Genomic DNA, 72,089 nt, shown 5'->3' on the forward strand with positions numbered 1-72,089 from the left:
CACACAGTACATCAATGTATATATCAAAGTGCAATCACATGTAAATAACTTAAAATTTGATATATACCTCAAAATCTCAGCGGAAACAGTCAAGGGAGTGGAGTCCCAATAAACACCAATGGCAGGTTGAGTGCAAACTGTAACTCTGAATCGTACTCTTACTCGTCGAAGAAAGTATCTGCAACATAAGACGTTGCAGCCGTGTAGGTCAGCATATTGAATATGCTGGCAAGTCGCAAAAGAGGGGTGAAAACATTATCTATACTACATGCATATATGGCAGGTGGGGCTGTCGTTTAAGTTTTGTGTAAAGCAAATTTTCCTAAAATAAGAGAGAGGGCAAAAGCAAAACTTACTACATTGCTGGTTGTTAATGAGAAGGTTCCACCAACCATTTCTCATACCCAAGTTATTAATATTACCCACCTTAATAAGTCAATGGTATTGAGAATTCCTCATAGTTTCGGTTCCTTTGGCTCAAGTTGTCCATGACCGTGGACACGGCTAATCGATTAGGTTTGAGTACTTTGCAGAGTTTTGCACACGGTCCCCTCAAGATTTGATTGCCTCCGTTGAAGTCCTCACACTTCAGTGTGTTTCAGAACTGGATGATCAAAACATGGTCTTTCAACAGGTTCCTCTCAGCCTCTGTCGGTGCCCATCCAATCCTACCGTTTTTCTACATCTCGTAGCGCCACCAGTCCAGAGTCACCACGTTGTCCAACAAATACAACGCCCATAATTACTTGTGGCTGTGCAGGTAAGCCTTGGGTCTTGAAATATCCATCCATCTCTTTGAGCCTGGGTGAAGCTTTCCGCAAGATGTCATGGTGCTTCTCCATGCATCCCGGGTCCTCCGCTATTTTTTCCTAGGGAGCCCATCTGAACCGTCCTTCACCCAAAGGTATATTCCATTATGAGGTCTTGCAAGTCTTGGAGTCTTCAGGTCTTGATTATTAAGTTTCTCACAACACTCATGATAAACACTCAACCAAACCCCGTCTAATAGGAGCATAGCAAAATAACGTCCCGACCAAAGTAACAAGGGTTTAGGGGTGCCTATCATAACATACTACTCAATAACCAAAGTTTCCAAGTACCTACTTGCATGCACTGGGTGAAGAAGGTTGAAACTAATGCAATAAAACCATAGGTAAAAATATGATCAATGTGAACTTGCGTGGTATTACTTGATGAAGATAGTCGCTCTCATAATCCTGATAATGCTACTGACACACTCCGAGCAATCTATCGTAAACGAATAGCATTCAATAAACATTCATGCCAAAAAGGAAGAACCAAAAGAACATAAGAACAAAACATGTCTTGGTGCAAAATAACAACATACCAAGATTTAATAAGAAAAGATAGGGCCTTATGGTGTTGTAAAAGGAAAGGTGAAAGGGGTCAAATCAAAAGAGTCAAAGGATGATCAACTATCTCTACATAAGCTCGACTTGCATACACTATGGGAGATGATAAAAAATATTGGGAGAACAACATGAATGTTGTTTGACAAATAGTACAAGACATAATAATTTATTTGTACAAAGAATTTCTTGAAATGGAGCACTACAACTTCAACACAAGTTATAGCGAATTGAAGTATGAATTGAATTTTCATTCAGAAGGTCAAAAGATGTTGAACTGAAGTAAGATGGTTATGTATAAAAAATATATGACATGAGTAATTAGGGGTAAAAGGAATGAATTGAAAAGGTGTTACGATTTGTAAGATAAGATCAAATGAATGTTCGAATACAAATTTGAATCGCTCAAATTTGTAAGGTTCAAAGGTCGAAACTAATGATGCTACTGGATATAGGAGATCAATATGAACATGTAGAAAAAAGGAATTACTAGATTTGAAATAGCGGATCAAAAGATACAAATATTTCAATATAACATTGAATCAGCTTAGAACGATGTGAACACTATTGGGCACTAATAGATAAATCTGATTTGATCAAAATTATAAGTTGAAAAGTTAAGACTAATGATACAAACGGGGAGATTACTTTGATACAAATCCGACGCAATTGGATTCATCTAAAATGGAGCTACGGATAAAAAGATATGATCAAAAGAAGTTTGAATATGAGTGTGAACAAATTTCGAAATTTGAAAATTTCAAAAAGTTGATATGATAGGTTCACGAGATAGGTGGGATCAAGACGAAACTCTAGGCGTTGGTTCCATCTAATTCGGATAAACGAGTAAAAAGTTATGGCTATTTGAAAATTTAGGGCAAGTTGTTTTACGGAAGAAAAGTGCTATGTCTAAAAGAATTGTAGGACTAATGTGTAAATACAGAGACTACTTGATAAATCTAATTAGTCTACCGTATACTAGTGTAGGAATACTAGTCTAGAAATAATAAACTATGGGAGTATAAAAGAAAAATCCGAAGAGAAATACCTTTAGAATGGGGAGAAGAGATAATTCCAAAGAGGAGACCACTTCCAGAAATCCGGTCGGAGAGAAGAAAATATTTTTATTCAATAAACCTAGTCAAACCAAAAGATTCATTTAACCTGAAGTAGATGATTTTTGGATGCTCCTATGGATCTATATTTATAGGTGGAAAGAAGGTCTAAAGGTCAATAGATAGGGAATGTGGGACTAAACATAGACGAATAGAGGAGAAAGGAGAGAGGAGCCGCATGGGCCAAGAGGTTCGCCCAGCCAAAGTGAACAGCGTAGCCCATTTTTGTTTTCGGATGAACATTGTCCGACGTGAATAGTGTTTAGAATTTATTTTTTGAAAAACAACGAAGAAAAATATATAAACGAAATTAAGAGAATATTTTATATAGGCATATTATATATCAAATTTTCAGAATAAAACTTCCTACAACATGAACATATTTTCAAAATCAAATAAAATACATTAAAAATATTCCTTTTGCACTAACTATAAAATGAAAAGGATTTTGAATTTCAAATAAATTGTGAATACTTAAAATTTAAATCAAGACCTTATCTCTGATTTTGGAGTATCATTTTGCTTTTTAAATTATTTTTTTTAATCAAAGGGTTTTGAAAATATTCAAACTCAAAATTGAAAAGGGATTCAAAATAGAAAATTTTGGGAAAGTCCTTTTATTCCCTCTCATTAATTTTTTAAGAAGTTTCAAATTCCACTCAAGTTTCAATCACTCAAACAAACAAATAATTAATCTAATAATTATATTAACATTCCCAAATTTATAATTTTGTGATGTTACACACACGCTGCGCCGGAATGACCTCGATCAGGGAAACCCGTGATCTTCTTGAGTTCGTATTGGCAAACCTCAACCTCGAGATAACCCAAAGCATCCTCGGAATCCCTCGCATAAGACACTCGAGAAAGGTAAAAACAAGTCCAGCAAGGCCGCCCGGCGTGTCAACAATCCCGATATGAGCCGTGTATCTTGTTCTTGGGACAAGACGGATAAGCGAAGCGTACGGTGGCCTGATAGACATCACCCGAGTTGCCCCGGGTTGGCCCCGCATGGTGCTTTGTACTGGACCAGCACAAGCAGCACTGGCCCCCCTGTATTATGTTGAATTACTCCTCGGGTTCATGACGCCCTATGTTCATCAGTATTATTATATTGGGAAAATATAGTATCAATTTTGAGCATTGCCAAACGAGCTTTATTCCAAAACAAGAATTTAGGGGGTCCCCATGACAACCCCAAGCATGTTAGGAGCGCTCATTTATGGAACATAACACCGGTAGCCAAAACTAAGGCGACAAAGATGGAACAAAACACCAGGCTAGAAAGCCGAGCCTTCCACCTTTTACCAAGTATATAGGTCCATTAAATTAATTAGCTATAACAGGGTGATATAACAAGGAACCCATCTTATCACATGGAAGCAACTGCACCTGCAACTATCAACGCTATCCAAATGTTAAGCAAGCGATAACATAGCCGATCGGTGGTTTTCTAGGTTGTAGACAGGTTGAAGGTTTCCATGGCCATGTTGGGAAGCTGATATTGAACAGGTGGTAGCCAGCAAGACATAGCGAAGGAAACGAGACAACTAGCATGGCAATGATAGTAATGATATCTAGGGAAATGATCATCTTGCCTGAGATCCCGCTTGGAAGAAGAACGACTCCATGAAGCAGACGAACCGACGTAGTCAAACGGATCCTCACATTCCGACACGCTTGCGAAACTCTATCGAGATGAAGCAAACAGGAAAACAAGAATCAACACACAATATTCACCACAGCACATGCATGATATGATGCAATTCACATATGATGCATGATCAGTTTCAAATATGAAAGGCAGGGCATGGCAATTCACAACAGTCAAACGCTACACATTAAGTGAAGCTCAATATGCAACGAGTTGCATATTGACGGAAGTCCACATTTAATTATTTAGTTCACTCCCATTTATTTACATGGCAATATTAAATGTTTTTAAACATTGCAAGGGGTGAAGCACAAGTAACCCACCTATGTAGGCATTTTAAATGAGGACGGAAACGACGTATAGCATTTCCGAAGTGGCCCCATGCGTTAACTTTGTAATCTGTCCAGATTTGTCCAAATCACATTTTACATTTGGTAATCGGCCAAACAAAGTGGTTCACATGATCACTCGTCGTTCTAGTCCACTTACATATATCGCTCATCTCCAACGGAGCTACGGTTAATTAACTATGACCTAAACCGTTTCTACCACGTTGACACACAAACCGATGCAAACATCATGTTAAACAGTTCTAAATATGCATGAGAGGTTGAAAATATTATTCTACGCAAAACTCTACATGTTTTACATATCTAACTTATTCCGATCCGACGCACAGTTTAAAATTTACGGGTGTTTTAAAATAGGCATCTAATGTGTAATTTAATATGGGCTGGATTAATAGTTAACTCCTAGAACATTAAAAAAACTTCCATGGGCCCAATCTGAGCAATCGGGCCGCACATCGAGGGGCACAAGTTGACAAAATAGAGCCCGGGACGAAGGATAGGGCGGCTCGCTCACCTTGGGCTCGGCTGCACCTGAGCGCTGGAGATGGGCCAACGGGGTGGCGCTCGGGCGGCTAGCAAGGCTAACGGGCCGGTTGAGGTGGCACACTGGGCCGAGGGAGGTGCTGGGCCACAACGCTGGCGTGAGGTGGCCTCAGCCCACATGAGTGCTCGTCCACGTCACCTCGTCTCCCACGGGGAGAACGAGCAACGACGGGGTTGACCGGCGGCGCGCGGCCTGCACGGGCTTTGGCTGGGCGAGGCGGTGCCGGAGAAGGCAGGATTCAACGAAGACCCTCTGGATCTGGCGGTTCCTGGATTGATCCAGGCACGCAGTCAAGGAGGAGGTAGGGCGGCGATCATGGCTGCACCTCCTACACGGGAGGTAGAGAGGAGAGGTTAGAGGGAGAGGATCGGGAGGAGAGTGGCGCAGCAGATGGGCTTGCCTGGCCGAGGTGGTCGCCGGCGAGCGGGTGGCGCTCCGGCGACCCTCCGATGGATGACCGGTGGGGCGCAGCATGGCGGCGGGGTGGGGCGATGAGGGGCTTGCGCGACAGCAGGAGGAGCGCGCGAGATGCGGCTCCTGCTCGGGCCCTGGCTGCGGGCGAGCGGCAGCGGCTATCCGATTCGGGCCGGGAGGGCTACAGATGGGACCCGATGGGCCCTCGTGGCTGGAGGTGGGCGAGAGAGGAGGCTTTGGTGGCGGCTAGGGTTAGGTCATGCACAAGAAACGAGGAGAGGCAAGGGTTGCCGTCTATTTATAGAAAAAATGCTAGGGTTTGCAAATTACGTTTGAATTCGGACCGTAGGATTGCGATTGGACGGCTCCGGCGATGGCTAGGGGATAGGTTATTGGGCCGTGTAGAGTGGTGCTGGGCTAAGAAAAGAGGGAGGTTGTGGCGCGACACAATATTTTAAACCCGAAAAACGTTTGATGATAAACCGCTGATGGTGCCGCTACGGACTATAAACCGAGAAATTTTTTCGGACACCTTAAAAACAATATTTTTAACGGTGCCGCAGGCGCGCGCGTGTTTCATTGTTCTCAAAACGGTCTACGACAAAAATAGAGAGAACCAGCAACTAATAACGGATGTAGGTTTTGAAAACTGGCGACAACGGAGTGCCGATGCAGTGCAGATGGTGTGCATTATGCGATGATGAATGCAACTACCAAATAAATCACACGACGACAATGGAATAAAAGGGGAATCTTCTTGAAAATCAGTCTCGGGCTGTCACACGCACCAACCTCTAGCCATACCTCCTGCCGGACGCCGCGAGGGAGAGATGGTGCTCATCTAGGAGGAGGAGGCATGAGTGAGGCGTGCTGGCGCTGCTGCTGGATTCCGACCAGCTTGCATGTGCATGCAGCTCCTCTGCGAACCCCATGACCTCCGCTGCGGGCGACCACCACCTCCCCTCCCACGAGCACCAGGGCGACCATACCATCGACCAGCTGTACCACATCCTACGAACGGGAATTTATCCCTCAACCCTTCAATATCGAGGTCCAGCTCGTGAGGTAGGCCATTTTAGTTCAGTGTTTTTGGATTTTTCAGATTTTGCCGCTGCAGTGCGCGTGTGCACTTCAATTGGTGTGCCCCGTGTGCTGTTCGGTGTAGCTCAGTGGCACGAATGATGCAGTTCACCGGAGTGTCGGTGTACAGTTCAGCGAGCGCGCACATAGTTGTTCCTGGTAGTTTCAAGTGCAAACAAAAAAGGGTCATGGTGAAATTTGCGTCGTTCGATTGATGATTTTTCTTGTAAAACTATATATATGTATAGCGTTCAGCGTTCGTGTGTGGACAATGCGTTGATAGTGGGACGTTCACTATGCAATACTCATGTGCATAGTTTGTGGTTCGCCCGGTGCATGTGTGGCCTTCAGATATATGTATTTTTCACAATATTTCTTTCAAATCTTCAGGGACCCAATATATGAATTGTCGGTTTATTTTGTTTTTTCAGTTGAGAAAAATGCATGGATTACACTATACTATCATGTGGCGGTTTTGTTGTTTCAACCGTGAGGTTCACTTGTTTCCTTTGGGATAAAAACAAACTCTAAAGAGAAAAAAGAAATGCAGTGCACTCCAATCTAAAAAGAGTACACTCCGAAGGACTCTACACTTCGTGTACACAACGCCACAACAAAATCAGTATAGCTGCAATTCACTTTTGAGAGTGATGGGGTTCACTTCTGCCCAACACGAAGTGCGAAAATGTTAGGAAAACAACAAGAAAATGATACGGTTTACTTTTTGATAGTCATGGTATTACCTTTGATCCATGTCGCGGTTCATTGTCCCTGTTGTTGGGGAACATTGCACGGGAAACAAAAAATTTCCTAAGCACACGAAGACCTATCATGGTGATGTCCATCTACGAGAGGAGATTTGGATCTACGTACCCTTGTAGATTGCACAGAAGGAAGCGTTAAGAAACGCGGTTGATGTAGTGGAACGTCTTCACATCCCTCGAATCATCCCACGAACCGTCCCGCGATCCGTCCCACGATCCGTTCTAATCTAGCGCCGAACGGACGACATCTCCGCCTTCAGCACACGTACAGCTCGACGATGATCTCGGCCTTCTTGATCCAGCAAGCAAGACGGAGAAGTAGATGAGTTCTCCAGCAGCGTGATGGCTCTCTAGTGGTTGTGATGATCTACTCCTGCAGGGCTCCGCCTGAGCTCCGCAGAATCCGATCTAGAGGTGAAACTGTGTGGTTTAGGCTAGAGTTGCACGTGGCAAAGTTGTGTCTCAAAAAACCCTAAATCACCACTATATATAGGAGGGAGGGGAGGGGCTAGCCTTGAGGCACAAGGCCTCAAGGGTGCGATGGTTGCCAGGGAGGAGGAGGACTCCTCCTCCAATTCGGCTTGGGAAGGAGGAGTCCTCCTCTTCCTTCCCACCTCCCTCTTTCCTTTTCCTTTTTCTTTTCTTTTGGTATTTTCTATATGTGGCGCAATGGGATTCTTGGATTGACTCCACCAGCCCACTAAGGTCTTGTGGCGCCAACCTAGGGCCTTGGGCTCACTCCCGGGTGGGTGGGCCCCTCCCGGTGAACTCCCGGAACCCATTCATCACTCCCGGTACACTGCCAGAATTGCCCGAAACTTTCCGGTAACCAAATGAAACCATCCTATATATCAATGTTTGTTTCCGGACCATTCCTGAAACCCTCGTGACATCCGTGATCTCATCCGGGACTCCGAACAACATTCGGTAACCACGCATATAACTCAACTATACTAAAACATCGCCGAACCTTAAGTGTGCAGACCCTGCGGGTTCGAGAACTATGTAGACATGACCAGAGGCACTCCTCGATCAATATCCAATAGCGGGACCTAGATGCCCATATTGGATCCTACATATTCTCTGAAGATCTTATCGGTTGAACCTCAGTGTCAAGGATTCATATAATCCCGTATGTCATTCCCTTTGTCCTTCGGTATGTTACTTGCCCGAGATTCGATCATCGATATCCGCATACCTATTTCAATCTCGTTACCGGCAAGTCTCTTTACTCGTTACGTAATACAAGATCCCATGACTTACACTTAGTCACATTGCTTGCAAGGCTTGTGTGTGATGTTGTATTACCGAGTGGGCCCATGAGATACCTCTCCGTCACACGGAGTGACAAATCCCAGTCTTGATCCATACTAACTAAACGGACACCTTCGGAGATGCCTGTAGAACACCTTTATAGTCACCCAGTTACGTTGTGACGTTTGATACACACAAGGTATTCCTCCGGTGCCAGTGAGTTATATGATCTCATGGTCATAGGAATAAATACTTGACACGAAGAAAACAATAACAATAAAATGACACGATCAATATGCTACGTAAATAGTTTGGGTCGAGTCCATCACTAGATTCTCCTAATGATGTTATCCCATTATCAAGCGACAACACTTGTCTATGGTCAGGAAACCTTGACCGTCTTTGATCAACGAGCTAGTCAACTAGAGGCTTACTAGGGACATTGTTTTGTCTATGTATCCACACATGTATCGATGTTTGCAATCAATACAATTGTAGCATGGATAATAAACGATTATCACGAACAAAGAAATATAATAACAACTAATTTATTATTGCCTCTAGGGCATATTTCCAACACCTGTAATGTAAACTTCACTCGCCCTTGTCACTCTGGTCCATCATGATCATAAAAAGGTTAGAAAAAAGGCAAAAAGAAATCATGAAATTCACTTACCCGTCCAATGCAGTATAGTTTTCCGTGTGAAGAAGTGATATTTCTGCCTTATTTAGTTCACTTTGTCGATTTTGTTGTCGTATAAAATAGAGTGAAGAATATAAAAAAAAACCATGCATTCCGCTTGTCCGTCCGATGCAGTGTGATCTTCAGTCCGAAGCAGTGCGTTTTTCTGTGTAAAGCGGTTCATGCGTCGATTTTGTTCTCCCGAAAAACTAAGTGTCACATTTCGATAATTTCAAGACTGCTCTAAAAACATAAGGAATTAGAGATACTGATCTACATGAAAAAGTTGCGCCACATCGATATCTTTCCAACATCGTATCATTTGTATTGTTTCAGCGGTTTGGAATTTTTTTGAAAATACGCTCGCTGCCACTCATAGGCAGCCATACCATTTTCAAAATTCATTTAAAACCGTGAGGAATCTCAACAAATGACCATCATATGAAAGTTGCGCCTATTCCACAGATTTCCAACACTGTATCACATGCCTCCTTCCAATGAACAGTTAAAAAATTGCAGCGAAAACTGTACAGAGAAAATAAATAAATAATTGAAAAATAGAATTGTGCATTTCGGTAAATTTGAAACTGGTCCTAAATCTCAAGGAATTAGAGAGTGAAATCTACATGAGAAAGTTGCTCCTTGATGATATATTTCCAAGGCCATATCGTTTGCTTCATTCCGATGAGCGGTTTCGCAAAAATAGCGCCCGCTACAGCTCATCAAGCGCCCAATGTTTTCAAAACTGGTCTTAAAAAGTGAGGAATCTCGAAAGGGGCTCAACATGAGGAAGCTGCGCATTTTCCATAGCTATCCAAAGTTATATTATACGCCTTGTTCCAATAAACGGTCTAGAAACTAGAACAAAAATAATGCAGAAAAAATGCATGTAGTTTTTTTTGTGCTCGCATTGTAGTGCTCGTTTGATAGGGACGCACTGCACTCGAGTTAACCGTGCAGTTCTGAAGTGATGTCAGAATAGTTATTTTGCACCCAGTGTTAGAATAAATAGTGCAGATTTTTTGACATCTGGTCACTATGCCTCGTGATCTATGCAAACACTATGTTATCATCATTCCTCCATCGGGATTTAGTTAGTGAAGCATGCTAATGATCACACTAGTTCGGTTCCAGCAAAGTATCTGTCAAACTAGGGATATCAAAATGTCAAGTCATGAATACTTGATTAAAAATATGCCCTAAGAGTATACGAAATAGTACTAGTTGCTAAATTTTTGTAATAGTACAAAATAGTTGGTTGGTGATTAAGAGGTATTTAGTACCCCTAAAAAGGAAGAAATGGTAGATCCAACTCGCAGTCTTAGCCATCTAATTGCGTCATAAGTGGTCTAAAATCATCATTAACAAAAAATGAATCTTGGTTAACACTAATATGCACGTCCACTTCGCCAACTGCTCGCCCAACCGCACCAAAATTTTCCCCCGATTCCGCGTGCTGCTCCGCCTCCATCGCTCGCCCCGCCCGCCGCCTCCCCTTCACTCTGCCTCCGCTCAGCCCCGCTTTCCTTGCCCTCCGCCCCCTCTTCACGCTGCCCCCGCTTGCCTCACCCGCACCAACATCACCGCCAGGAGGTGTCCCAGTGACGCTGCCCTGATCCCCCAACACATCTTGCTTCGCCCACTGCCAAGATGACCAGCCGCCGAGGCCTCTACCTTGATCTCGAATAGCAAGGAGCAGAGGGAGGTTCTGAGCATGTGAGAGGGGGTGGGGAGGCAAGGGAGCAACATTGAAGGGAGGTAGGAGGAGGCTCATCATGGTGCAGGTCCCTACCACACCTGAGCATTGCCATGCTCACCTCCTTCCTCTCTTGCTACCACACCGGGGGCGTGCTGTCATGCCTTCCATTCCATCTCATGATTGTCTCTCCCTTGATGCCCTGATACTAACGTGCGGCTGTTTCATGGTGACGTCATGGTGGGTGGTGCACAGTGGTTAACGAGCCGCTCGGGAGCATCTCGGTAATATGATGGACGAAGGTAAGCCATGCACGTGCTCTCCATCCGTATGCACGACCTTGGTTTGTTTGGGGACCGGTCATGAGATTTGTGTATGTGGTTTCGTTGAAGTAGGGCTTGTGGTCAACATATGCTATGTTGGGTGCATGTTCAATGGCTATGTTGAAGTAGATTTGTGTATGTGGTTTCATTGAAGTAGGAGCGTTCGCTTGGTGCATGTTCAATGGCTATGTTGCTAACATAATTGGTCTTTTCAGATCAGTGCGCCACTCTTTAGCTCAAAATATCACAAGTAACAAGCTGATTGAACATACATAACTGATGGTTAACGATATTAGTTCGCACACATCAACTGTTTCTTATTTGTTCTATGTGACCATTACATAATTTTTGGTTCGTACTGAGGATACAAGGGGGTTGTTTCACAAATGATTCAAAAAATGCTTCAAGGTTACATCTCCGCCTGTACTGATTTATTAGCTTTTCAATTTGTATTTATTAGTAGCCAAAGATTCATGCTTGATACTTTCATTGTTGTTCCTAGCTTTAGTTGATTTTGGTGTATTGAAGACTTATAGGTTAAGAGACTGATATGTTTGTGAGTATACACAGGCTCTATAAGTCTATGAGGAGTTTGTGTTATTTGAAGAATATTGACCCCTAAAAATGTATGCCTTCGGCTGAAGACTTTGGTATTTCCTCTAAAGACTTTGAAACTGAGGAAATTGGTGTGTTCGTGAAGAAATCATTATGAAGACTCTGAAGTGTGAAGACTTCGTTTTCATAGTTTCATTTTTTGTATTCTGTTTCTTAGGACCATCATACTGTTAAAGGGGGTCGATGTAAAACTAAGGAGAAGTTTCAAAGTGATGCTCATCTCAAAGCCTACACATTCAAACCCTTCACATGAGGCCTTTGGAAATTTTTAACAGCTTAGTACAATTATTTACTGACAGAGACGAAGATCTTCTGGTCTTTGAGGAATTTTCTCTAACTGAGGAGTTACCTCTTTGCCAGTGCGAAACACCGTCCTGTGAGGAACATGAGTGAGGACTTTCACAGTTGAAAGGTACTGCCCGTTGCTGTGCTGCGCGCCAGCTGTCCCCAACTTTATCCACCTAACGGTCAAACCATTGGGGCATTAATGTCAATTCATGTTGGTATTGCTCCTCGGCTATATATAGTCACCCCCCATAACCACTAGTTGGTTGGCTGTCCCGCGAGAGAAACTGATACTTGTCATTTGAGAGCAACCCAATCCTTGAAGACTTTCATAGAAAATCATCAGTGAGGAAAAACCCCAAACACCCAAACGAAAACCCAAAAACCCGAAATTAATTGAGCATCACTGAAGAGATTGTTCGTGTTTGGAACCGACACTTGTTACCTTTGAGGATAGTGCATCCTCCAGACATTTAGGCATCATAGTCTAGGGCATCCAATAGTGAATTGTGGATCGTCGGGTGACCGAGTTTGTGAGGGTTTGGAAGTTTGCCCTGAAGACTTACCACGAGTGTTGGACGAGGACTGTGTGTCCTTAGCTCAAAGTGAATACGGTAGGGACTATGTGTCCCAGGACTGTGTGTCCTTTGGTTTAAATACCAAGCCGCTCCAAACCAGATGTACGAGTGTCACAACAGCTGGAGCTGGGTCATCAAATCACTGTCTTCATCAAGAATTGGGTTCTAATTCCTCAACTCTTTCATTTCCTCAATTGCATGTTGACGACTTTGATGTTTACTGTTTGAAGAATTTGACTGAAGACTTTCTCTAATTCCTCACGTCAAATTCTTCACTTAAGTTATTCATCACCTACTTATCCTTATCACGCAACCTGTGCAACCTCAACGTTTCACTTCACTCTGACGACTAAGCTATAACTGTTTTCGCACATGTGTTTGAGCACTTATTCCGCTACACTCAGTTGGTGAGTGAGGACTTTCCTCACTAGGAATTTCCTCAGTGTAAAATTTGTGAGAATCTCCTGTTCACCCCCTATCAGGGCATATTTCTCCCTAAGTGGTTTTATTGATTGATGACAATGCCTGTGCGGACTAATCGTGTGCATCGAGCATTTCACATAATTCATGTCTAGGCACAAGACGATTCGATGCCCCTCGGAGTCTCTCAAAGACGGTTGCTTTCTACCTTTCTCTTTGGTGGATTTGAGTCGTAGGAAAGCCGTACTATTAAGAGGGGGTCCGAGTCGGAAAGGTTTGGGTGGAATCATCACGTACACATTGATAGTGCACCACCTTTCCCTTGCTACAATGGAGCTCCAACCTTGTCTTCTCTTGCATATGCAAAAGGGCCAGCGGTAGTACCGTTCTAGGGGCGGTAGTAATTTTTTACTATTGCTCCATGAGCCAAACTACTGCCCTCGGGGCAGTAGTAATTTTTTACTACCACTCCGTCATACTTTTTACGCATCCTTTTCTCCCCACAGTAGTAGGCACGATAGTATTTTCGTACTACCGTGGTTGGTGAGCTGCCGAGCCGTAGTACCGCTCTTATGAGCGGTAGTATCGCTCCTAGCAGCGGTAGTACCACTTGGCTAGTGCAGTTGGTGGGTGGGTAATGGTTGGATTGTATCCCCCACTATATATAGGTGTCTTCTTCCCTCAGAAGCTCACCTCTTACCTCCCCAAGCTCCATTGTTGCTCCAAAAGCTTATTCTTGCCCGATCTCTCTCCCTAGCCAATCAAACTTGTTGATTTCCAAGGGATTGCTTGAGAGGGCCTTGATCTACACTTCCAGCAAGAGATATTTGATTTCCCCCACTAATCCCTTGCGAATCTTGTTACTTCTGGGTGTTTGAGCACCCTAGACGGTTGAGGTCACATCGGAGCCACATTCCATTGTGGTGAAGCTTCGTGGTCTTGTTAGGAGCCTCCAAGCTTTGTGTGGAGATAGCCCCAACCTTGTTTGTAAAGGTCCGGTCGCCGCCTTCAAGGGCACCATTAGTGGAATCACGACATATTGCATTGTGTGAGGGCGTGAGGAGAATACGGTGGCCCTAGTGGCTTCTTGGGGAGCATTGTGCCTCCACACCGCTCCAACGGAGACGTACTTCCTGTCAAAGGGAAGGAACTTCAGTAACACATGCTCGTCTTCACCAGTTCTAGTTGCGATTATCTCTTACCTTTACTTTGTACTTATTATTGTTGTAGTGTCTTCCTTGCTTGTGCTTGTTATCCTTGTGGTTAGCATCTTATAGGTTGCTCACCTAGTTGTTCACATAGAGAAACTTTTGTTGCTAACGCTGATTTGTTAAGACAAGCTAAAAATTGGTAGTTGCCTATTCACCCCCCTCTAGTCGACCATATCGATCCTTTCACCCTTCCTCTAATCGATATAACATACTTTCAACAACTAGAGCAAGGTACTCCCTTTTTCTGTTTGATTTCGGTTTAACCACCTGGAGTTTTAGTTATGTCGACTGAAGGTATGATCAAGGTTAATGCGGTTTGTCCTACCTTTGAAGGAAAGTATTTCCCCTACTCAAAGAACAAGAATCGCATGCACCTTGAAGCAATTGAGAATGATTTCTTGTATGTTGTGGAAAATGGTGTTCCCTCTGTCACTACAACTATCACGGCCCCTGATGTGAAGAGATTCAAGCAACTCGACTCTCAAGCGAATAATATCATCTGTGGCAATTTGAGCAAAGGTTAGTTTGGCAAAGTGAGTGCTTTGGCCACTTCAAAGCTTATCTAGGAAAGTCTGTCGAAAGTCAATGAAGGAGTATCCACACAACGTGACTCTCGTGTTGATGTTCTTTGCAATCTCTTCAACCTCTTCAAGCGACTTGATAGTGAAAGCTGCCAAGATACATTTGATCGCCTCACTAACATCTCCGGTGAGCTTCAGGCCCTTGGAGCCAGAGATATCACTGACCATGAAGTGGTGAAGAAACTATTGCGATCTCTTGATCCTTCATTCGACACACTAGTACTAATGATTCAAGAATGAAGAGACTACAAGCCACTTGATCCTTCTAATATTCTTGAGAGACTCAATACTCATGAATTCCAAGAAGAAGAGAAGAGAGACCTTTACGGACCAAGCTATACAAGCCCATGTGCGCTGAAGGCAAAGGATGTTTCCTAGTCCGAAGAAGAAGACTCAGATTGCAGTCTTGGTGATCCTCAAGAACTTGATGAGGAACTTGCTATGCTCATGAGGAAATTCCAGAAGTTGTCAAGGTGAGGCCAGTTCGGAAAGTCTTCAACGACAGATATGAGTAAATCAGAATCTTCATCTCAGGTATACAAGAAAAGAACCTTCCATAAATACAAGAAATCTCGTCACTACATTGCTAACTATCCTCGTTGGGTGAAGGAATTAAGGAAGAAGAAGTACAAGGATGATAGTTCCGATGAATCGAAGAAAAAGAAGAAGTCTTTAAAGTCCTCATCCTCAAAGTACTCATCGCACAAGAAGACCAGTTTCAGAAAGGATCACGCACTTATTGGTAAAGAAATGTATTATGAGGAAGAATCTGATGAATGTGATGAAGAGGAAGGTTTCGAAGTGGAGTTAGAGTCTCGTGGAGGTAGTAGGTTTTTACTACCGCTCTGTCGGACTTTTTGTGCATCCTTTTCTCCCCATAGTAGTAGGCACGATAGTATTTTCTTACTACCGTGGTTGGTGAACTACCGAGCGGTAGTACCGCATGGCTAGTGGAGTTGGTGGGTGGGTAACGGTTGGATTGTACCCCCCACTATATATACGTGTCTTCTTCCCTGAGAAGCTCACCTCTATCTTCCCCAAGCTCCATTGTTGCTCCAAAAGCTTATTCTTTCCCGATCTCTCTCCCTAGCCATTCAAACTTGTTGATTTCCAAGGGATTGCTTGATAGGGCCTTGATGTACACTTCCACCAAGAGATATTTGATTCCCTTCACTAATCCCTTGCGAATCTTGTTACTCTTGGGTGTTTGAGCACCCTAGACGGTTGAGGTCACCTCGGAGCCACACTCCATTGTGGTGAAGCTTTGTGGTCTTGTTGGCAACCTCCAAGCTTTGTGTGGAGATAGCCCCAACCTTGTTTGTAAAGGTCCGGTTGCCGCCTTCAAGGGCACGGTCGTGGTTTTGTCACGACAGATGTCCTCATGAAAGGACTCAGAGATGGAGCCATCGCACCTTGGTGGCGACTCGAAGGGGGTGAGCGAAAGCGAGACTCAGATTTACCCAGGTTCGGCCCCTCGTGAGGAGGTAAAAACCTACGTTCTGCTCGGTGTTGATTAATGGTGGTTTCGATTACAAGGAGGGCGTGACTCGCCTGACCTAGCTCTCGATTCTCTCTAACTCGCCTCACCGTTTCCTGGGACTCGCCTTTATATACAGGTCGAGGCCCTAGGGTTTACAAAGTCATGCCATCCTACTCTTGTTAGCTTTCCTTATCTCTAAGTCGCCGTGTTCCCCACGATCAGGAGCTTCCTTGATGTTCCATCATCCGCATTACTCTTTTGAACCGCCCTATAGCTCCTGGGCCATAGAACGTATAACCAATGGTGAGTCGCCCCTTTGGTGACCCGGTCCATTAACGGCGGGTTACCCAGAGGTAATATCCCCAGCATTAGGCCCAGATTGTCGTGAATTCATTCGTGTCAATAACTCCCATCAACTTGGGGCGACTCTACTCATTTATGGCCTTCGGTGAATATTAAGTCACCATCCGTTGTACTTAACCTGAGTCGCCATATAGTATTAAATGGCGTCACCTCATCCCCTCGGTTCTAGGGCTCCCAACACTATAACCGTCAACGGATCTTTTGCCCATAATTGCTTATCCCGAAAATCTAGGCGTCATCATCGCGATCTCTGACTTGTCGCCTCGATCTCCGCCTTGACAGCCTCGTTTTCAGTTCCTGCCGTTTAAATAACAAGAGAAATTGGGGGAAAGAAACCCCGTCACCAACCTCCATCTCGTCTTCGTCTTCCCTGTGCGCTTCGTCTCTGAGCGCCAACACCCCGGCGTCGTCTCCAAGCACCAGCACCCCGACTTCGTCCCCATCTCCTGGGGTTTTCTCCACCGACCGCGACTCTCTGGGCGCCAAGGAACACGAAGCTCTAAGCATTCGTCCCCGGCGGCGACGTCCCGTTTACAGGTACACATCTTCCCCCACTTAGGGTTAGGCCGAGAACGCCATGATCGTAGCCTCTTGCGAGCTAGCTTCATAACGCGATGAACACCTTGAACTGCTTTAGATCCGTTCCCTGCTCTACTGATTGGCTTTAGGTAGTAACATGCTTCGGTCATATAATCATGTCCTCCTGCTAGTTCAAACCCACATACTGCTGACCAACATTGTAGTTGCATTACGTGCATAGTTCATCACCATTACCCCAAGCAATATATTTCTATTTTAATCCGTCTGTAGATCCATAATTTACTGCCCATCTGTAGAAACATGTTTGTTCACCAGTTTCGAGAATATCTCTAAGGAAAAGAATACTTGTGAGAGTCGCCGTTTTAGCTTCAGTCTTCATAGCGACTTAGTTTCATTACTATAGCCACGATGCCTTCTCTTCCAGACTGAAGGGCAGGTTATAATACTTTTTGAAGTTACACCCGTAGATCGCCCAAATAGCACCCATGATGTACATCAACCTTTGGCGGGTTAACAATTCTTGTATGAACACCGTAGGCCCATACCAGCGGGTTAGAACATCTCCTAGCTTGTTACTGAGTCTCCTCGTACTCCATTTTTTTGTAGTCATGGCCATTACAAGGTGTGATTGGTTGCCAACCAAAGTTGACGATGCCACATTTGAGAAATTCATTAAGGCAAGTATCCTCAATAGTAAGGATGCCATTGGTTGGAGAACCGCCCCGGACGAGTTGACCCCCAACCCAGCTCCAGGAGAAGTAGTGATCTTCACCGATTACCTTGAGCGTGGGTTTAAGCCGCTTGGGTCAAAGTTTTTCCGGGATGTCCTGCATTTCCTCAACCTCCATCCTCAAGATCGGGGACCCAACTCCATCAGCAACTTATGCCAGTTCTAGGTCTTCTGTGAAGTATATTTGCAGAGAGAACCCATGATCCCCTTATTATGGAACTTTTTCCAGGTAAACCGCCAGACCGAGTTCCCCAACGGTCCTAACCACAAGCTTGGAGGAGTTAACATTCAGTGATGCCGCGAACGTGGATTCCCGACAGTTCTTTTGCCCAGCCATCCCAAAGGCTGGGCCGAGTCATGGTTCTACTGCCGAGACACTTCTTCACCAGGCGAGAATCCTCTCCCGGTCTTCAGAGCAGACCGCGTGCCCATGGACTTCAAATTTGCTGACAAGCTCACAGAAGAAGAAGAGTCGGAGTTTATCCCACTCTTATCCAATTTGAAATTCCTGAACAACAACGGGCTCATCGGGATCAACATGTTCCGCTGCTGGATAGAATGGAACATCCTTCCCCTGAGTCGCCGTGAAAGGCTGATGTATGATTATGAGGGCACAGTAGACCATCCACAGCGCGTCAGTCGCCGCCAGCTCTCAGAAAGCGAAACTGTCAGAGTCATTAAGAAATTGACCAACGAGTCTCTGGAGGAATGCGCCAAGATTGGTCTTAAAGCCTTCTGCCGCACCAACCCGGTGCCTCCAGTAAGAATCCAAGCCACCCTTTTGTCTTGTTTATGCTTAACAATTTTCGTGGCTTAAGACTTGCCTCCATCCATCAGAAAACAAATGTGTTTTGGCGGAGGGGCCCCAAAACGGCCGCCCCGAAGTCTACTAAGGTGCCAACCAAAAAGAAAAAGACAGTGAGCAAAAAGAAAACCGCCACAAAGGATTCATCTTTTGTTGGCGACTCACACGCAGACGAGGCACATTAAGAGGTAAGGTTTTTCCCTTGCTCCTTATCTATGTGTTCCGACTTAAGTTTACACCACACATCCTTACGTGTAGGGCGATGATGATGAGAGCAAGAATGCTGCAGTCGAGGTAATTTCCATTTCTTCCAACTCACCTTCTCCTTCCCCTAGACCAGCCAGGCGGATGTGCAAAAAAGTGCCCATGTCTCACCCTCATGCTTATATGGACCCTGATTTCCTTTTGAAGAAAGCAAGATTTACCCCCTCACGCAAGACTCGTAGTCGCTCTAGTGACTTGATCACCAGACTGCCTGAGAAGACAATCGGTCGGAAATGCACGATCGAGGTACATTCTTGTTTTATTATATCTTTTGTTGTGAACCTGTAGCTCCCAAGGGTCGGGTCATCTTTTTGAAAGATTAGCCAGGTCTTGTATTAGAAAAACTGCAACCTGTTGCCCCCAAGGGCCGGATCATCTTTTGAAAGATGAGTCGGGTCTTTTATTAGAAAAACTTCAACCTGTAGCCCCCAAGGGCCGGGTCATATTTTGAAAGATGACCCAGGTCTTGCATACGGTATGACTCTGATAAAAAATTATAAATTAGCCCAGAAGTGTGAGGAGTATTGCTTGCAAAAATTCTGAGACTTGTCTCCCCGAATTTGATGTGCAGGAGTCTATGGCACAGGCTGAGTCGGCGGTAGCCGATTTAAAGAAAACCCTGGCTGAACAACAGGATGCCCACTCCAAGTTGGAGACAAAATTCCGCTTGCTGCAGGCTGATCTAGAGAAGATGAAAGCCAAGGCCGATCAAGCCGCCCTCCTGAAGTGTGCTGAGCATGTAGAGGAGAAATTGGAAGCTGCCCAACAAGAGCTGACCGGCTTAAAAAAGCATGTGTCCAATATGACTGACGCCATGTTTGGTAAGCCTTCATCTTTGAATTTTGTTTGACTAACTAATCTGGTAAAAAAAACTATCGAATACCGATGTACCCTTTGCAGGTGCGTGAGCCACCAATCTTCCGGACGACTGCTTGCTGAAATTAAAAGCCATATATACCTTTGCTGAGCAGCTATACACCGGGGGCGTGCTAGCGATCAAGGCAGTAATGGGCAACAAAGGACTTGTAATGACTATCAAACAGATGCTTGGCTTCTTGTCTACGCTGCCTCCTCAAATAGAGGAGTTAAAAAGATCAGCCGCCCGAAAGGGTGTGTTGAACACCCTGAGTCGGTGCTTAGCTTACGCCCTGGAGCTCAAAACCGAAGAAATAGTCGCTGGCTACCCCGAGCTGAAAGATGACGGGTCAGAATTCACCGAGATGGACTATCACCGAACCATCGTAGAATCTCACTACACGGCGACTCAACTGGCAGCCAGTTTGGAATTGAACAAATACCAGGCCGCCTATGATGAGAACAAAAAGAAGGTGACGCCTCCTGCATATGAAACTACTATCCTGGTTCCTAGTCATCCCAAGAATCCTTTTGATCTTGACTTGGACCTATCTCTCTTCCTTGGTCATGAAGACGAGTTCATTGCCTTGTCCAAGTGTAACTGGAAGCTGGGCGACTTACGAATTGAAGGCGGGGAGATCTCAAGATAAGGCGACTCCGCGGCAGCCTGACTCGCCCATGGATCCTTCCTTTTCTAGGGGACAATACCCATTCTGGCCATGCGAGCCATGTAATATTCTTGCTAGTGTGTGTGTAACACAAAACATGCCATATTGTTTGTGGATGGAACCCTTTGTAGTCCTTGATTCTTATGCATGACTCGCCTGCAACCATTTGGTACACCAAGGAATGTCTCAAAATTTGTCCTGGTATGTTTGAGAACAACAGCAGCCGAGTCAGCAAAGACATGGCCAGGAATAAACCAGCCCCCTGGATCATGGCAAGAGATAAATTAGCCCCCGGGACATGGCGAGATATAAATCAGCCCCCAGGTCATGGCGAGGAATATGAGCCGGGGCGAGTTACAATCAAAAGCCGACTTAAAGTAAAAAAATTATCGACTCAATGAGTTTCGATAGGATAAGAAGAGTTTGTAAAACTCTAGTGTTACCCTTAGGAAGCCTTTGCAAAAAAGCCCTGTTGTTTTCAGACCGGCTGATCACACGCGAGTCAAGCTTCCGTGAAGCAGGTTTAATGAACCAATGGTTTCTATATTTTCGATGTGTGACTCTGGCCGGTACCTTGTATGTTTTAACCAAGGTGAGTTCATGGTCCAAATAGCGGATTGACTTGTCTCGAGTACATAGGTCCATGTGGCGACTTGTTCAACACATAGTCTAGTATAACCATTTGTAATGCGGTAGTTTTTCGCTAGCCAAGAGGGTATTCATGCTGAACTCAATGAGTGGAAGCCCCCAAGTGACCTATGGTTTTGGAAGAAACCAGGCATAGGATTACAGAAGCGTATACGCTCTTACTACAAAACGACTTGGGGACTAGTAGCCCCCCAAGTAAGCCGGTTTAATTCTCAAAACCATATAAGGCGCCTATGTTTGGACCGTGCAACTTGGCAACATTGGTCCTCTTTGGCGGTTTATCAAAGCCCAGTTTTGAAGCAAGTGCAGCATGGCGACTAATGCTTTTTGACTTTAATAGCGTCCATGTTTGGGCGACTTATACAACAATAAAGACTCATGCTTTCAAAACCTGAAACGACAAAGGACCCCGAAGTTCGTGGGTGCCGGCTTTATTGCTTTCATAATTCATAGAATACAATTTGCTAAAAATGATAAATAAAAAGAGGGAGCGCATGGCTCTAAGTGTAGTAAGGCCGCAGATGGGCTATGTTCCAGGGGCGAGTTGTCTCAACCTCCGTAGTTGGCCGATCTGGGCGAAGGTCCACCAAATAGTATGAGCCGTTCCGGAGATTCTTGCTGAAGACAAATGGTCCTTCCCATGGCGGTGATAACTTGTGCATACCAGTATGATCTTGAATCAAATGAAGCACTAAGTCGCCCTCTTGGAAAGCTCGGTTCTTGACCCGGCGACTATGGTAGCGTCGCAAGTCCTGTTGGTAAATCGCCGATCGTGACGCGGCCAGATCATGTTCCTCCTCCAAAGCATCCAGCGAGTCTTTCCGCGCCAACTCGTTATCCTGCTCCACGTAGGCAGCGACTCGTGGGGAATCATGCTTGATGTCACTTGGTAACACCGTTTCTGCCCCATAGACGAGAAAGAAAGGGGTAAAACCCGTGGAGCGGTTTGGAGTCGTCCTGATACTCCATAGTACTGATGGCAACTCCTCGACCCAGCATCCCCGTGTGCGTTCCAAAGGTACCATCAGCCGAGGTTTAAACCCCCGCAATATTTCCTAATTCGCCCTCTCTGCCTGTCCATCGGACTGGGGATGTGCAACCGCGGAAACATCAAGCCGGTTATGCTCTCATGAACAAAACTATTGCATTGCGCCTTTGGATAGTTTAGTACCATTGTCAGTAATGATACTATGTGGATATCCAAACCTGAAAATTAGCTTCTTCAAGAATATGACGGCTATATCAGCGTCACAACTGCTAACAGGTTCTGCCTCCACCCATTTGGTAAATTTGTCAACCGCCACCAAAAGATGAGTCTTTTTGTTGGAAGACATTTTGAAGGGACCGACCATATCGAGCCCCCAGACTGCAAACGGCAGAGTGATTGGTATCATCCGCAATTCCTGAGCCGGTACATGCATCTGGCGTCCAAACTTTTGGTAGCCATCACATCGACGAACGATCTCCTCTGCGTCTGCGTGAGCCGTCAACCAATAAAACCCATGTCTGAAAGCTTTAGAAACCAAGTATCGGGATCCAGCATGATGACCACAGTCGCCCACATGAATCTCATTGAGAATCATACATCATTCGTCAAAAGAAACGCATCTTTGAAATACCCCTTAGGTGCTTCGTTTGTGTAACTCGCCATTGTGTATGACCATGGATTTGCATCGACGGACAATTTGGCGAGCTAGCAACTCATCGGTAGGTAACTCGCCTCTGGTTAGATACGCCATGTAGGGAATCGCGCAGTCTGGAGTAGCGTGAAGAGCCGCCACGAGTTGAGATTCGGGGTCTGGTACCGCTAGATCTTCCTCCGAAGGCAGTTTTACTAAGGGTTATGTAATATATCCAAAAAGACATTGGAAGGAACCGGCTTACGCTGCGAACCAAGGCAGGAAAGAGTGTCCGCTGCTTCATTTAGCCGTCGGTCGATGTGATCCACTAGATAGCCATTGAAATGACCCGCCACATCTGACACAGCTCGTCCGTAAGCCGCCATCAGAGGGTCTCATGAATCCTAGGTGCCAGAAAGCTGCTGCGCCACCAGATCTGAATCGCCCAAACATCTCACCCATGTGAGGTTCATCTCCTTGGCAAGTCGCAAACCATGGAGCAAAGCTTCGTATTTGGCTGCATTATTGGTACATGGGAACATGAGGCGGAGGACATAGCAAAACTTGTCCCCTTGAGGCGAAGTTATCACCACACCAGCCCCCGAGTCTTCCAGCTGTCTGGACCCATCAAAATAGATGGTCCAATATGTAATGTCCGGTCTTTCCTCGGGGATTTGTAACTCGGTCCAATCATTGATAAAGTCCATGAGTGCTTGAGATTTGATAGTTGTCCGAGGCGTATACGGCACCTGATGGGGTCCAAGATCGATCGCCCATTTGGCAATCCGCCCAGTAGCCTCTCGGTTCTGTATTATGTCGCCCAGGGGGGCGGAGCTGACGACCGTGATCGGGTGTTCCTCGAAGTAATGTTTCAACTTTCGACTCGCCATGAATACTCCGAAAACCAACCTTTGCCAATGTGGGTAGCGTTGTTTGGAGAGGGTAAGGACCTCGCGGATGAAATACACCGGTCGCTGGACAGGGTATTATTTTCCTTCTTCATTTCGCTCGACAACTACTGCCACGCTGACTGCTTTGGAATTGGCCGCAATGTACAGGAGCGTAGGTTCCTTGTCTGCCGGAGCCGCTAGCACTGGTGGGTTAGATAATTGCCGCTTCAAGGCTTCGAAGGCTACATTAGCCTAGTCCATCCGTATGAAACGATCGGTTTTCTTGAGCAGCTGGTAGAGAGGGATGGCCTTTTCCCCAAGGCGACTTATGAAACGGTTCAAGCCCGCGATTCGACCCGCCATGTGCTGTACTTTGTTAACATTGGCCGGTTTCCCAAGTGAAGTAATCGCCTCAATCTTCTTAGGGTTTGCCTCGATGCCACGTTCTAATACCAAGAAACCAATAACTTCCCCGTAGGCACACCAAAAACACACTTGGTGGGGTTAAGCTTCATCTGGTAAACACGCAGGTTGTCGAAGGTTTCTTTGAGATCCTCCAAGAGCGACTCCTTGCTGTGAGATCTGACCACGATGTCGTCCACGTAAGCATGGACGTTACAGACTATCTAGCTGCGTAAACAGTTTTGGATGCAGCGCTGGTAGGTCGCCCCCGCGCTCTTGAGCCCAAACAGCGCGGACACGTAACAGAAAGGTCTGAACGGGGTTATGAAGGATGTCATCTCCTGATCTGCCACCTCCATCTTTATCTGGTGGTATCCCGAATAAGCGTCTAGGAAACACAGGCGTTTGCAACCCGCCGTCGAATCAATAATTTGATCAATGCGGGGAAGGGCGAACGGATCCTTCGGGCAGGCTCTGTAAGATCAGTGTAATCAATGCACATGCGGAAAGTGTCGTTCTTCTTGAGCACCAGGACCGGGTTAGCCAGCCATTCTGGGTGGAAAACCTCGATGATGAACCTAGCGGCAAGGAGCCGGGCTACTTCTTCTCCAATCGCCTTACGGCGCTCTTCATTAAACCTGCGAAGGTACTGCCGTACCTCGCTTAACTTCAGGGTCAGTATTAAGATGGTGCTCAGCGAATTCTCTCGGTACACCTGGCATGTCAGAAGGTTTCCATGCAAAGATGTCCCGATTCTCATGGATGAATTCAATGAGCGCACTTTCCTATTTGGGGTCCAGACCCGCCCCAATAGTGAACTGCTTGGTGGAGTAGCCCGGCGTAAAATCGACAACCTTGGTATTGTCCGTTGGTTTGAACTTGAGGGGCGGCTTAGAATCGATAGTCGGCCTTTTGAGCAGCGTCATGTCTGCCAGGTCGACATGGGATTGGTGAAACTTGAGCTCCTCGGCCGCGCAAGCTGACTCGGCATAAGCCGCATCTCCTTCTTCACACTCTTGGGCTATCTTCCTGTCGCCATGGACGGTGATGGGATCCTTGGGTCCAGGCATCTTGAGCTTGAGATAAACATAGCATGGGCGGGCCATGAACTTGGCGTAAGCCGGCCGTCCAAACAGTGCATGATAGGGGCTCTTGATCTTTACTACCTCGAACAAGAGGGACTCGCTCCTGTAGTTAGACTCCGTGCCAAAAGCCACATTAAGCTTAACCCGCCCAATCGGGTACGCCGACATACCTGGGACAATACCGTGGAAGACTGTGGATGACAGCATCAGTTCCTTCTCTAGGAGGTTCATCCGCCGGAAAGAGTCAAAGTACAAGATGTTGATGCTGCTGCCCCCATCCATGAGGACCTTGGAGAGGGTGTATCCCCCGAATTGGGGAGCCACGACCAGGGCTAAGTCGCCAGGGTTGTCAACTCGGGGTCGATAGTCTTCCCGGGTCCACGTTATGGGTTGCTCTGACCAGTGAAGGTACCGAGGGAGTGCTGGCTTGGCTACGAAGGTTCTATGCTTCACCTTATGATCCCGCTTACAGGTGTTGGTGGTGAACACATGGTACTGCCCACTGTTCAACTGTTTGGGGTTATGTTGGAACGCGCCCCGATCCTCCGGCCGTTGGGGGTCTCCTTGCGGGGGGGGGGGGGGGGGGGTTGTTGGAACATTCACGGTGGGTGGTACTGCTGGTTATGAACTTGGTATTGGCCAACATTGTGCTGCAACCCGCCCTGTGGTCCTTGGTTAGGGAAACCTCCGGACGTAACCTGTCGTGACCTGGATGCGCCGGGTTGCTCCTGCGGCTGACCCTGCTCGCCGCCTTGACTTCTTTTGAGCTCCTCGGCCAGAAACTCTTGCATCACGTAGTAATCCTCCCACGAGTGAGTCGCCGGTCCTTCAGCTGTGGCGTGCTGCGGTCACGGGCCTTTAAGCATTTCGTGGTAGTTACGTGGTTTCTTCCCACTAAAGCCCCGCTTCTTCTGACGTGGGTTTGCGTTGCCTATATTATTATTAGCAACGAATTCCGTAGGACCCTCCTGTTGCCGCTTCTTGCCATGCCCGCCATGGTGGTTATTGCCCCGGTTCTGAAACTGGGATTGGCCCTTTTGTAACTCACCCTTGCGGGCGGCACCAATTTTATCGTCGCCCTCTCCAGGATCTTTGGTGTCATCCGACTTAGCGTACCTAGTAAGGGCATCCATTAGCTCACCCATGTCCTATGCCTTTCGCTTCAGTCTCCCTAGCTTCAGTACTAGAGGCTCGTAATGGCAATTTTTCTCCAGGATCAATACCGCCTGAGCCGCCGAAATGCCGTCGATGAATGGATAACTTACGCAACCCACCGGGTCCAATGGTGGGCCGACTCATCCGGTCACTGGATGCAGTGTTGTAAGTCGACAATAGTCATTAGGCGCTTGCAGGTTCCTCTGAAGTTCTTGATGAAGCACTCCTTCAGCTCTGCCCAAGTGTTGATGGAGCTGGGCGACAAGTTTTTCAGCCAAGTGCATGCCATCCCTTCGAGCATCATAGTGAAGTATTTAGCGCAGACCGCCTCGCTTACGTCAAGCATATCCATTGCGAGTTCATATCTCTCGATCCATGACCCGGGTTCGAGATCCCGCGAGTAGTTGGGGACCTTCCAGGGTCCTTTGAAATCTTTCGGCATGCGCTCGTTGCGCAGAGCTGGGGCGAGACATGAGACCCCTATATGCTTGCCCCAGCTTCCAGGGGCGCGGGAGGTGATGATGCGTAAGTTGGGTAGGCCGGACCCACCACGGCCATTGGTTCTACGTGCCGCACGGCTCGGGCCGCATACACAATATCCTGAGCCCGCGAGTCGGGCATTCCGAGCGGGTCATGCGAAGGGAGTCGCCGTGGCCCACTGGTTACTGCGAGGAAATCCTCATGGCGACTTCTGGTATGACTCGCCTGAGGCGTGGGGTGCAGCCGATCATGGCTATGAGAAAACTGTGCGTGCTGGACCACGGCCGTCTTTAGCATCTCGATGGCGTTTCTCGCCTCTATCTCGGCCGGGGTGTTCCCGTAGATCGGAAGGGACTCCAAGTGGTGGGTTGCTGCGAGCACGTTATCCACAGGATTCGAAAAGTGGCCCCATGGTGTGTGGAACCGAGTCGCACGGGCATCCATTGGCTGAGGTAGCGGTGGATTGGGCAGCGGAGCCGCTCCTCCCCTCGGGATGGTTTGTAAAGGCCGGTCCGGACCCGCCCCGGGGGTGCACGGAGTGTAGAAAAGGCAAGTTGGGTGTAAGTCGGCCGGGATGCGCCCATTGTGTCTCCTCTGGTGAACGGCGTCAGACGCGCGCTGTTGTCTCTCGAGCCGCCAGCCCTCAGTATTCAATCGCTCCGTCTCTGCTGCCACCGCGGCTCGCTGTGTCTCTATCGTGCCGGCTTCTGCTTCCATGTCCCGCTGGGCCTTGGCCATCTCCTGCCGCAGCTTAGTTAGCTCTGCGTTGACGGACTCCTGATTTTCAGACGTGATCGTGGTTGCCATGAGGCTGGCGATTTCCGACGCCAGCTCCGTCATGGTTTGTGCTGGGGGTTTGGATGTTCCCCTGTCTCGTTATTGCTAGTTGGGTTCTGCTCAGGCTGTGCTGACCCTGCCATATAGATGGCAATTTTTTGGCGAGACCTCTCGAAAACCTTGGGATCCATTGCCAACTACAGCCCCCCGAGTTGTCCTTCCTTGAGAGGGCGGATCGACTGCGTATCGCCCATGGATGACTCGCCATCGGAATTGACAGGGTTGATCTCGTGACCCGCCACTTGGTCTTGCATGTCCTCTCCCTGAATGAAACCGATGAAGACATGGAGGCTCTTGTCCCACCGCGTAACGGGGAGGACGTACCTGGCCGGCTCGACGATGTCGCTGGAGGTGTCCGGCTCAGGAACGGGTGTCCCGATCATGCTGATGAAGATATTGATCTTGCCGAATGGGACTCGGTAGCCAGATTCGGCGGAATCGGCCTTCGGGTCCGATAGCGAGTTGTCGATGTAGCACCTCCTGCGGAGGCTCTTAGTCATGATGCCGACCGCATAGCCTTCTAACCCTGGTAGGGCTCCCTTCGAGAACTCAACTCCACCGTGCGTAGGCCCCACGGTGGGCACCAATTGTCGTGGTTTTGTCATAGCTCATGTCCTGGTGAAAGTACTTAGAGATGGATCCATCGCACCTTGGTGGCCACTCGAAGGGGGTAAGAGAAAGCGAGACTCAGATTTACCTAGGTTCGGCCCCTCGTGAGGAGGTAAAAACCTACATCCTGCTTGGTGTGGATTAATGGTGGTTTCGATTACAAGGAGGGCGTGACTCGCCTGACCTAGCTCTCGATTCTCTCTAACTCGCTTGACCTTTTCCTGGGACTCGCCTTTATATACAAGTGGAGGCCCTAGGGTTTACAAAGTCCTGCTATCCTACTCTTGGTAGCTTTCCTTATCTCTAAGTTGCCGTGTTCCCCACGATCAGGAGCTTCCTTGACGTTCCATCATCCGCACGACCCTTTTGAACCGCCCTACATCTCCTGGGCCATAGAACATATAACCAATGGTGAGTCGCCCCTTTGGTGACCCGGCCCATTAACGGCAGGTTACCCATAGGTAATATCCCCAATAGGCACCAATAGTGGAATCACATCATCTCGCATTGTGTGAGGGCATGATCAGAATACGTTGACCCTAGTGGCTTCTTGGGGAGAATTGTGCCTCCACACCGCTTCAACGGAGACGTACTTCCTGTCAAAGGGAAGTTACTTCGGTAACACATCCTCGTCTCCACCAGTTCTACTTGTGGTTATCTCTTACCTTTACTTTGCACTTATTATTGTTGTAGTGTATTCCTTGCTTGTGCTTGTTATCCTTGTGGTTAGCATCATATAGGTTGCTCACCTAGTTGTTCACATACAGAACCTTTTGTTGCTAACGATAATTTGTTAAGACAAGCTAAAAATTGGTAGTTGCCTATTCACCTACGCTCTAGTCAACCATATCGATCCTTTCAATTGGTATCAGAGTCACTTCTCTTTATTAAGGGGTTCACCACCCGAAGAGCATGGTTGACTATGGTGATGTTCGGCCCGAAGGGTCCGAGGCCATGGAGTTGGTTTCGGTCACACGGGACGACTTGAATGCGGCCATGGCTTCACCCAAGACGTCTATGACGACCGGAATCAAATCCATGCTTAAAGAATTACTTGAGGGGATGAAGAGTTCTCCCGACCCGTTGCTTGTGTTTAAACCCACCTCATCGGAGTCGGAGGCCAATTCCGACAAGGAAGCGGCTAGAGGTACTCGAACTTCCTCCCCTCATGACAAGAATGGGACGGGGACTTTTGCCTCGATTCGCCCACCCCCGGTCTATGGAGGACCGGTTCCTACACCGCATATTAATAACCTAGGTCCTCCTAAACTTGTTAAAGGTGATTTCTCTAATTGGGTTTTTTCCATCGAGTATCATTTGAATCACAACTCAAAAAATCTTTGGAGAATCATTGAACAAGGATATTACCCTCATGATCCAAGGAACCTTACTCCAAGAGAAGTGTCAGATAACCAATACAATAATTTCGCGTTGTTCATCCTTCATGTTGGAGAATGTCGCATGGGAAACAAAAAATTTCCTACGCGCACGAAGACCTATCATGGTGATGTCCATCTACGAGAGGGGATGAGTGATCTACGTACCCTTGTAGATCGTACAGCAGAAGCGTTAGTGAACGCGGTTGATGTAGTGGAACGTCCTCACGTCCCTCGATCCGCCCCGCGAATAATCCCACGATCAGTCCCACGATCTAGTACCGAACGGACGGCACCTCCGCGTTCAGCACACGTACAGCTCGACGATGATCTCGGCCTTCTTGATCCAGCAAGAGAGACGGAGAGGTAGAAGAGTTCCCCGGCAGCGTGACGGCGCTCCGGAGGTTGGTGATGACCTTGTCTCAGCAGGGCTCCGCCCGAGCTCCGCAGAAACGCGATCTAGAGGAAAAACCGTGGAGGTATGTGGTCGGGCTGCCGTGGAAAAGTCGTCTCAAATCAGCCCCAATACCTCCATATATATAGGTGGGAGGGAGGGGACCTTGCCTTGGGGCTCAAGGAGCCCCAAGGGGGTCGGCCGAGTCCAAGGGGGGAAGGCTCCCCCCCAAACCGAGTTGGACTTGGTTTGGTGGGTGGGAGTCCTTCCCTTCCTTCCCACCTCCCTTTTTTTTCTTTCTCTATGATTTTTCTTTGTATGGCGCATAAGGCCCTTTTGGGCTGTCCCACCAGCCCACTAAGGGCTGGTGCGCCACCCTTATGGCCTATGGGCTTCCCCGGGGTGGGTTGCCCCCCCGATGAACTCCCGGAACCCATTCGTCATTCCCGGTACATTCCCGGTAACTCCGAAAACCTTCCGGTAATCAAATGAGGTCATCCTATATATCAATCTTCGTTTCCGGACTATTCCGGAAACCCTCGTGACGTCCGTGATCTCATCCGGGACTCCGAACAACATTCGGTAACCAACCATATAACTCAAATACGCATAAAACAACGGCGAACCTTAAGTGTGCAGACCCTGCAGGTTCGAGAACTAAGTAGACATGACCCGAGAGACTCCTCAGTCAATATCCAATAGCGGGACCTGGATGCCCATATTGGATCCTACATATTCTACGAAGATCTTATCGTTTGAACCTCAGTGCCAAGGATTCATATAATCCCGTATGTCATTCCCTTTATCCTTCGGTATGTTACTTGCCCGAGATTCGATCGTCAGTATGCGCATACCTATTTCAATCTCGTTCACCAGCAAGTCTCTTTACTCATTCCGTAATACAAGATCCCGCAACTTACACTAAGTTACATTGCTTGCAAGGCTTGTGTGTGATGTTGTATTACCGAGTGGGCCCCGAGATACCTCTCCGTCACACGGAGTGACAAATCCCAGTCTTGATCCATACTAACTCAACTAACACCTTCGGAGATACCTGTAGAGCATCTTTATAGTCACCCAGTTAGGTTGCGAAGTTTGATACACACAAAGCATTCCTCCGGTGTCAGTGAGTTATATGATCTCATGGTCATAGGAATAAATACTTGACACGCAGAAAACAGTAGCAACAAAATGACACGATCAACATGCTACGTCTATTAGTTTGGGTCTAGTCCATCACGTGATTCTCCTAATGACGTGATCCAGTTATCAAGCAACAACACCTTGTTCATAATCAGAAGACACTGACTATCTTTGATCAACTGACTAGCCAACTAGAGGCTTGCTAGGGACGGTGTTTTGTCTATGTATCCACACATGTAAATGAGTCTTCATTCAATACAATTATAGCATGGATAATAAACGATTATCTTGATACAGGAATTATAATAATAACTATATTTATTATTGCCTCTAGGGCATAATTCCAACAGTCTCCCACTTGCACTAGAGTCAATAATCTAGCCCTCACATCATCATGTGAATTATATTGTAATAAATCTAACACCCATACAGTTCTGGTGTTGATCATGCTTTGGCCGTGGAAGAGGTTTAGTCAGCGGGTCTGCTACATTCAGATCCGTGTGCACTTTGCATATATTTACGTCCTCTCCTTCGACGTAGTAGTGGATGAGGTTGAAGTGTCGTTTGATGTGTCTGGTCTTCTTGTGAAACCGTGGTTCCTTTGCTAAGGCAATGGCACCCGTGTTATCACAGAACAAGGTTATTGGATTCAGTGCGCTTGGCACCACTCCAAGATCTGTCATGAACTGCTTCATCCAGACACCCTCCTTAGCCGCCTCCAAGGCAGCCATGTACTCCGCTTCACATGTAGAATCTGCTACGACGCTTTGCTTGGAACTGCACCAGCTTACCGCACCCCCATTAAGAATAAATACGTATCCGGTTTACAGTCGTCCGGATCTGTGTCAAAGCTTGCATCGACGTAACCTTTTACGGCGAGCTCTTCGTCACCTCCATACACGAGAAACATCTCCTTAGTCCTTTTCAGGTACTTCAGGATATTCTTGACCGCTGTCAAGTGATCCACTCCTGGATTACTCTGGAACCTACCTGCCATACTTATGGCCAGGCTAACATCCGGTCTAGTGCACAACATCGCATACATGATAGAACCTATGGCTGAAGCATAGGGGATGGGCACTGAGTCTTACTCAATCTCGTACCTTGTAGAACTGGCAAGAACCCTTTCGTGGACTGTTCCATTTTGAATCTCTTCAAAACTTTATCAAGGTATGTGCTTTGTGAAAGTCCTATCAGGCGTTTTGATCTATCCCTATAGATCTTAATGCCTAGAATGTAAGCAGCTTCTCCTAGGTCCTTCATAGAGAAACTTTTATTCAAGTAACCTTTTATGCTCTCCAAAAACTCTACGTTGTTTCCAATCAGCAATATGTCATCCACATATAATATTAGAAATGCCACAGAGCTCCCACTCACTTTCTTGTAAATACAAGATTCTCCAACCACTTGTATAAACCCAAATGCTTTGATCACCTCATCAAAGCGTTTGTTCCAACTCCGAGATGCTTGCACCAGTCCATAAATGGATCGCTGGAGCTTGCACACCTTGTTAGCATTCTTAGGATCGACAAAACCTTCGGGTTGTATCATATACAACTCTTCCTTAAGGAAACCATTAAGGAACGCCGTTTTGACATCCATTTGCCAGATTTCATAATCGAAAAATGCAGCTATTGCTAACATGATTCTGACGGACTTAAGCATCGCTACGGGTGAGAAAGTCTCATCGTAGTCAACTCCTTGAACTTGTGAAAAACCCTTTGCCACAAGTCGAGCTTTATAAACGGTCACATTGTCGTCAGCGTCCGTCTTCCTCTTAAAGATCCATTTGTTCTGAATGGCCTTGCAGCCCTCAGGTAGTACCTCCAAAGTCCACACTTTGTTCTCATACATGGATCCTATCTCGGATTTCATGGCCTCTAGCCATTTGTTGGAATCTGGGCCCACCATTGCTTCTTCATAATTTGCAGGTTCATTGTTGTCTAACAACATGATTGATAAGACGGGATTACTGTACCACTCCGGAGCAGCACGTGGTCTCGTCGACCTGCGTGGTTCGACAGAAACTTGAACTGGAGTTTCATGATCATCATCATTAACTTCCTCCTCAACCGACGTCGCAATGATAGAGGTTTCCCCTTGCCCTGCGCCACCATCCAGAGGGATGAGAGGTTCGACAACCTCGTCAAGTTCTATATTCCTCCCACTCAATTCTCTCGAGAGAAACTCCTTCTCGAGAAAAGCTCCGTTTTTAGCAACAAACACTTTGCCCTCGGATTTGAGATAGAAGGTGTTCCCAACTGTCTCTTTTGGGTAACCTATGAAGACGCACTTTTTCGCTTTGGGTTCCAGCTTTTCAGGCTGAAGCTTTTTGGCATAAGCATCACATCCCCAAACTTTAAGAAACTACAACTTTGGCCTTTTGCCATACCACAGTTCGTATGGTGTCGTCTCAACGGATTTTGATGGTGCCCTATTTAAAGTGAATGCAGCTGTTTCTAATGCATAACCCCAAAACAATAACGGCAAATCAGTAAGAGACATCATAGATCGCACCATCTCTAATAGAGTACGATTACGACGTTCGGACACACCATTACGCTGTGGTGTTCCAGGCGGTGTTAACTGTGAAACAATTCCACATTGTCTTAAGTGAGTACCAAACTCGAAACTCAGATATTCACCCCCACGATCAGACCGTAGGAACTTGATCTTCTTGTTACGATGATTTTCCACTTCACTCTGAAATTGCTTGAACTTTTCAAATGTTTCAGACTTGTGCTTCATCAAGTAGAAATAACCATATCTACTTAAATCGTCAGTGAAGGTGAGAAAATAACGATATCCGCCGCGTGCCTCCACGCTCATCGGACCACACACATCGGTATGTATGATTTCCAACAAGTCACTTGCACGCCCCATTGTTCCGGAGAACGGAGTCTTAGTCATCTTGCCCATGAGGCATGGTTCGCACGTGTCAAGTGAATCAAAGTCAGGTGACTCCAAAAGTCCATCAGCATGGAGTTTCTTCATGCGCTTTACACCAATATGACCTAAACGGCAGTGCCACAAAAATATGGCGCTATCATTGTTAACTCTAACTCTTTTGGTCTCAATGTTATGTATATGCGTATCGCTATCAAGATTCAATATGAACAATCCTCTCACGTTCGGTGCATGACCATAAAAGATGTTACTCATAGAAATAGAACAACCATTATTCTCTGACTTAAAAGAGTAACCGTCTCGCAATAAACAAGATCCAGATATAATGTTCATGCTCAACGCAGGCACTAAATAACAATGATTTAAGTTCATCACTAATCCTGACGGTAACTGAAGTGACACTGTGCCGATGGAGATTGCATCAACCTTGGAACCATTTCCTACGCGCATCGTCACTTCATCTTTCGCCAGCCTTCGTCTATTCCGCAGTTCCTGTTTCGAGTTGCAAATATGAGCAACAGAACCAGTATCGAATACCCAGGCACTACTACGAGAGCCGGTTAAGTACACATCAATAACATGTATATCAAATATACCTGATTTTTCTTTGGACGCCTTCTTATCTGCCAGATACTTCGGGCAATTGCGCTTCCAGTGACCCATACCCTTGCAATAGTAACACTCCGTTTCAGGCTTAGGTCCAGCTTTGGGTTTCTTCGTCGGATTAGGAACAGGCTTGCCGCTCTTTTTCGAATTGTCCTTCTTGCCTTTGCCGTTTCTCTTGAAACTAGTGGTCTTATTCACCATCAACACTTGATGCTCTTTACGGAGTTCAGACTCTGCGACTTTCAGCATCACAAACAACTCGCCGGGAGACTTATTCATCCCTTGCATGTTGTAGTTCGACACAAAGCCTTTATAGCTTGGCGGCAGTGATTGAAGGATTCTGTCAGTGATAGCTTCTTGCGGGAGTTCAATCCCCAGCTCAGCTAGACGGTTTGAGTACCCAAACATTTTGAGCACATGTTCACTGACAGATGAGTTTTCCTCCATCTTTCAAGCATAGAATTTATCGGAGGTCTCATACCTCTCGATCCGGGCGTTCTTCTGAAAGATAAACTTCAACTCCTGGAACATCTCAAATGCTCCATGACGCTCAAAGCGACGTTGAAGTCCCGGTTCTAAGCCATACAAGACTACACATTGAACTATTGAGTAGTCCTCCTTACGTGCTAACCAAGCGTTCTTGACATCCTGATCAGCCGTAGCGGGTGGTTCATCTCCTAACGCAGCATTAAGGACATAATCCTTCTTCCCAGCTTGTAAGATTAGCTTAAGATTACGAGCCCAGTCTACAAAGTTGCTTCCATCATCTTTCAACTTAGCTTTCTCTAGAAACGTATTAAAATTCAGGATGACTGTCGCGTGAGCCATGATCTACAACACAAATATATTCAAAGTGGACTTAGACTATGTTCAAGATAATCAGAGTTTAACTTAATCAAATTATTCGCTAAACTCCCACTCAAAAAGTACATCTCTCTAGTCATTTGAGTGGTTCATGATCCACTTATACTAGCTCAAGTCCGATCATCACGTGAGTTGAGTATAGTTTCAGTGGTAAGCATCCCTATGCTAATCATATCATCTATATGATTCATGATCGACCTTTCGGTCTCATGTGTTCCGAGGCCATGTCTGCACATGCTAGGCTCATCAAGCTTAACCCGAGTGTTCCGCGTGCGCAACTGTTTTGAACCCGTTGTATGTGAACGTTGAGTCTATCACACCCGATCATCACGTGGTGTCTCGAAACGACGAACTGTAGCAACGGTGCACAGTCAGGGAGAACACATTTTCGTCTTGAAATTTTAGTGAGAGATCACCTCATAATTCTACCGTCGTTCTAAGAAAAATAAGGTGCATCAAAGGATTAACATCACATGCAATTCATAAGTGACATGATATGGCCATCATCACGTGCTTCTTGATCTTCATCACCAAAGCACCGGCACGACCTTCTTGTCACCGGCGCCACGCCATGATCTCCATCAACGTGTTGCCATCGGGGTTGTCGTGCTACTCATGCTATTACTACTAAAGCTACATCCTAGCAAAATAGTAACGCATCTGCAAGCACAAACGTTAGTATAAAGACAACCCTATGGCTCCTGCCGGTTGCCGTACCATCGACGTGCAAGTCGATATTTCTATTACAACATGATCATCTCAAACATCCAATATATCACATCACATCGTTGGCCATATCACATCACAAGCATACCCTGCAAAAACAAGTTAGACGTCCTCTAATTTTGTTGTTGCATGTTTTACGTGGTGACCAAGGGTATATAGTAGGATCGCATCTTACTTACGCAAACACCACAACGGAGATATATGAGTTGCTATTTAACCTCATACAAGGACCTCCTCGGTCAAATCCGATTCAACTAAAGTTGGAGAAACCGACACTTGCCAGTCATCTTTGAGCAACGGAGTTACTCGTAACGATGAAACCAGTCTCTCGTAAGCGTACGAGTAATGTCGGTCCAAGCCGCTTCAATCCAACAATACCGCGGAATCAAGAAAATACTAAGGAGGGCAGCAAAATGCACATCACCGCCCACAAAAACTTTTGTGTTCTACTCGAGAAGACATCTACGCATGAACCTAGCTCATGATGCCACTGTTGGAGAACGTCGCATGGGAAACAAAAATTTTCCTACGCGCACGAAGACCTATCATGGTGATGTCCATCTACGAGAGGGGATGAGTGATCTACGTACCCTTTTAGATCGTACAGCAGAAGCGTTAGTGAACGCGGTTGATGTAGTGGAACGTCCTCCCGTCCCTCGATCCGCCCCGCGAACAATCCCGCGATCAGTCCCACGATCTAGTACCGAACGGACGGCACCTCCGCGTTCAGCACACGTACAGCTCGACGATGATCTCGGCCTTCTTGATCCACCAAGAGAGACGAAGAGGTAGAAGAGTTCTCCAGCAGCGTGACGGCGCTCCGGAGGTTGGTGATGACCTTGTCTCAGCAGGGCTCTGCCCGAGCTCCGCAGAAACACGATCTAGAGGAAAAACCGTGGAGGTATGTGGTCGGGCTGCCGTGGAAAAGTCGTCTCAAATCAGCCCCAATACCTCCGTATATATAGGTGGGAGGGAGGGGACCTTGCCTTGGGGCTCAACGAGCCCCAAGGGGGTCGGCCGAGTCCAAGGGGGGAAGGCTCCCCCCCAAACCGAGTTGGACTTGGTTTGGTGGGTGGGAGTCCTTCCCTTCCTTCCCACCTCCCTTTTTTTTCTTTCTCTTTGATTTTTCTTTGTATGGCGCATAGGGTCCTTTTGGGCTGTCCCACCAGCCCACTAAGGGCTGGTGCGCCACCCTTATGGCCTATGGGCTTTCCCGGGGTGGGTTGCCCCCCCGGTGAACTCCCGGAACCCATTCGTCATTCCCGGTACATTCCCGGTAACTCCGAAAACCTTCCGGTAATCAAATGAGGTCATCCTATATATTAATCTTCGTTTACGGACTATTCCGGAAACCCTCGTGACGCCCGTGATCTCATCCGGGACTCCAAACATCATTCGGTAACCAACCATATAACTCAAATACGCATAAAACAACCTCGAACCTTAAGTGTGCAGACCCTGCGGGTTCGAGAACTATGTAGACATGACCCGAGAGACTCCTCGGTCAATATCCAATAGCGGGACCTGGATGCCCATATTGGATCCTACATATTCTACGAAGATCTTATCGGTTGAACCTCAGTGCCAAGGATTCATATAATCCCGTATGTCATTACCTTTATCCTTCGGTATGTTACTTGCCCGAGATTCGATCGTCAGTATCCGCATACCTATTTCAATCTCGTTCACCGGCAAGTCTCTTTACTCGTTCCATAATACAAGATCCCGCAACTTACACTAAGTTACATTGCTTGCAAGGCTTGTGTGTGATGTTGTATTACCGAGTGGGCCCCGAGATACCTCTCCGTCACACGGAGTGACAAATCCCAGTCTTGGTCCATACTAACTCAACTAACACCTTCGGAGATACCTGTAGAGCATCTTCATAGTCACCCAGTTACGTTGCGAAGTTTGATACACACAAAGCATTCCTCCGGTGTCAGTGAGTTATATGATCTCATGGTCATAGGAATAAATACTTGACACGCAGAAAACAGTAGCAACAAAATGACACGATCAACATGCTACGTCTATTAGTTTGGGTCTAGTCCATCGCGTGATTCTCCTAATGACGTGATCCAGTTATCAAGCAACAACACCTTGTTCATAATCAGAAGACACTGACTATCTTTGATCAAGTGACTAGCCAACTAGAGGCTTGCTAGGGACGGTGTTTTGTCTATGTATCCACACATGTAAATGAGTCTTCATTCAATACAATTATAGCATGGATAATAAACGATCATCTTGATACAGGAATTATAATAATAACTATATTTATTATTGCCTCTAGGGCATAATTCCAACACTTCAATCCACGGTTCCTCCAGAAGATCTCTCACACCCGCACCCCTTCACTTGTGCAAAGGATTGTTGGGATCACATCATGGTGCTGTAAAGGGGGAGCTCAAGCATTCAACGGTCTAACTTTGAAGTGGTCCTTGATCAGGCCGATGATTTTATGATGCTAGAAGATGAGGAACCCTATGATCTCTATCGAAGGGTGACTGCCCTTGTTGTTACTCTCCAAGACCATGGCAGCAAAGATTAGGATGACACTTGGATCAAGCGCGAGTTTCTCAAGGCCATCATTCCTTTCAACAAAGCTATGCCTTCCGTCATTCGGCAAAGACCAGATTTCCACTACTTGACCTCAGGCAAAGTGTTGGATGAGTTCATTGCTATGGATATTATGAACAAGACCGCCAACAATGCTCTTGCTCGTGTCCGGTCAAAGACAACATCACCTAGCCTTGCCTTAAGAACCAAGGCCATTGTTGATGAAGAAGAAGAGGAAGAAGATGGCTGCCCCAAAGACACAAAATATGCTTATCATGAGCACATAGCTCTTGCTTGAAGGCAGTTTTGGGGAATTAAGAGAAACTCAAGGCCCAACTTTGCCAAGGACAACTCAAGTGGGTCCAAGAACAAGCAACGAGTACGGACATTCTACAACTGCGGCAATGTGAGTCACTTTGTGGCAGATTGTCTTTATGAGAAGAGGGAAGACCACGGGGGCAAGCTCATTCGCAAGGACGGACCCAAGTCATTCCCTAAAGAGAACACCTTCACCAAGAAGACTCATCCAAGGGGTTTGGTGGCCCATGAAGAGTACACCTCCCATGATGACGAAGAAGATACATGCTATGAGGAGATGGCAACGGCTACCATGCCCATTGCCACTTCCTCCCCCAAGGTATCTCTCTTCGGCGCCACCAACAAGAACCGTATTGCCAAGTGCCTCATAGCCGAAGGTATCAATACGGTAACCCCCAGCATCAAGACCACTCTCACTATCTCTCCATCTTTGTTAGACTGTGTTGATAATAGTGAGGTAGTGGAGCTTGATGAAAATGAATTTGATAAATTCCTTTGTAAGATCAAAGGTCAAACCAAAAGACACTTTGTTGCTCTTTTGTAACAACTTGGTGAAGCCAATGATCTCATTGAGATGAATGAGGGTACTATTTCCAAGTTGCAAGAACATAGTCGTGATTACGCCGACGAGATAGCAGAACTATCCATTGCTCTAGAAGAAGAGCGTGGTCTTCGTTTGGCTGTTGAGGAGTCACACAACATTGATCATGCTAAATTACAAAAAGATATTGATCATGCTAGTGTTCTTACTCGTCTGCTTAAATCTGAGAAGGTTGCACTTGGGGTTGGCCATGATAGAATCAAGGAAGAATTTTACACACTTGACAAGGCCCACAAGGTCTTAAAGAGTGCTCACTTCTCTCTTAAGGAGTCTCTTGATCAACTCCAAGTAAAACTAACCAAGGACATTTCTACTTGTCCTCCTTTTGTTTTAACTGATAATGCTTGTGCTACTAACCCTTGTTGTGAGCATGTGCATCTTGTGGAGGAGAATGCCAAGTTCAAAGAACAACTTGAAAAGGGCCTTGTGATACTACTAGGGAAAACCCTAGTAGTAGCGATGGAAATATGCATAGCAGTAGCGCTGGGCCAAGCGCTATTGCTATCCCGGTGCAGCTAAACACTAGTAGTAGCGCTGGTATGGGCAGTGCTACTGGTAAGTAGTGTTAGCAGTAGCGCTTCCCTGTCCAACACTACTTATAACTATAGTAGTAGCGCTTGTTCATATGGCGCGCTGCTGCTAAGCCGCGCTACTGATAAGTATTTACCAGCGCTACTGCTAACTTTTACTGCTTTCACACATTTGCACCCTCTACGTATTTGTGATGTATTTATATAGATTCTATACAATAGTGTCATCACATCATATTAAACATACACTATTCTCACATATCATAGACATACAGTAGTCTCGTCATACCATCATCATCATCATCATTCAACACAAACATCAATACATCATCTCGAAAATAGCGATACGTTAGTGCGATCATGTCATGTCTCGAACAAGTGCAACTGCATGGTCATGGCACACTCTATTTACAACATGATGTAGAAGAAAAGAGCGATCAACATGAGGAAGAGCGCGACAATGTAGTAACGGCGGTCCCGCCCCTGCTCATGCTGGAGTGTCCACCTCAAGTAACTACTTTCCGCTTCGGCTCTGGTGTAGAACCCTCTGTGGCTAGCACCCGGGTGCCTGTGCACCTAGGCCTGAGCGATTGGCCAGTGGTCGTAGACTCCTGGAACCCTCCCAACGTACACGGCATAGTAGTGCTTCGCCATCTTTGATCTAGGTACCTACATCGTGAGTTGTTGATTTGAACTATAATATGCAACATAATGTACTTAAGAAAACCAAGAGGCATGATTAGCAAAATAAAAGTAACCAATAGTAAACATAAATGACGAAGTTCCACATACCCAAACTAATTAACTAGAGCGATCTATGCTAGTTCAGGACCACGGTTTAGTTACATCACATAGTTTCGCCATGCATATTTTCAAATTTTTGCCATAGAAAGATAGTAGTGATAAGGCACGCTAGTTCAGTACCACGGTTTAGTTACATCACATTGTCATTGACAATCAGTCCTCCAGGTCGGTGTTCCAATCTTCATAGTGAGGGAGGATGCACCCGAGCTTCGTGAAAGGCTTCAGGTCCACACGCTGAGCGACTAGCAGTGCTCGGACATCAACCCGCGTGATTGATCCATGGTAGAACATCCCCGTTGGTTGGAGGACTTGCTTCATGATCACTTGGGCTAGTTCATACAGTACGTGATAACACTCAGCTCGGATTCGATGATCTGGTGTCGTTCCTATGCTTGTGGCCCAGCTGACAATCTCGGCATCTTCGGTAGTAGCTGACATGCGAAGGCGTTGATTATCCCTTCTGAACTACATCAGGTGATGCGTGAGGTAGAATCCATCAACCGTACTATTGTTCGGTTGCTGGATGCAGCAGAAGTCGGTCTTATGGCCGAAAGCCGGTGTTTTATTCATGTACTTTTTCACCTTGATATATCCACCAGTCAGGCTGAAGGTTAATAGGGCACAGTCGAGAACACTCTTTACGTGCGTGTAATCCTTTTTCTTGATGTTCTTCGACGAGTCCAAGTACATAGCATGGGAGTATTCCGGGTACAGAACGATGAGGACGGCGCCGCCCCCGCTGCGCAAATTAAGTACACCTCGAATTAGCTTCCATGCTTGCAAAGGAATGATTAACATGTACGAAATGATATGCGTGGATGACTTATGAGGGATGATAAGGCAGGAGAATCTCTTCCTTGTCCTTATTAACGATCATGAATTCGCCGAGTTACTTGCTCGCATAGCCACGATGCTCTGTGCAAACTTCCAAGAAGCTCTCGTGCATATAGTATGGGTCCGCGACGTAGATATATTTGATGCTCTCCATACTAATGAAGTAGTAGAAATACAGCGCATACATGCGGATGAACTGGAAATCCAGCTTGGTCATGTGGAACATGTTGTAGATGTAGTCAAATCACATGAGGAACTGATTTGTGGGCCAGGTATCGACGTACAACTTCCCACCCGGCACCTGAGCCGAGTAAAGAGGGTATCTGATAACCCACAAGTATAGGGGATCAATTGTAGCCTTTCTCGATAAGTAAGAGTGTCGAACCCAACGAGGAGCTAAAGGTAGGACAAATATCCCCTCAAGTTCTATCGACCACCGATACAACTCTACGCACACTTTACATTTGCTTTACCTAGAACAAGTATGAAACTAGAAGTACTTTGTATGAGTGATAGGATAGGCTTGCAAGAAAGTAAAGAGCAGGTAAATAAAACTAGGGGCTGGTTAGATAAATAAACAACTACGAGTTTCTAACGAGTGTGGAAAAGTGGTGGTAGGAATTGACCCTAAGCAATTGACTACATTACTAGATCGATAACAAGTATCATGTGGGAGAGGCCTCTGCTCAAGGTATCATGTGGGAGCTAAAGGAAGGACAAATATCCCCTCAAGTTCTATCGACCACCGATACAACTCTACGCACACTTTACATTCGCTTTACCTAGAACAAGTATGAAACTAGAAGTACTTTGTAGGAGTGATATGATAGGCTTGCAAGAAAGTAAAGAACATGTAAATAAAACTAGGGGCTGGTTAGATAAAGAAACAACTACGAGTGTCTAACAAGTGTGGAAAAGTGGTGGTAGGAGTTGCGGAATTGTCCCTAAGCAATTGACTACGTTACTAGATCGATAGCAAGTATCATGTGGGAGTGGCCTGTGTTAGCATGTCATCCCTTACTTGGAATTCTATGCACTTATGATTGGAACTATTAGCAAGCGTCCGCAACTACTAACGTTCATTAAGGTAAAACCCAACCATAGCAATAAGATATATTGGTCCCCTTCAATCCCATATGCATCAATTTCTATGTTAGGTTTGAAGCTTCTGTCACTCTAGCCTGCCAATACATAGTCCTATCAACATACAACTAACTCTATGGTGTGATCCATGTGCGCGATCATATGATGGGCACCAAAGGACATCAACATAACCACAAGAAAATTAAACCAATCATAGCAATTCATCAATCACCGATAGGACAACGATAATCTACTCAGACATCATAGGATAGCAACACATCATTGGATAATAATATGTAGCACAAAGCACCATGTTCAAGTAGAGGGTATAGCGGTTTGCGGGAGACTGAACCGCTGAATAAATATGGGGGGAGATGATGGAGATGTTGGTGAAGATGACGGAGGTGTTGGTGTAGATCGCCGTCACACGATGATGTCCCGGGCGACGTTTCGGCGCCGCCGGGAGGGAGGGGGAGAGAGCCCCCGTCCTTCTTCTTCTTGCTTGACCTCCTCCCTAGATGGGAGAAGGGTTTCCCCTCTAGTCCATGGTCTCCATGGCGGCGGAGGGGCGAGAGCCCCTCCGAGATTGGATCCCTCTCTCTGTGTCCTTCTGTTTCTGCGCTCCCAGATTTTGCGTTTCACCATTTCTTAAATTCCCGGAGATCCGTAACTCCGATTGGGCTGAAATTTTAACAAAATTTTCTTCCGTATATTATATTTCTTCCGGCGAAACAAGGGCTCCAACGACCTTAAGGAGTAGCCACAAGCCCCCCTGCCGCGGCGACAGGGCTTGTGGGTACTCCGTACATCGCCTCGCGTTGATTCTTCTTCCCAAAAATCATAAATATTCCAAAAAAATCCCCGTAAGTTTTTATTACGTTTGGACTTCGTTTGGTATGGATATTATGCCAAACAAAAAACATGCAACAAACAGAACTAGCACTGGGCAATGGATCAATATGTTAGTCCCAAAAATAGTATAAAAAGTTGCCAAAAGTATATGAAAGTTCTAGAATATTGGCATGAAACAATCAAGAATTATATATACGGTGGAGACGTATCAGCATCCCCAAGCTTAATTCCTGCTCGTCCTCGAGTAGGTAAATGATAAAAAATGATAATTTTTTATGTGGAATGCTACCTAGCATAATCTTGATCATATAATCTAATCATGGCATGAATACTAAAACACGAGCGATTCGAAGCAATAGTCTATCATTTGACATAAAGACAATAATATTTCAAGCAAACTAACAAAGCAATCATGTCTTCTCAAAATACCATGGCCAAAGAAAGTTATTCCTACAAAATCATATAGTCTGGCTATGCTCCATCTTCCCCACACAACGTATTTAAATCATGCACAACCCCGGTTTTAGCCAAGCAATTGTTTCATACTTTAGTGTTCTCAAACCTTTTCAACTTTCACGCAATACATGAGCATGAGCCATGGACATAGCATTATAGGTGGAAAAGAATATGGTGGTCGTGGAGAAGACAAAAAAAGGAGGAGATAGTCTCACATCAACTAGGTGTATCAACGGGCTTTGGAGATGCCCATCAATAGATATCAATGTGAGTGAGTAGGGATTGCCATGCAACGGATGCACTAGAGCTTATAAGTGTATGAAAGCTCACAAAAGAAACTTGTGGGTGTGCACCCAACTTGCTTGCTCACGAAGATCTAGGGCAATTTTGAGGAAGCCCATCATTAGAATATACAACCCAAGTTATATAATGAAAATTTCCCACTAGTATATGGAAGTGACAACATAGGAGACTCTCTGTCATGAAGATCATAGTGCTATTTGAAGCACAAGTGTGGAAAGAGGATAGTAGCAATTGCCCTTCTCTCTTTTCTCTCATTTTTTGTGGGCTCTTTGGCCTCTCTTTTTTATATATTTTATTTTTATTTTGGTGGGCATCTTTGGCCTCTTTTTTGTAAATGGGCTTCGTTGGCCTCTTTTATTTCCTCACATGGGACAATGCTCTATTAATAATGATCATCACACTTAAAACTCAATACTTAGAGCAATGATGACTCTATATGAAATGCCTTCGGTAGTGTACCGTGACAATGATCTAGCATAGAAATGACATCCAAAAACGGACAAGCCATGGAAACATCATACTAGCTATCTTACGATCATGCAATGGCAATATGGAAGTGGTGTCACATGTCATGAGACGGAATGGTGGTAGTTGCATGACAATATATCTTGGAATGGCTATGAAAATACCAAAATAGGTAGGTATGCTGGCTGTTTTGAGGGAGTCTATATGGTGGGTGTAATGCACCGGCGAAAGTTGCGCGGTACTAGAGAGGCTAGCAATGGTGGAAGGGTGAGAGTGCGTATAATCCATGGACTCAACATTAGTCCTAAAGAACTCACATACTTATTGCAAAAGTCTATTAGTCCTCGAAACAAGGTACTACACGCATGCTCCTAGGGGAAAGGTTGGTAGGAGTTAACCATCGCGCGATCCCGACCTCCACACAAAGTATGACAATCAATAAATAAATCATGCTCCGACTTCATCACATGACGGTTCACCATACGTGCATGCTACAGGAATCACAAACCTTAACACAAGTATTTCTAAAAATACACAATTACTCACTAGCATGACTCTAATATCACATATTCATGTCGCAAAACTGTTGCAAGATATCAAACATATCATATTCAGTGATCTACAAGTTTTATGTAGGATTTTATAACTAACCATGTGAATTACCAACTCGTGTTAACTCTCTAAATAGGTATAATTGAAGCATGGGAGTTTAGTTCTTTCTACAAAAGATATGCCCCGCTCTAACAAATATAAGTGAAGCAAAAGAGCATTCTACAAATGGCGGTTTTCTATGTGTAGGGAAACAGGCAATCCAAACTTCAAATGATATAAGTGAAGCACATGAAGCATTCTATAAAGCCAACTGATGACCCACAAGTATAGCGGATCAATCGTAGTCCTTTAGATAAGTAAGAGTGTCGAACCCAACAAGGAGTAGAAGGCTCTGATAAACGGTTTTCAGCAAGGTAATAACTGCAAGCACTGAAAGTAGCGATAACAAGTGATGGTGTAGCGAGGTGAAACGTAGCAAGCGAAAAGTAACAAGTAACAAGTAGTATCAACGGTGCAGCAAGTGGCCCAATCCCTTTTGTAGCAAGGGACAAGCCTGAACAAAGTCTTATAGGAGGAAAAACGCTCCCGAGGACACACGGGAATTTCTGTCATGCTAGTTTCATCCTGTTCATGTGATTCGCGTTCGTTACTTTGATAGTTTGGTATGTGGGTGTGAAAGTGCATTATATCGACTAGAGGGGGGGGGGTGAATAGGAGATTTTTAGAATTTCATCACTGAGGAAATTCCTTTTGAGGAAATTCCTCACTGATGACTAACTTACAGCGGAAACAGTAAAGGATCAGACGTGCAAACGTTCACAACGGAGTATTTCAAAGTGAAGAATGTGAAAACAGATTGCACACTAAGCAGGCACGCAGAATAAAGATGATGATTAACTATCGTGAAGAATTTGGGGTTGAGGAAATTCAGAGAAAGTCTTCAGCAAATTCTTCAAACAGTTACAGTGAAAGTCATCAACACACAATACAAGAAAAGTAAAGAGTTGAGGAATTAGAACCCGTTTCTCAGTGAAGACTGTTGTTGATGACCCAGTTCCAACTGCTGTGACAGTTGTACATCTGGTTTGGAGCGGCTTGGTATTGAAACCAAAGGACACCCAGTCCCGGGACACACAGTCCCTACCGTATTCTCCTTGAGCTAAGGACACATAGTCCTCGCCCAACACTCGTGGTAAGTCTTCAGGGAAGACTTCCAGACCCTCACAAACTTGGTCACCCGGCGATCCACAATTGACTGCTGGATTGCTCTAGACCATGACGCCTAACCGTCTGGAGGATGCACAGTCCTCAAAGGTAAAAGGCTTCAGTCCCACACAGGAACAACTTCTTCAGTGATTCTCAATCACTAGGTTTGGTTTGTGGTTTCGGTGGGTGGTGTATTTCCTCACTGATGAATTACTCTCGAAAGCTCTGAGGAATTTGGGTTGCTCTTATGACAAGTGTCAGTTTCTAATGGAGCAGCCAACCAGCTAGTGGTTATGGGGGGTGGCTATTTATAGCCTGGGAGCATCCCGACATGATTTGACACTAATGCCCTTAAATAATATGACCGTTGGAGTGGATAAGACCAATGACTTGGCGTGGTTATCGAAACGGTCGGAACCCTCAACTGTGAGAGTCCTCATGTCACTCATATTCCTCACTTGAGGCTTTTGATAGGAGTAGGCGTGGGTTGAGCATCATGAGGAAATTCATTCCATAGTGTAACTTCGACCCCCTTTAACAGTACGGTGTTCCTATTACTCAAATGCGAAGAAAGTAAAACAGAAAGTATAAATCTTCATGCTTGAAATTCTTCAGAATGATTTTCTTCAGGAACCACCGGACTTCTCAATATCAGAATCTTCATGAGGATTATCAATTTCATCGCAGATTCCTCACGATTCATTTCTTCAGCTTCAGACCAATTTCTTCAACTGAAGACATATATTTTTAGGGGTCGATATTCTTCAAATATCTCAAACTCCTCAATGACTTATAGATCCTGTGTACACTCACAAACACATTAGATACTTAACCTATAAGTCTTCAAACCACCAAAATCACTCACGGGCACTAGATGCACTTACAATCTCCCCCTTTTTGGTGGTTGAAGACAATTAGGTTAAGTCTTCAACAGGGATTAAAAATATGAAGTGTAAATACTCATTTGAGAAATTTGAAAACAAGATTCACAGAGACTCCCCCTGAAGATGTGCATATCTTGAGGATTTTGCTTTTCACAGCAAATGCACATTGATGATTTATATCATAGAGATCTCCCCCTGAGTCTTGTAAATCATGCATACATATAACATATCATATGAAGAAAATGAAGATGCATGATGGCAAATGGTATCTGACGAATTCCAGCATGCGTGCATTAAAACTTGAGGAATAAGCATGCGAAGAAAAACGTTCAAAAGTGTCAGAGTACCATCGGGCTTAAGTTACAACTCATTACATAAAAACTTCAGAAGAGCCAAGAGTTTGTAACTTAAATATAGTTTATAAGCCCCAAAAATATCCCGCTTGAAGACTAAATCTCGAGTTTCTCCCCCTTTGTCATCAAGTGACAAAATGGGACAAACTAAGGACTAACGCCCGTGAAGACTTCATTTCTTGGCGGTCGAGGAAGAGCCATGATGCTTCTTGGGAGTAGTCTTCTTCCTGGGGCCGGTTGCAGTGTCGAGCTATTCTTCATCAGATTCAGCAGTGCGGAATGAAGAAAAGGAGCTATCTTCAAGGTCTGGCACTGGAATGGGCCTGAACTTCTTCTTGGGAGGCCACGACCAGTGAAACTATCGCTCAAAGTCCATTTCTTCAAGCTCAGTCTGAGTCTTCAGATGTGCAAGTGTAGCCCAGGTGCGATCGAAAACCTCATGCAGATAGTGATGGTTAATCTTCATAGAGTTCTATGTTTCAGTGAGGGTTTTCACAATGGCACCAAACTGGCGTTTGACCCATTTGTGGTTGCGATCCACCTTCTGGTGAAGACTGAGGAGGAGCTCTCTAGTATTCAGCACGCGAGGAGGAACTGGGCTTGCTGGACGAGTCTCAGTATCGTCCCATGAAGAATATGCTTCTGGCTCTCTGAACTGGCCATCAAGGGGCCTGCTTCCTTCTTCAATCACAGATTTTCCTTTTCCTTCAATGGGCTCGAAAGTCTTCTTGTTTACCCGAATAGGAGGTATATAACCAACATGGTTTTGACAATCAGCGTGAAAGTTGATGTCTGTCCTTGTCCTGATGAATCTCATGATCCACGGGGCATATATCTTGTGATCAAAGGGACACATGGCATTGTCGGCCAAAGTCCTGAAGAAGAAATCATGGATATTGATAGGAATACCGTGAATGATGTTGAAGAGGATATTCTTCATGAGGCCTACAACATCTTCTTCATCGTCATGGCCTTTGATCGGTGCTAGTACACTGCAGAGGATTCTGTAAACAGACCGGGGTGTGTACTTGAGCTCGTGGACGAGGAAGGTTGTTCTTGAAGATTTGCCTGCATCCAAAGGCTTCATGAGGACTTCCATCATTCCATTTGGCAGCTCACGCTCACCATAAAGTTTCACTGCCGCATCTGAGGGAATTGGTACGGGCAGTTCTCTAAGGAGTTCAGAAGCAGGAGACTTGTATTGAGTGTTTTGGGTCATCCAATCAAACACCCATGTGTTAATGTCTTCAAGGTTGCCAGATATGTGAAGAGTGGCATAGAACTGAAGAATAAGCTCGCTGTTCCAGTCTGATATGTCTGAGCACATTGGGAGCAAACCTGCATCGTGGAGTACACTGAGGACTGGCTCTAAGGAAGGTATTGCTTCAACCTCAACATGAGGAATATGCCTGTGCTAGAAAATCTTGTTGCGTCCACAGAGCACAGAGGCATAGTAGTTCATCTGGGTCCTTGTCCAAAACTTCAGATGCCTCATTTGAGGCTTGTCATAAGGGTTCTCTCTGATGAAGTACATGCGTTCCTCAAAGAAATTTCTTTTTGAAACTTTGGACGCTTGGAGAATGGCTGACGCTGAACTGGCTGAAGATTTTGCTGAGGAAGAGGGGAAGAGACAACGCTAGCAGTCTCTAGGTTGAGCACAATGATTGCATTGTCTTGGGCGGGTACATTTTTTGTCACATCCCTAACCCTTAAGTAAGATAGCATTGTGCTCATGTCTTCTTTGCATTTGCATGTAAGAAGTTTCAACAAAAGCAACAAAGTGGCAAAGGAAAAACTCAAAACCCTAGCCACCATTTCAATTAAAGGAAATCTCAAACTAGTTCAAAATCAATGAACCCAAAATGGCCTCAAGAAATGTTCAAACTTTCTGATAAATCATGAAAGTAAATGAGCATTGGAGAAAACTATTTTCTTGACACCTTAAGCTTTTTGAATAAATGAAAAAGGCTACTGGTTTGAAATTTTAAATTTGAAATCAGAAACTATAAATTTCCAAAAATGATGAAAAGCTTGGAAATGGTTGGGGATATTATAACAAATATTTCAGGAGGTCTAAAATAGTTTTTACTTTTTGTTTTGGAGCTGAATTAATTAGCAAAACAATAATTAGCAAAACAGAAAAACAAAAAAAGAAAAAATGGAAAAACCTTACCTGTCGCCTAAGCCTCGCCCGGCCCATCCCTGGCTCGTCCCCTCCCTTGCGCCAGTAGGCAGCAGGAGGTGGCCGCCGCCCCCTCCGGTGCGGCCACGCACCTGCGTGCCTGCCTGGCCGCCGCCTCGCGCTGGCGACGACGGGGATAAGCTCCCCAGAGCCTTCCCTATCCATTCCCCGCCTCGGTTCTCTTCCTCCTCCCGGATCTCCTCCTCCTCCTTGCTGCCGCCATTAGAGCCGAGCTCGAGCTCGAGCTGCCCGTGCCCCTGGCCATAGGATTCCCTCCCAGAGCACGCCATTAGCTCCGCCTCGTCGCCCTGGTCATCTCTGCAGAAGCCGAAGCTTCCTCGAGCCCTGCAACACCCGCAACGCCGTCGTCTTCCACCTCCGGCCGCCGGACCTCTCCCGTCGATTCGCTCCCTCTAGAGCATCCCCGAGCCCCTCTTCAGCGCCATCGGAACCGCCGTGAGCTCGTCGTCGTTTTCCCTCTCGCCCCACGCTCTCCCGTGCATCGTATCCTAGTTCCCCACCAAGGCCGAGAGCTTCTCGCCGCCGGCCATGTCGCTGCCGTCGCTGTGATGACCGATCCACGCGCCCGAGCTAGGATTCGAGCTCCTCGAGCCTCCAGGAGCGTGTCGAGCTCTCCAGCTGCCCTCCCCATGCCCTAGAACCGCCCCTCATAGAAGGCCGAGCTTCGGCCGCCGCTCCGACTCGTCGCCGACGCCTCTTCCGGCGACCCTAGCCTCCCTAGATGGTCCTGCCAGATCGGCCACTTCGCGAGCATGCTGTAGCTGCAAACCGCGTGCGTTTTGGTGCTGTGCAGCGCCGTCTAGGTCGCCTCCGGCGAGCCCTCCGCCACGGGCCTGGTTGCCGGCGACCACCCTCCGGTGGGGGTCAACGTGGCAAGCTAACCCAGCAGCTTAGTGACCTAATCACTCACTGACAAGTGGGCCCAAGGCCAAGTCAAACCTCAGTTAGGGCTGGTCAGCGCGGGATTAGTCCCAGAGAGGCTGACCAGTGGGGCCCCCGTGTCAGGTTTGACCTGAACAGGTCGGCTGACCTGCTGACGTCAGTCTGATGCAATAATTTGAATTTCCGGTATAAAACTAATTCCAGGAAATTGCTAAAACTTGTAAAAATCATAGAAATTAATCTATAACTCCAATGAAAATAATTTATATATGAAAAAGTATCAGAAAAATTCAAGGATTCTGATTATGCTATTTTCAACTATGTTTGAAAAAGTTACAGAACCCTAAAATGTGGAATAAGGAATAATTCAATTCTCATAATTACTTTTTAAATGGAATTTGGAAAAATATTCAAATTTCATTATGATTGCAATGATCACCACTGTCCTAATTACAAATCAGTATCATAACATGACATTTCATGCATGTTAACATCAAGTTGATCTGAGCATCAGGTCGAATCAATTAAACCGGTATCCGAGAATACCCCGTTTGAATTGCTATCCGAATGTGATTCAAATCAACCCTAAACCTAATACATGTTGAAAATAATAACTTATCACCTTGCATTCTCATGCCATGCTCATGCATCATTTTGTGTGCATATGATTATTATTGAATGTTGCCATTCATTTCGGTAGGCTCCGCACCCCCGGATTCCACCGAATATCCGTCTGACGGATATCGTTCCTCCTCTGAGCAACAAGGCAAGCAACCCTTTTGATCATCCCGATAAATCCCATATTCTCGCTCCTGCACCTATTTATTGCATTTAAGATCAAATGCTTCAACTGCTTTTGCCACGATAGTTGAACCCACTTCCTTTGCATGACTTAACCTTGTCACAGTAAATAGCCGAACCTTGCAACCTAGCATACCTGGTAGTTGCTTGAACTATGATGTGCCTTATCCTGCTATGCATGCTATGCTTAGAGTTGTGTATGGTCTGTCATCTGGGAGATGAACAGAAATGTGGAATGTGTTCGGTGAGCAAAGGTTGTGTGTTGAACTTGATTTGGTAAAGGTACCGGTGAAAGGCTGTGTAGGAGTACATGGCGGGTTGTTTCATCGGAACCATCCTTAGGAACTGAGTTCCGTGTATGTATTCCAAGACTAGATACTACCACATGCTGGACCCTGAAATATGACCCCGCTCGGCCTATTAATCGCGTAGTACCCGGTCCAGGAGTTGCAAGTAGTTTCTGGTGTTTATAGTAATGCTGGAGGCCGTGCATGGTGCTGACCTGAGAGGTGGGCCGTGATGCGGTAGACAGTGGCACGGTGTACCAAGTGGCACCCGGATGGTGGGCTTGGGAACCCTGCGCACATCGTTTGAGGCCGTGGCAGAAACCTCGGCCGGACTTTCGTACGGGTTACTCTCAGATAGGCGATAAACCTGGACTAGGTACTAGTGTGGTTAACGGTCGTGGCCGACTCCCTCGCTGGGCTTCCGCTTGAAGGTTGCCGAGGTGCATGACGTGCACATAGCGATAAGTGGCGAGAGCGTGTGTGACGAAGTACACCCCTGCAGGGTTATGATCTATTCGAATAGCCGCATCCGCGGATATGGACTACTTGGAGACATATGTTGTTCGTAGATAACTTCAATGGCTACTCATAAAATTGCCAAGATAAGCGTGAGTGTCGTGGACGGCATTTCCGTACGGAGACGGAATGATTCCACGATAGTGTATTGTTGTGGTGTTAGTGGACTCGTGTGCGAGAAATCAAGTAGTCAAAACTAATTTCAAAATGCAAGTTGTCTAGCCACGAGTCAAATGCTGGCTTCCCGCATGAAACCCCACAATACCTTTTGATACCTTGCATGAGTAGTTAGTTCTCCTAAAGTCTTGCTGAGTACCTTCGTACTCATGTTTGCTTAATAAATGTTGCAGAGGTTGCTAATGACCCTAATGGAGGGTTCTTCGTAGACATCAACGACAACGAGTAGCTGGTGTCCCAGCTACGATCTGGCCCTACGTCGGCTCTGTAGTATAGTCAGGCCATGTGCCTTCTAGTTGCACTGCCTGTTCCCAGACAGTTTATAACTCTTCCGCTGGCTTGTATTGTATGACTGCTATTATGGGTCGAGAGACCTTAATGTGTAATATTATGTGTGTGGCTCTTCCGAGCCTCTTAAATAAAGCTTGTATGTTTATGGTTATGTTGTGATGCCATCGATGTATCTATACATATTGGTATGCCATGCGTACGTGTGTCATGCTTGATATGTATGGGGTTCGATTACCTAGTCGTGATCTTTAGTAGCACTCCTTACAAGGAAATGCCCCTTTGTGATCCAACGAGCCTTGGTAGTTCGCTACTGCTCCGGACGCATTGGTTGACCGGCATGTGTCCTTCTTAGCTGCTGTGTCTGTCCCCTTTGGGGAAATGTCACGCGATGTAATGGAGTCCTTGTAGCTTGCTACGACTCATGTACATTCGCTGATGACCGACACCTGCTTTGTTGGGTCATGTATGCCTGTCCTTGTGCGGTACTGCCACTTTGGTTTATGACTAGACATGTCGATCCGGGTTCTTTGACATTGGATTGCTAGCGACACTATCGCATACGTGAGTCAAAAGACGCAAACGGTCCCGGCTAAGGTAAGGCTGCAGCCGTGGAGTTAACCGTGCGTGAGACCACAAAGGGATGCGATGTGTTACAGGCTGGATTCCTATGGCTTAGGATCGGGGTCCCGACAGCGTTGGTATCAGAGCCTGACTGACTGTAGGATTACTAAGCCAAACTGGTCGAAGTTGAGTCTAGAATTGCTTTAGTTATATATAAGGGAATTGTTTGTGGAAGGGAACGTAAGACTCTTGTTCTCTTCTCAAGCTATTCTATTCTGGTCATCCTCGTCTTTTCTGCGGGAATTAAGGACTAGGTTACTCATCTTCTCCTAGGCTCGTGTTTCTGATCGGTAGATTATAGGACTACGGGTCAAGAGATATTGGGTTTCTTCCTAGGAAAAAGGAAGTAAGTTTGATGATCAGAGAGTTGAACTTGATAGTTGAGTGGTTACGCTATTCCATGTTGGGTTGTCTCAAATTTGTTTTGAGCATTTACAGCCGTTATGCTGCCCAATTTTGCATTCAGAGCTCTAATGCTTTTGCATTACTCTCTATTTACATATGCCTGGCCGTCCTTCTCGTCAGGTGGTACGTCTGACCAGGTGCATTGATGTACCGGGTCATACGGCTATGCTGGTCAGGGTGATGTCGGTGTGCGGTTATCGCTGGTACCCCGAGTACATAGTGGAGGAACAGTACCGAGACTTCAACCAGAGCCAGTACATCTGCACTGTTAGGGTATTTCCAGACTACCCTGGAGCTGAGAAGCCAATCCATTGGTCCTATAGGTTGGGGGTCACCGTTGACATGGCAGTTCAGGATGCTGCCTATTCAATGCTGACTGTTATGAGAGCAAGACATGCAGTGCTGCAGAATTCAGAGTTCTGCTATGTTCCGGCCTCTCAGTCTGGTGAAGAGGGATACCTCAGTGGAGTCTATTTTGATTCTTCTATGGAGGATCCACTTCTGCAGTCCACTGTTGAGATGCTAGAGAACAGAGACAGGGATGCTCGTGCTCTCCGCATGGAGCTTTATGCTACCCGTGCCCGTCTGTGGACAGCTTTGACGCAGCTGGCACCGGTAGTCCAGACAGGGTATGGAGAGATGGAGATGCTGAACCCTGTTAGAACCCATCTTCCGGCCCACGTTGACTGGCCAGCTATAGGAGGAGTCACACCTCTTTGGGGACCCCTCTTACCACCAGTCAGGGGACCAAGGCCACATCCATGTCCTTATGGATCCCAGGGATCTCAGGCTAGAGTGTTTCCTGATCCGCAGGTTGAGCTTCCAGGTCATGGAGGTAATCTCTATGAGATGTTCTATGCGGATGCCTGAGCTGTGAGCAGAAGGTTAGTATGGTAGTAGCCGTACGTTCACAGTCCTGCGTGACTTGTGAAGTATGGTAGTAATGTGAAATGAATTCCGGAGGCCTAGATAAATAATTTATAGGAAGCTTGTAAGCCTCTGATGAGTAGTTCCACCATTTCAGTAGTTTGCTCTTTGAGTAAGTTTGTACTGAACTATGTAAGGGTGGGTATGAACCATGGTGTATATATAGCAGTTGCTTGTTACCATGTTGTTCGAATATTCATTTCCGCATTCCGTGTGTTCAGTACATTCTTAATCCATAGCTAGTATTGATATGATATTGGTCTAAGCTATGAGTTTGTTTGTCAGGATGGTGTTCACCAGGTTGAACCGTGCCCCTGCTCATGAGCAAGGTGAGGGTAGTCAAGCGTCGCAGGAAGACCTGCCTCACCCACCTTCTCTGGTAGAAGTGATGCTTGAGGCAGAAAGAAACAAAAGGGAGACCAACCGACTGCTAGAGCGTATTGAGCAGAATACGGCTCGACAGCCTAGGAACGCTGCAGTGTCCCTCAATGACTTTGTGAAGCTGAATCCTCCAAAGTTTCATCATTCCGTCGATCCCCTCGACGCTGATGACTGGCTGTGCAGCATCTCACGCAAGATTTGCTCGGCGAATGTGTCTGAGGCCGACAAGGTGACCTTTGCGGCGTATTTTCTGGAGGGACCCGCCAATCTGTGGTGGGAGAATTTTGAAGCTATGCGTCCCGCTGAACCAGTGGCCACGTGGGCAGACTTCAGTGCAGCTTTTCGTCTGCACCATATTCCAGAGGGCCTGATGGACAGAAAGAGAGAGGAGTTCTGTGCCTTCACTCAGGGCAAGTTGTCTGTGGATGCCTATAGCCGCGAGTTCGGTAACCTCGCCCGCAATGCAACAGAGGAGGTGTCTACTGACGCCAAGAAGCAAGCAAGATTCCGTAAGGGTCTGAGCCCTGAGCTCCGTCGTGATCTGCGCCTCCATGAGTGTGCAAGCTTTCAAGCCCTGGTCAACAAAGCGATCAGTGCCGAGACTGGTCATACTGACTTCGAAGCCACAAGGAAGCACTCCCGTGACTTTGGCTCATCTTCTGGTTCCGCGTTTCCAAAATGCAGGCTGTGGGTTCCAAACAGTTCTCTGCCGCCAAGATACACTCCGAGGCCATCCTACGTGGCGCCTCAGACGAATCAGGCCAACCCTCCAGCAAAAGCTTATGGTGGTCCAGCTAGCAATGCTGCACCACGTGCCAACCAGGTGATATGCTACAAGTGTGGAGAACCAGGGCATTATTCCCGTGAGTGTCCTCAGAATGTGGGTGCCAAGCAACCCGGAAAGTCCGTCGGGCAGGCCAAGTCGGGCAAAGCTTATTATGTGAAGCCAACTCCTGCACGTGGCCGTGTGAACTATGTGTCAGCAGAAGAAGCTACAGAGGATCCCGACGTCATGCTGGGTACGCTTCTTGTTAATCATCACCCAGCGTTTGTTCTCTTTGACACTGGGTCTTCTCATTCCTTCATTTCAGAAAGTTATGCACAGTTGCATAACATGTCATTTTGTGATATGCCAATCCCATTGGTCGTCCAAACCCCTGGTAGTAAATGGCAAACCTCTAGGATAACCTATGACAATGAAATTTTAGTAGACAGGCTAGTTTTTCTAGCCTCATTGATAGCATTGAAATCTTCGGATATTAATATCATCTTGGGCATGGACTGGATGTCAGCTCACTATGCCAAGATTGATACTCACTCTAGAAATGTCCAACTTACCCATCCCTCGGGTGAGATAGTAAATGTCTCTACTCGAGTTGCCAAATGCCAGCTCTATTCCCTAAATGCCAACCCTCTTCCGGAACTTGAAGACATTCCGGTAGTCCGTGACTTCCCGCATGTTTTTCCAAAGGAACTGCGAGGAATTCCACCTGACAAAGATGTAGAGTTTGTGATAGATCTTGTTCCGAGAACTGTCCCAATAGCCAGAAGACCTTATAAGATGGCACCCCTAGAGCTAGCCGAACTTAAGAAGCAATTAGATGAGGCCTTGAACAAAGGTTTCATTCGTCCTAGCTCTTCTCCTTGGGCTTGTCCCGTCCTCTTCGTCAAGAAGAAAGACAGAACGGATCGGATGGTTGTAGATTACCGACAAGTTAATTTGGTCACCATTAAGAACAAGTATCAGCTCCCCAGGATCAACGATCTGTACGATCAGCTCGCTGGATCCTCAGTCTTCTCCAAAATGGATTTGAGGTTGGGATACCATCAAATCAAGATTAAGAACGGGGACATTCCAAAAACGGCTTTTGTTACTCGTTATGGCCAATATGAGTACACCGTTATGTCCTTCGGTTTAACCAATGCCCCAGCCACTTTCTCTCGGCTGATGAACTCAGTCTTCATGGAGTATTTGGATAAATTCGTCGTGGTATACCTCGATGATATTCTCATCTACTCGAAGAATGAACAAGAACATGCCGAGCATTTAAGGCTGGTATTGATGAAACTTCGAGAGCATCGCCTTTATGCCAAATTTTCAAAATGTGAATTCTGGTTACCAGAAGTGACCTATCTAGGCCACGTAATCTCTGGTAAGGGCATTTCTATCAATCCCGAGAGAGTTCAAGCCGTCTTTGATTGGACTCAACCTGAATCGGTTAAGCAAGTTAGGAGTTTTCTTGGTCTAGCGAGCTATTGTCGCCGCTTCATCGAGAATTTCTCCAAGGTTGCAAAGCCTCTAACTGAACTCCTCAAGAAGGATAAAAAGTTTGAGTGGACACCACAGTGTGAGCATAGTTTTCAGGAACTAAAAAGATGCCTGACTTCCGCACCTGTGTTGCTACCACCAGATTTTTCTAAGGACTTTGTTATCTATTGCGACGCCTCGCGACAAGGATTAGGTTGCATTCTCATGCAAGATCGTCATGTGATCGCATACGCATCTCGACAGTTGCGTCCACATGAGGATAATTATCCCACCCATGACCTTGAGCTTGCAGCTGTGGTCCATGCACTAAAAACGTGGCGACATTACCTTTTGGGTAATCGTTGCGAAATATTCACTGATCACCAAAGTCTGAAGTATATCTTCACCCAGCCGGATTTGAATCTCAGGCAAAGACGGTGGGTTGAGTTGATCTTGGATTACGGCTTAGGAATAACTTACACCCCGGGGAAGGCCAATGTTATGGCCGATGCACTAAGTCGTAAATCTTATTGTAACAATTTGATGCTACAACAAGGTCAACCACATCTCCATGAGGACTTTCGGAAGTTGAATCTTCATATTGTTACTCAAGGATTCCTTTCTACCCTGGTGGCGAAGCCCACTCTTAAGGATCAAATTATAGCTGGCCAAAAGCGTGACAAGGGTATATCACGGATCAAGGAGAATATTTTTAGCGGAAACGCTAAAGAATTTTCCATGAATGATCAAGGTGTTGTGTTCTTCCAGAATCATTTAGTGGTTCCTAAGAACCCACATCTAAGGCAATTAATTCTTAAGGAGGCTCATGATTCTCCTCTCACCATTCATCCCGGTAGTACTAAGATGTATCAGGACCTACGCCAGAGGTTCTGGTGGACTAGGATGAAGAGAGAAATTGCTGAGTTCGCTGCTAACTGCGACGTTTGTCGTCGAGTTAAGGCAGAACATCAAAGGCCTGCTGGCACCCTTCAACCTCTAGCTATTCCTGAATGGAAATGGGATAAAGTTAGCATGGATTTTATTACCAGATTTCCCAAGACCAAGAAAGGAAATAATGCTATCTTTGTGGTCATTGACCGTCTTTCCAAAGTGGCTCATTTTCTTCCTGTTCGTGAGAGTATAACTGCTAGCCAGCTAGCAGAGTTATATATCTCTCGAATAGTGTCTCTTCATGGTGTTCCCCTGGAAATTAACTCGGACCGTGGAAGTATCTTTACTTCTCACTTCTTGGAAAGTTTTCAGAATGCCATGGGGACTCACTTATCTTTTAGCACTGCTTTCCATCCTCAATCAAGTGGTCAAGTAGAAAGAGTGAATCAAATCCTAGAAGATATGCTCCGAGCTTGTGTTATTTTGTTCGGTATGAATTGGGAGAAGTGCCTTCCATTCGCCGAATTCGCTTATAACAATAGTTATCAATCAAGCTTGGGCAAAGCCCCTTTTGAAGTTCTCTATGGACGAAGATGTCGAACCCCTCTTAATTGGTCAGAAACCGGAGAGAGGCAACTCTTTAGCCCGGATATGATCCAGGATGCAGAAGAGCAGGTTCGCATTATTCGTGAAAAGTTGAAAACAGCCGAGTCTCGTCAAAAGAGCCAATATGATCGTCATCATAAGGCTGTAACCTTTGAAGTTGACGAGAAGGCTTACCTTCAGGTTACACCTTTGAAGGGTACCCATCGTTTTGGTATCAAGGGCAAATTGGCTCCTCGTTACATTGGTCCTTTTCGCATTCTTGCCAAAGGAGGAGAAGTTGCCTACCAGTTGGAACTTCCTCCGCATCTTTCCAAGGTTCATGATGTTTTCCACGTCTCGCAACTCAGGCGTTGCTTTTCGGATCCTATCCGTGAAGTGGACCACGGAACGCTTGATCTACAAGATAACCTTTCATACCGAGAATACCCCGTGCCTACAACGTCTTCTTCATCGTCATGGCCTTTGATCGGTGCTAGTACACTCCAGAGGATTCTGTAAACAGACCGGGGTGTGTACTTGAGCTCATGGACGAGGAAGGTTGTTATTGAAGATTTGCCTGCATCCAAAGGCTTCATGAGGACTTCCATCATTCCATTTGGCAGCTCACGCTCACCATAAAGTTTCACTGCCGCATCTGAGGGAATTGGTACGGGCAGTTCTCTAAGGAGTTCAGAAGCAGGAGCCTTGTATTGAGTGTTTTGGGTCATCCAATCAAACACCCATGTGTTAATGTCTTTAAGGTTGCCAGATATGTGAAGAGTGGCATAGAACTGAAGAATAAGCTCGCTGTTCCAGTCTGATATGTCTGAGCACATTGGGAGCAAACCTGCATCGTGGAGTACACTGAGGACTGGCTCTAAGGAAGGTATTGCTTCAAGCTCAACATGAGGTATATGCCTGTGCTAGAAAATCTTGTTGCGTCCACAGAGCACAGAGGCATAGTAGTTCATCTGGGTCCTTGTCCAAAACTTTAGATGCCTCATTTGAGGGTTGTCATAAGGGTTCTCTCTGATGAAGTACATGCGTTCCTCAAAGAAATTTCTTTTTGAAACTTTGGACGCTTGGAGAATGGCTGACGCTGAACTGGCTGAAGATTTTGCTGAGGAAGAGGGGAAGAGACAACGCTAGCAGTCTCTAGGTTGAGCACAATGATTGCATTGTCTTGGGCGGGTACATTTTTGTCACATCCCTAACCCTTAAGCAAGATAGCATTGTGCTCATGTCTTCTTTGCATTTGCATCTAAGAAGTTTCAACAAAAGCAACAAAGTGGCAAAGGAAAAACTCAAAACCCTAGCCACCATTTCAATTAAAGGAAATCTCAAACTAGTTCAAAATCAATGAACCAAAAATGGCCTCAAGAAATGTTCAAACTTTCTGATAAATCATGAAAGTAAATGAGCATTGGAGAAAACTATTTTCTTGACACCTTAAGCTTTTTGAATAAATGAAAAAGGCTACTGGTTTGAAATTTTAAATTCTAAATCAGAAACTATAAATTTCCAAAAATGTTGAAAAGCTTGGAAATGGTTGGGGATATTATAACAAATATTTCAGGAGGTCTAAAATAGTTTTGACTTTTTGTTTTGGAGCTGAATTAATTAGCAAAACAATAATTAGCAAAACAGAAAAACAAAAACAGAAAAAAATGGAAAAACCTTACCTCTCGCCTAAGCCTGGCCCGGCCCATCCCTGGCTCGTCCCCTCCCTCGCGCCAGTAGGCAGCAGGAGGTGGCCGCCGCCCCCTCCGGCGTGGCCACGCATCTGCGTGCCTGCCTGGCCGCCGCCTCGCGCTGGCGACGACGGGGATAAGCTCCCCAGAGCCTCCCCTATCCATTCCCCGCCTCGGTTCTCTTCCTCCTCCCGGATCTCCTCCTCCTCCTTGCTGCCGCCATTAGAGCCCAGCTCGAGCTCGAGCTGCCCGTGCCCCTGGCCATAGGATTCCCTTCCAGAGCACGCCATTAGCTCCGCCTCATCGCCCTGGTCATCTCTGCAGAAGCCGAAGCTTCCTCGAGCCCTGCAATGCCCACAACACCGTCGTCTTCCACCTCCGGCCGCCGGACCCCTCCCGTCGATTCGCTCCCTCCGGCGCATCCCCGAGCCCCTCTTCAGCGCCATCGGAACCGCCGTGAGCTCGTCGTCGTTTTCCCTCTCGCCCCACGCTCTCCCGTGCATCGTATCCTAGTTCCCCACCAAGGCTGAGAGCTTCTCGCCGCCGGCCATGTCGCTGCCGTCGCTGTGATGACCGATCCACGCGCCCGAGCTAGGATTCGAGCTCCTGGAGCCTCCAGGAGCGTGTCGAGCCCTCCAGCTGCCCTCTCCGTGCCCTAGAACCGCCCCTCATAGAAGGCCGAGCTTCGGCCGCCGCTCCAGCTCGTCGCCGACGCCTCTTCCGGCGACCCTAGCCTCCCCAGATGGTCCTGCCAGATCGGCCACTTCGCGAGCAAGCTGTAGCTGCAAACCGCGTGCGTTTTGGTGCTGTGCATCGCCGTCTAGGTCGCCTCTGGCGAGCCCTCCGCCGCCGGCCTGGTCGCCGGCGACCACCCGCCGGTGGGGGTCGACGTGGCAAGCTAACCCAGCAGCTTAGTGACCTAATCACTCGCTGACAAGTGGGCCCAAGGCCAAGTCAAACCTCAGTTAGGGCCGGTCAGCGCGGGATTAGTCCCAGAGAGGCTGACAAGTGGGGCCCCCCTGTCAGGTTTGACCTGAACAGGTCAGCTGACCTGCTGACGTCAGTCTGATGCAATAATTAGAATTTCCAGTATAAAACTAATTCCAGGAAATTGCTAAAACATGTAAAAACCATAGAAATTAATCTGTAACTCCAATGAAAATAATTTATATATGAAAAGGTATCAGAAAAATTCAAGGATTCTGATTATGCTATTTTCAACTATGTTTGAAAAAGTTACAGAACCCTAAAATGTGGAATAAGGAATAATTCAATTCTCATAATTACTTTTTAAATGGAATTTGGAAAAATATTCAAATTTCATTATGATTGCAATGATCACCACTGTCCTAATTACAAATCAGTATCATAACATGACATTTCATGCATGTTAACATCAAGTTGATCTGAGCATCAGGTCGAATCAATTAAACCGGTATCCAGAATACCCCGTTTGAATTGCTATCCGAATGTGATTCAAATCTACTCTAAACCTAATACATGTTGAAAATAATAACTTATCACCTTGCATTCTCATGCCATGCTCATGCATCATTTTGTGTGCATATGATTATTATTGAATGTTGCCATTCATTTCGGTAGGCTCCGCACCCCCGGATTCCACCGAATATCCGTCTGACGGATATTGTTCCTCCTCTGAGCAACAAGGCAAGCAACCCTTTTGATCATCCCGATAAATCCCATATTCTCGCTCCTGCACCTATTTATTGCATTTAAGATCAAATGCTTCAACTGCTTTTGCCACGATAGTTGAACCCACTTCCTTTGCATGACTTAACCTTGTCACAGTAAATAGCCGAACCTTGCAACCTAGCATACCTGGTAGTTGCTTGAACTATGATGTGCCTTATCCTGCTATGCCTGCTATGCTTAGAGTTGTGTATGGTCTGTCATCTGGGAGATGAATAGAAATGTGGAATGTGTTCGGTGAGCAAAGGTTGTGTGTTGAACTTGATTTGGTAAAGGTACCGGTGAAAGGTTGTGTAGGAGTACATGGCGGGTTGTTTCATTGGAACCGTCCTTAGGAACTGAGTTCCGTGTATGTATTCCAAGACTAGATACTACCACATGCTGGGCCCTGAAATATGACCCCGCTCGGCCTATTAATCGCGTAGTACCCGGTCCAGGAGTTGCAAGTAGTTTCTGGTGTTTATAGTAATGCTGGAGGCCGTGCATGGTGCTGATCCTGAGAGGTGGGCCGTGATGCGGTAGGCAGTGGCACGGTGTACCAAGTGGCACCCGGATGGTGGGCTTGGGAACCCTGCGCACATCGTTTGAGGCCGTGGCGGAAACCTCGGCCGGACTTCCGTACGGGTTACTCTCAGATAGGCGATAAACCTGGACTAGGTACTAGTGTGGTTAACGGTCGTGGCCGACTCCCTCGCTGGGCTTCTGCTTGAACGCTGCCGAGGTGCATGACGTGCACATAGCGATAAGTGGCGAGAGCGTGTGTGACGAATTACACCCCTGCAGGGTTATGATCTATTCGAATAGCCGCGTCCGCGGATATGGACTACTTGGACACATATGTTGTTCATAGATAACTTCAATGACTACTCATAAAATTGCCAAGATAAGCGTGAGTGTCGTGGACGGCATTTCCGTACGGAGACGGAATGATTCCACGATAGTGTATTGTTGTGGTGTTAGTGGACTCGTGTGCGAGAAATCAAGTTGTCAAAACTAATTTCAAAATGCAAGTTGTCTAGCCACGAGTCAAATGCTGGCTTCCCGCATGAAACCCCACAATACCTTTTGATACCTTGCATGAGTAGTTAGTTCTCCTAAAGTCTTGCTGAGTACCTTCGTACTCAAGTTTGCTTAATAAATGTTGCAGAGGTTGCTAATGACCCTAATGGAGGGTTCTTCGTAGACATCGACGACGACGAGTAGCTGGTGTCCCAGCTACGATCTGGCCCTACGTCGGCTCTGTAGTATAGTCAGGCCATGTGCCTTCTAGTTGCACTGCCTGTTCCCAGACAGTTTATAACTCTTCCGCTTGCTTGTATTGTATGACTGCTATTATGGGTCGAGAGACCTTAATGTGTAATATTATGTGTGTGGCTCTTCCGAGCCTCTTAAATAAAGCTTGTATGTTTATGGTTATGTTGTGATGCCATCGATGTATCTATACATAGTGGTATGCCATGCGTACGTGTGTCATGCTTGATATGTATGGGGTTCGATTACCTAGTCGTGATCTTTAGTAGCACTCCTTACAAGGAAATCCCCCTTTGTGATCCAACGAGCCTTGGTAGTTCGCTACTGCTCCGAACGCATTGGTTGAACGGCATGTGTCCTTCTTAGCTGCTGTGTCTGTCCCCTTTGGGGAAATGTCACGCGATGTAATGGAGTCCTTGTAGCTTGCTACGACTCGTCTACATTCGCTGATGACCGACACCTGCTTTGTTGGGTCATGTATGCCTGTCCTTGTGCGGTACTGCCACTTTGGTTTATGACTAGACATGTCGATCCGGGTTCTTTGACATTGGATTGCTAGCGACACTATCGCATACGTGAGTCAAAAGACGCAAACGGTCCCGGCTAAGGTAAGGCTGCAGCCGTGGAGTTAACCGTGCGTGAGACCACAAAGGGATGCGATGTGTTACAGGCTGGATTCCTATGGCTTAGGATCGGGGTCCCGACAATTTTCTTCAGCATTTTCCTCAGGGTGAGGAATTTCTTCAGCTGGTACTTCAAGCTGAGGAGATGGTGCTTTCTCTGACTCAGCTTCAGGCTGAGGAATTTCTGTTTCTTAATCAGTTGGAGGAGTTGGATCAGCCTGTTCCTCATCTTGAGGATTTTGCTCAGAGTGTTGGATTTCGTCAGCTTGAGGATTTTCAGCTTGTTTTTCCTCAGCTGGTTCTGTGGCAGAAGCAGTTTCATCAGCTGGTGCAGCTGATGCTTGAGCAGTTTCTGTCTGAGGAATATGAGGATGAGGACTGTCGTCAATCTGAATTTCCTCATCAGTGTGTTCCTCAAGAGGGACATCCTTCATTTCCTCATCTGCCTTCGTAGTTGGGTCATCAATGACGACCATCTCATAGGAAGGGGCGACATTGAGAGGCACCGGGTCCAGAGGAGCAGTTTCTTCAATTTCTTTGAGGCGCATTGCCTCTGTTTCATCTACTGCTGAGGAGGCTTTTCTCTTCTTGGCTTCCTTATCAACATCCCTTGTTTTCTTCACGTCCGATGCAGACGGAGTTATCTTCTTCACCTTTGAAGCTTTTGGTGAAGGTGTTCTCTCTTCAGTTTCTTCAGCTGGTATTGAGGAACGAGCTGGAACAGAGTCATCAGCCTGCTTTGATGAAGCAGCTGGATCAGGAGCAGTCTCATGAGTGGTAGCAAGTTCATCAGTTGAAGTTTCCATGATGAGTTCTTCAATGGCCGGTTCATCAACACGGCGCTCTTGGTGTACTTCCTCAGCTTGAGGAGTTTCCTCCTCCTGAGGAGATTCATCTGCTGGCTCCTCAACCAAGGGCTGAGGGGTTGGTGCTGGGGGTGCAGTTCTCTTGTTGTAGTCATCAACAACACTAGTGTCCAGCTTGATGAAATTGCTCTTGAGGCTTTTACGATCTGACAGCTTGGTGTACTTGTCAGCCAATTTCTGCAGCTCTGCCTGTGTAGTCACCAGTGCATCAGGAGTCAGTTTGAGGAGATTCTGCCTAAGGAATTTCTCCTTTTTGATCTTTGCAACCTTTGCCTGCCTGGCCTGCTGTTCTTTCCACTTGGCTTCGTTTATGAAGGTGGCCACCATGTGGCTGATGCCAGGAGGAAGCTTCAAATCATCAGTAGGGGTGTTTGGGTCCTCATACCAGATATTAATGTAGTCAAGGAGGACCTTGGGGTCCATGGCCAGAGGAATAGCACTGCCTGATGCTTGAGCTACTCGTTCTTGCTTGTTTCTGATGATGGCTTGCAGGGTTTCATCATCATATTCATCACTTCCCTCTGATGCAGAAGGGACTGCGATGATTTTGCTGGGGCTGGGCAGAGGTGCACGTTCAGCAGTTGCCAAAGTCTTCGTAGGAGGTGTTGAAGACTTTGCCTCCGAGCTAGTTGCAGCTGGGAGTGAGGAGCTGGAGCTGGCGGTCGTAGGCTTCACGACATGCTTCGGTACTGGTTTCTCTTGAGGCTTTGGGGTTGGAGCTGAGGATTTTGATACTGAGGAGATTGGTGCTGAGGGCTTTGGCGCTGATGGTTTTGGTGTTGAACGTTTTGGTAATGAGGGTTTTGGTGCTGAGGGTTTTGTGACAGAAGCCTGAGCAGACTTCTCTTGAGGCTTTGAAGCCTTTGGCTTTGATGGCGCAGACTGCGTTTGAGGAATTTCTGAGCCTGAGGTTTCTGCAGCTGAGGAATTAGCAGCGCCGGAGGCAGCATCTGAGGATTCATTAAATTTCCTCACTGCAGCTTCTGCCTGCCTCTTGAGCTTGGCCAGATGCTTTTCCTTTTCATCTGGATAGCCATCAATGGTCTTGAGGCTTGATGGATGTGCTACTTGATGATCCTCAAGTGGGGCCCTTCTGCCAGGAGGCTTCAAAGCGAATTTCTTCGCATATTTGGGAGTCACAAACCTGTACTCCTTCCATTCCTTCGCCCATCGTTGTTCAATCTTCTGCAGCCGTATCTTTCTCTTGGCCATTGTCTCATGTTCATCAGGCGTGCAATAGTCCAAGTAAATGTCCTCAGGGATATCAACAGATGTGTTTTGCTCAAGCTTCTTTCCTCCCTTCTGTTTTCTGTCTTCCTCCATTTTCTTCAGTTGAGGATTTTGCTGATGATTTTGAACTCTTGAGGATTCTGATGAGCCTTGAAGAGTTTCTTCCAGAAATGCTGCAAATGAGTTAATGTGATGAGAACCAAGAGATTCATCAGCTGACATGTGTGTACCTGTGAACAGAGTATGGTTGCGAGGAATTTGGAGAGGTCATATGCATTCTCAGATTTGAGGAAAATGAAAAAGTTTGACAGTTTGAGGAATATAACGAGTGGTTGAGGAATTTTCCTAAGCATACTGTTCTTTGGTTCCAGAGTTGTACAGATCCGAAAATTCGCACAATTGAGGAATCTCGTGATAATCTTAGATGCTTAGCATAGTTCATCAACGATTGTGGTGATATGAGTGTTTGAGGAATCAAGTGTGCATCGTATCTTGAGGAGAAACAGATTTCACATAGAGGATGTAAAATTTTAGATCTAACTTGCTGTAAGAATGGGATATATTTACCGTGGAAGGTGCGCACGAAGAACACAGAAAGTTGTGTGTGGAGAGGCTCTTCGTTCGAGTGTCCAATGCACCCTAACTTGGTGAGAGAGGACGTCTACGGCGGCGGCAGACGAAGATGATCCGACTCCGGCGTGGTTCTCGCGACGAAGAAGTCAAGGTAGTGAAGCTCTCCCTCACCGACGACGAGACTACCAGCGGTGGCGCTAGGGTTCGGTGGAGTGTGCTGTGGCAGGAGAGCGATGAGGCGAAGAAGAGGATGCCGAGGGGATAAGGACATATTTATATCCCAAAAGTTACTGTTGGGCGCGAAAATGTCGGACCAAATAGCCCATGCCTCTACGTCTCTGCAGGACACGTGTAGCTCCCGTACGATGCGGTGGAGATAGTGGAGATCGTGGTTATCCGATCGTGGGAAGTGGGGGTTCAGTTACTGTGTCTTTAAAGAAACAATTTTTGAAGATTTGAGGATTTTCGTTACAAAATCATCAGCTGACAAGGACGCAGTGAGGATTTTGAACAATGTTTCAAATAGAACGCATATGAAGAATTGAATAGACTGGATAAGTATAGCATAGAGGGAAAGTAGGGTCCGATCACATTCACTTAGCAGAAACATTAACTTGAAGAAATAGCAATAAGTGAATGCTGTTGAGGACTAGAAATCACTGTCTATCTAGTCAAATGAAAGTCATCAAGTGTTTTTGAAGATTTTGTAACAAATCATCACAATGAAGAACAACTGTTTTGAAGAAAAACGCATTGTGAGGAAATTGATCATTTGAAGAAAAACAACTTGAGGAATTTCACATAGGGCGGTGGCGTTACCCACCATATAAGAATGTTGATTACAGACGCTGCGTACAATTGTCGTAGGGCCCTGAGAATGAATTTCTTCGTTAATTTCTTCACAATTAGAGTGACATTCTTCATCAGTTGAAGAAAATTGATTCATCATGTGTTGCACATCTAAGTCATTAACTTTGCATAAGTGTTAGGATGTGTGCATGTTTTTACAAAACATTTGAAGATTCTAAGATATTCAGCTCACACCGCACTTGCAAAACCTTTTCTCATCCAAGGGCTTAGTGAAGATATCTGCTAGTTGATCATCGGTCTTCACATGGTTGATGAGGATATTGCCCTTGAGGACATGGTCCCGAATAAAATGATGACGAATCTGGATGTGCTTGGTCTTCGAGTGCTGTACTGGGTTGTAAGCAATCTTGATAGCACTCTCATTGTCACAGTAGAGATGTACAATCTTCATGTTGATGCCGTAGTCCTTGAGGGTTTGCTTCATCCATAGCAATTGAGCACAGCAAGAACCAGCAGCAATGTACTCAGCTTCAGTAATGGAAAGTGATACGCAGTTCTTCTTCTTTGAGGACCAGCAAACTAGTGATCTTCCGAGGAAATGGCATGTGCCAGAAGTTGACTTGTGATCCACACGGTCACCAGCGTAGTCTGAATCAGAATACCCTACCAGATGAAGATTGGAGCCCTTGGGATACCATAATCCTAGTGTTGGTGTGTGAGCTAAGTATCGAAGAATATGTTTCACAGCCTTATGGTGTGATTCCTTCGGTTTTGCTTGAAAACGTGCACACATGCAAACACTAAGCATTATATCTGGCCTAGATGCACATAGATACAATAAGGAGCCAATCAAAGAACGGTATACCTGCTGATCGAAATCTTTACCATTTTCATCAGTGCCGAGGTGGCCGTTGGTAGGCATTGGAGTCTTGGCACCTTTCCATTCGTGCATGTCGAATTTCCTCAGAACATCCTTGAGGTATTTCTCCTGTGATATGAAGATTCCATTGCTTTGTTGACGAATTTGAAGACCTAAGAAGAATTTCAGCTCCCCCATCATGGACATCTGATATTCTTCACTCATCATGTAGGCAAATTCATCACTGTATCTTTTGTCAGTACAGCCAAATAAGATATCATCGACATATATTTGACATACAAACAGCTCATTATCATAGGATTTTGTGAAAAGAGTTGGATCGAGTGAACCAGGTTTGAAGCCTTTCTTCATGAGGAATGCCTTCAATGTATCATACCATGCCCGAGGGGCTTGCTTGAGGCCATACAGAGCCTTTTTGAGTCTGAAGACTTTGTCTGGATTATTTGGATCCTCAAAACCTGGGGGCTGAGCAACATATACTTCTTCCTCAAGCTTACCATTAAGGAATGCACTTTTCACATCCATTTTATATAAGATGATGTTATGATGATTGGCATAAGAAAGTAGTATTCGAATAGCTTCAAGTCTAGCAACAGGTGCAAAAGTTTCATCGAAATATATTCCTTCATCCCGGGTGTAGCCTTGGGCTACAAGTCGTGCCTTGTTCCTCACCACTTGACCGTCCTCATCTTGCTTGTTTCGGAAAATCCACTTGGTGCCGATGATGTTGTTCTTGCGAGGATCTGGTCGTTTGACGAGCTCCCATACGTCATCCAGCTTGAATTGAAGAAGTTTGTCTTGCATAGCTTGGATCCACTCCAGTTCCAGAAAAGCCTCAACAACTTTTGAGGGTTCTGTGATGGATACAAAGGAAAAGTGCCCACAAAAGTTAACTAAGTGTGAAGCTTTTGAGCGAGTGAGAGGACCTGGCGCGTTGATGTCATTGAGGATTTTGTCCAGTTCTACTTCGTTTGCAATCCTCGGATGAGCTGGTTGAGGATTTTGTCTGAGCTGAGGAAGTGGTGCTGATGCAATTTCCTCAGGAGCATCTTCTTGGTTTTTATCAGCGATGGGGATCGTTTCTTCATCAATTTCCTCAGATGGGACAATGTCTTCAGTAGGCTTGAGCTTTATTGCTTCCTCAGGAGACAGCTTATCTGGATCAGAAGGCAATTGCTCTCTTTGCGAGCCATTAGTTTCATCGAACCGCACATCTACAGTCTCAACAACTTTGTTGTGATAGTTGTTGAAGACTGTGTAAGTGTGCGAGTCCTTTCCATAACCGAGCATAAAACCTTCATGTGCCTTAGGTGCAAATTTTGAGCTATGGTGAGGATCTCTAATCCAACATTTTGCATCGAAGACTTCGAAATAACTTACATTGGGTTTCTTGTCAGTGAGGAGTTCATATGAGGTTTTCTTGAGGAATTTGTGAAGATATACCCTGTTGATGATATGGCATGCAGTGTTGATTGCTTCAGGCCAAAAGCGACGAGGAGTCTAATATTCTTCAAGCATAGTTCTCGCCATTTCAACCAGAGTCCTGTTCTTCCTTTCGACGACACCATTCTGCTAAGGAGTATAAGGAGCAGACAATTCATGAGTAATACCAAGTTCATCAAGATAATCATCAAGACCAGTGTTTTTGAACTCGGTTCAATTATCACTCCTGATATGTTTGATCTTGATGCCAAAGTTCGTCGAGGACCTTGAATAAAATTGTTTGAAGATTTCCTGCACTTCAGTTTTATACACTATGATATGCACCCAACTGTATCTGGAATAATCATCAACTATGACGAAGCTATATAGAGATGCTGCATTGGTTAGTGTGGGATAGTGAGTAGGTCCAAATAAATCCATATGAAGCAATTCGAATGGACGTGTAGTGGTCATGATGGTTTTGGAGGGATGCTTGGATCGGGTCATTTTCCCAGATTCACAAGCATCGCAGAGATGATCATTGAGGAATTTGACTGAGTCGATGCCGATGACATGCTTCTTCTTCGCGAGCGTGTGCAAATTCCTCATGCCTGCATGACCTAGTCTTCGGTGCCATAGCCATCCTTCTGAGGTTTTTGCTAGTAAGCAAGTGGCTGGTTGAGGACCTGTAGAGAAATCAACAATGTACACATCCCCTCTTCTTACACCTTCGAAGACTTTGGATCTGTCAGATTCCATGATGACTACACATCTATATCTACCAAAGATAACAATCATATCAAGATCACAAAGCATTGAGACTGACATAAGGTTAAAACCAAGGGATTCAACAAGCATCACTTTGTCCATATGCCTATCCTTGGAAATAGCCACTTTGCCAAGTCCCAATACCTTGCTTTTACCTTTGTCAGCATATGTGATTTGCTTCAGAGGTGATGGAGTTAGTGGCATATTCATCAGTAAGCTTTTATCACCACTCATGTGATGTGTGCAGCCACTATCAAGAACCCACTCAGTATTCTTGGGTTTGTCATCCTGTAGATGAATTAGTACTACTTACCATCTCATATGCTTCATATTTGAAGAATATGATACTAATTTCATCAGATCAGTAATTTCATCATAACAGAAATGTAAGGACGAGTGAAATATCTCTATTTCATCAATCATTAGCTTGTGTCCTATCAAGCATTTCTTCAGGTCTCCAGCAAATTCTTCCGATGATGATTTTCATCTGGAGACGTGATCTGCAGAAGTGATTAGTTTGATTTCTTCACCACCCACATCTGAAGGGGTGGAAAAGCGTTCATCATCCTTCGAGCACCATATGAGAAAGGTGGCATTGAAGCTAATGCACTTCTCTTATCAGTAGGAGGATTAAAGTACTCATATGAATATGCAGAGAACTGGTTTGAGGATTTATGAACATAATGATTTGAGGAGTAACGCTCATATTCATATTCCTTGTAGTTTTCCTCCATGTTAGACGCATAAGCACGGGTACGAGCATAGTTTTGACCAGATGAGGATTTTGATCCTCTTGAAGACTTTGGTCCTCCCGAGGAATTTGATCTGGGGTTCACATTCTTCAGTGGTCGTGTCATGAGGACATTCA

The sequence above is a fragment of the Hordeum vulgare genome, chromosome 4H (genome assembly GCF_904849725.1).
Source record: "Hordeum vulgare subsp. vulgare chromosome 4H, MorexV3_pseudomolecules_assembly, whole genome shotgun sequence".
NCBI lineage: Eukaryota > Viridiplantae > Streptophyta > Magnoliopsida > Poales > Poaceae > Hordeum > Hordeum vulgare.